At 38.4% G+C, this 72,089-nt stretch overlaps 3 protein-coding genes across 3 annotated transcripts; 1 reads left to right on the top strand and 2 right to left on the bottom strand.

Moving 5' to 3' along the window:
• Nucleotides 1-4,252: 4,252 nt before the first annotated feature.
• LOC140983841 (uncharacterized) lies at nucleotides 4,253-4,862 on the bottom strand. Its single transcript, XM_073450998.1, has 2 exons — nucleotides 4,397-4,862; nucleotides 4,253-4,302 (listed from the first exon to the last, which is right to left on the bottom strand). The coding sequence occupies exons 1-2, from the start codon at nucleotides 4,860-4,862 to the stop codon at nucleotides 4,253-4,255; spliced, it is 516 nt and encodes a 171-aa protein (XP_073307099.1).
• Nucleotides 4,863-36,286: 31,424 nt separating this feature from the next.
• LOC140984736 (uncharacterized) lies at nucleotides 36,287-38,295 on the top strand. Its single transcript, XM_073452329.1, has 5 exons — nucleotides 36,287-36,444; nucleotides 36,628-36,698; nucleotides 36,873-36,953; nucleotides 37,044-37,087; nucleotides 37,923-38,295. Exons 1-5 carry the CDS (start codon nucleotides 36,318-36,320, stop codon nucleotides 38,020-38,022), a joined length of 423 nt encoding a protein of 140 aa, XP_073308430.1. The 5' UTR covers nucleotides 36,287-36,317; the 3' UTR covers nucleotides 38,023-38,295.
• An 8,489-nt stretch (nucleotides 38,296-46,784) lies between these two features.
• LOC140984930 (threonine--tRNA ligase, chloroplastic/mitochondrial 2) lies at nucleotides 46,785-53,453 on the bottom strand. The gene is made up of 8 exons (XM_073452629.1): nucleotides 53,023-53,453; nucleotides 52,253-52,399; nucleotides 51,967-52,114; nucleotides 51,554-51,807; nucleotides 50,979-51,356; nucleotides 47,676-47,984; nucleotides 47,384-47,584; nucleotides 46,785-47,174 (listed from the first exon to the last, which is right to left on the bottom strand). Exons 1-8 carry the CDS (start codon nucleotides 53,371-53,373, stop codon nucleotides 46,896-46,898), a joined length of 2,067 nt encoding a protein of 688 aa, XP_073308730.1. The 5' UTR covers nucleotides 53,374-53,453; the 3' UTR covers nucleotides 46,785-46,895.
• Nucleotides 53,454-72,089: the final 18,636 nt, after the last annotated feature.

The raw sequence follows: 72,089 nt of genomic DNA, 5'->3' as shown, positions 1-72,089 counted from the left end.
TGGTGGAAGGCCTGTGACATCATCCGGAAAGACGTCAGGAAAATCTATGACTACCCGTACATCAGATATAGACGGAGTGGGTACGTCAAGCGTCGAAACAATGCTAGCCAAGAAAGCCTTACAACCCTTGTGAATAAGTCTCTGTGCCTGCATGCATGAGATCATGCGGGGGAAACTCTTCCATCTATCTGGCTCAAAGAAAAACTGCTTCATGCCCAAAGATCTCACCAACACTGATTTTTTCTGAAAATCAATAAGAACTATGTTCTTCGTCAGCCAGTTCATTCCCAAAATGATGTCAAACTCTGGCATCGGCAACACAATCAGGTCGGCATACACTAGGTGGCCCTGCAATTCTAGATCGATGTCCCTGACCACGCTTGTAGCTGATAATTCTTCCCCTGATGGGACTGTCACTGAATAGCTCACGTCGAGTCCAATAAACTTGACGTCGAAGTGATTAGCAAATGTCTCCGAAATAAAAGAGTGTGTGGCCCCTGAATCTATCAGGGCCTTTGTGGCTACTCTCTTTATGAAAATATTTCCTGAAAGACGTTGGCACAACACACAAAACTTATATCTCAAAAATTCTAATTTTAACCTCAAGCATAGTAGAAATTTCTACACAAGTCACCAAAAATACTAACTAGCACACTAATAAACCTAAAACAAAGATTCGAAACATGCATAGCAAAAATATTGCGGTGCTGAATTAAATAAGTTACCAGTCAGCAGGGTCGTGTCTGGGTTTGCCTCGTCTGCCTGCATGGCAAACACTCTACCCTAGGTCGGCTGCCTCCATTGTGGACAGTCCTTCAACATATGATCGCTGGCTCCGCACTTGAAGCATTTGCCCGATCCAAATAAACACTGTCTCGGATGCTGGCGGTTGCACTTCGGGCACACTGGGTACTCGCCGGGTCTCTGAAGAGCCTTCTGTTGAGGAATAAGACCCTTGCCTTTCGGCGGTCCTTGAAATGGCATCTTCTCCTGCTGCCCCTGGAAAGGCCTCTTAAACTGGGGTCGCTACTGTTGCTGCTGTTGAGGTGCCTAATAGGGCCTCTTGCCCTGCCTATCGATCTCAATGTCTCTCTGGTCCTGCTCTGTCGCCAAAACTCTTGATACGGCAACTGAATAAGTAGATGGACCAGCAACTTGAATGTCACAGCGCAAGATCAGCCACAACCTATCCATAAAATGCCACAGCTTCTCCCGGGCATCATTCGCAATCAAGGTACAAAGTGACACCCCCTCTTGAACTTCCTCACGAACTCAGCTACGCTGCTGTCTCCCTGACGCAACGTCATGAACTCCCTGGTCAGGTGGGAGCGTACTTCCTTAGTGAGGTACTTGGAGTAGAAAACCTCCTTGAACCCATCCCAAGTTAGTGTTCGCAAGTTCACTGACACTGATGCGCTCTCCCACCACAATCTGGCGTCCCCTGTCAGTAGAAATGTGTCATACCTGTGAGGGCCCTTGCTCTTAATTAATATTTAATTACCAAACAACAAGGATTAAATGGTGTAAACAGCGAAAACGAGTTTAAAACGTTCATTAGGGCCTACAGAAATTTCGACATAACCTCTCCGTAAGTAGGACATCCCAAAAATTTCAAAACACAACAACATATATACGCTCGACAATAACATCAGGTTCACAATCAACCAAACAAATATTCTACAGCCGCACTGGCCAGGACTAGACACAAATTACCACAAATGAAATCCAAAACAACATAAAAACATAACACCATACAGCTACACAGGGCATCTCCCTTGCAAATGTATCAAACCAGCATAATATATATAAATATCTGGGAACTTTGACACAAACCGACTGGCTACTGGGTACCACTCGCTGACGCGTCAAATCCCCTGGAATCACCTGCTATGGCATTAAAAACGACCACAACATAAAAAAAAAACAGGGGTCGGACCCCAGCACGACAAACCAGTAAAATCACGACGTATATAAAAGACATGTAATAATACCAAGTAAATGCAATGATATGCGATGCATGAATGGTAACAATAGAATAACGGATACCAAATGGAGTCCAAACGTATAGCATCATCAACAGTAACAGTGGCCACCCGTGCCAGGAATGCAGCATCAAATCACCGCTCGTCCATGCACGTAGCATCGGGAATGCGAGTAGCTAAGTCGCTCGTCCCTAGCTGTCATCTGGGAATATGGCTAATCCTTACCCACTCGTCCCTCTGATGACTCAATATATCTTAACAGAATCAACATAAATCACCGTCAAAGGAGACAAGGCTCAATATGTTATGTCAATATAATTTATGCATGAATGCATCAGAATAAACATTCAAGGCACGTAATAGCAAACAACATTCACCGAATATTCTTACACGTCAATATAAGCGTCATAATGATATAGGTTTGAGTGTACCTCAATTATAAACTTATAATACCACAGTAAATTCTTAAGGACTTCCTGATAAACTCGTCCAATGATAAAACCTACATTATAAATTCACTATATACTTCAATATAACGCATTCCAACTGACTAAAACATTTTATATCGGCTCGGTAAAAATTAAATTTTTGGGCAGCCTATATAAACCCTATACAATATGAATTCAAGCTTAATACCTCAATAAACGAAACTAGAATGCACAACGGTAATTTTGCAAAGATGGCTCGCCGGAAAATGTCGCCGGAAACACTGTTCACGATCTGAAACCTAGTTTGAAATCAGCTGAAAACAGGGGAAATAAAGAGCTTTGATTCCTTGCTAAATAAACTCACATCAACTAGAAAAATTGAAGCTAGAAGCTCACCAAATCTGACAGAGAACGAAACTCAGCTGCCGGCTCGAACGTGAAAGATGGAGCACTGATTTCTACCGATTCATGGCAGGAAAGTAACTAATATGAAGGAGGAAGAAATTTTGCTAAGCTACTGCACAAAAAATCTAGCCGCTGGGACGCTGCGCAAGGTGATGAGCTTGGTGCTTGAACGAGCCGATGGTTTCAGGGGAAAAAATCATGGAGATGATACGGGATAGATTTAGGGGAAAATGGGTTGGGTTTATTTTAATTAAATCTTAAAATGGGCTGGGTCTATTATTGGGCCTCACATTCTCCCCCGCTAATGAAAGATTTCGTCCTCGAAATCTAACAAATAAAATACTGATATCCACAACATTACGGCTGATAATTTATAGGAAATTTAGAATACATCGCGTAATTCATTACATTCTCAAACAAATGAGGCCATTCTTGTCGCATCTTTGCCTCTAATTCCCATGTAGATTCTTCTCTTCCATGTCTACTCCACTGTACCAAAACTAATGGAATCGTTTTGCTCCTGAGTTGTCTTTCCTTGCGGTCCAAAATTTGCACTGGATGCTCAACATAGCTAAGAGAACTGTCCAACTCCACATCCTCAACATTCAAGATATGAGACGGAACTGGCTCATACTTCCGCAACATAGATACATGAAACACATTATGTATCAAAGACAAACACTGCGGCAAATCCAAACGATAAGCCAATGTGCCAATCCTCTCAACAATCATATATGGACCAACGTAACGCGGAGCTAACTTCCCTTTATGTCCAAATCTCATAGTACCTCGGAAAGGTGACACTTTCAAGAAAACATAATCGCCCACTTGGAACTCTAAAGGTCTACGCCTTTTATTTGCATAACTGGCTTGACGATCCTGGGCTGCTTTCATCCTTTTCCTGATCAATTCAACTTTATCTTTCATCTCTTGAATAAATTCTTGTTTTGACATATGTCTTTCTCCTACATATTCCCAACATATCGGCGATCTGCACTTTCTTCCATACAAAGTTTCAAATAGTGCCATACCGATCGTTGCCTGAAAACTATTATTGTAAGAAAATTCAACCAAAGATAATGATTCTTGCCAACCACCTTGGAAATCCATCACTACTGCTCGTAACATATCCTCTAGAGTCTGGATGGTTCTTTCTGACCGACCATCTGTCTGTGGGTGATAAGCGGTGCTCATAGCCAACTTCGAACCCAAAGCCGATTGCAAACTTCCCCAAAATTTCAAAGCAAACCTTGGATCACGATCGGATACTATGGTTACTGGCACACCATGCAATCTCACTATATGATCAATGTACAGTTTTGCCATTTTCACATAAGTACAGGTACGATCATACGGAATAAAACGAGCGGATTTAGACAATCTATCAACAAATCACCCAAATCGCATCACAACCACGATTAGAACGAGGTAGATGTGTCACAAAATCCATAGCAATGAGCTCCCAGTTCCAATGCGGAACTTCAAGACTATGTAACATTCCGCCAGGTCTCATTCTTTCGGCTTTAACTTGTTGACACGTTAAACATTTAGCCACAAAATGAGAAATATCTTTCTTCATACCTTCCCAACAATAATAAGCTCTTAAGGTATGATACATCTTTCGAATTCCTGGGTGAATACTGTGTCGACTACAACGTGCTTCCCGTAGTATAGCTTCTTTCAGATCTAACAAATTAGGAACCACAAGTCTACCATTAAAGCGCAGACTACCATCTGAGGCAACACTAAACTTTTCTGTCTGACCTGTTCGAGACAATTCTTTTAATCTATGAATGTGCATATCAGTCCTCTGTGCTGCTTTGATTCTGGACAAAATCTGTGGCTCAACTGGAATAGATGATACTACAAAGTAGTCTCCACTGATCTGATAAGTCCATCCTGAAGTTCCCAAGTGCGCGTGAACTTTAGAGATAGTCAAAGATGTCAGCATCGCATTCTGAACTTTCCTGCTGAGGGCATCTGCAACAAGGTTCATTTGGCCCGGTTGATACTGAATCTCACAATCAAAGTCTTTAAGCAACTCCATCCATCGACGCTGTCTCATATTCAAGTCCGGCTGTGAGAAAATATATTTAAAACTCTTGTGATCCGAATAAATCACAAACTGCTCACCGTACAGATAATGACACCATAACTTCAATGCAAACACAATAGCAGCCAACTCTAAGTCACGAAATGGATATCAGGTCTCATGCGGTTTCAACTGACGAGAAGCATATGCAATCACTAGCCCATTTTGCATTAAAACACAACCAAGTCCATTTAGAGATGCATCTGAACAAACAACATATCCACCTGAGCCTGATGGCAAAGCTAGTACTGGAGCTGTTGTCAACTTTTCCTTCGAAGTCTGAAAACTTGACTCACATTCATCAGTCCACACAAAATGTCGATCTTTTTGCGTTAATTGGGTCATAGGCCTTGCTATAATAGAAAATCCTTCAATAAAACGCCTATAATATCCTGCCAAGCCCAAAAAAACTGCGAATATCGGAAATATTCATCGGTGTTGGCCAATTGATAACAGCTTCCACGTTACTAGGATCCACTGATACTCCTTGAGCTGATATAACATGACCCAGAAATACTACTCTGTCCAGCCAGAATTCACATTTAGAAAATTTTGCATACAATTGCGCTGCTCTTAGTGTCTGGAGGACTAACCTTAAATGTTCTCGATGCTCCTTCTTTGTCTTTGAATAAATCAGAATGTCATCTATGAAGACAATAACAAATCTGTCTATAAATTCTCGAAAAATGCGATTCATCAAATCCATAAAAACTGCTGGTGCATTAATCAATCCAAAAGGCATAACTAGAAATTCATAATGTCCATAACGGGTTCAAAATGCTGTCATCGGAACATCTTCCTCCCGAACTCTAAGCTGATGGTAGCCAGAAAGAAGATCGATCTTTGAATACACTGATGTACCCTGCAACTGATCAAACAAGTCATCGATACGTGGCAGATGATACTTATTCTTCACAGTAGCTTTATTCAACTGTCTGTAATCAATGCACATTCTCATCGTTCCGTCTTTCTTCTTTACAAACAATACCGGAGCTCCCCAAGGTGACATACTTGGTCTAATATATCCTTTTTCCAGTAATTCATGTAATTGCTCTTTGAGTTCTTTCAATTCCGCTGGTTCTAAACGATATGGTGCTCTCGAAATAGGATTTGTCCCGGACACCAACTCAATGCTAAAATCAATTTCCCTCTCGGGTGGAAATCCAGGAATCTCATCGGGAAATACATCAGGGAATTCCTTGACAACAGGAATATCAGAAACTTCAAACCCTTTTCCCTGAGTCGCATCAACTGCATAGATCATGAATCCTTCATTTCATGATGACAAGATTCTAAAAATTTCCATTGCTGACACTAATGGAATACGTGATTGCGAATCAGTACCGTAAAAATTCCATTTACTGCCATAATACGGTCTGAATCTGACAACTCCATGGAAACAATCAACGCTAGCTCGATAATTTGACAGAGTATCCATTCCCAAAATACAGTCGAAGTCAGACATGTCTAGCTTGATTAGATTAGTTATCATAATATTATCATCGAATCTAATCACACAATTCAGAATTATCTCATGAGACATCAAACATACACCGGCAGGTGTAGAGACTGACACAGTATCTATCAACGGAGTAGTAGCAATCTCATGCTCATCAACAAATACAACAGATACAAATGAATGAGATGCTCCTGTGTCTATCAGTATACACGCAAGATGATTAAAAATAAGGCAGATACCTGCAATAACTCCGCCCGGTGCATCTTGAACTTGATCCTGAGTTAGAGCATGAACTTGAGCCAGCTGTGGCCCTAGAAAACGCTGCGGAACATAACCTATAGGCTGAGGATAGCTGGACTGCTGAAAAGACTGAGTCAGAACAAAAGGTCTAGTTGTTGGTCCTCTAAAACCCTGACCAAACTGAGTTTGCTGAAATTGTTGTCTTACTGCATTCGGACATACTCTAGCATAATGTCCAACTTGCCCACAGATATTACAAGATCCATGAACTCCCGTACACTGAGTACTGATATACTTACCACCACAACGATCACAAAATACTCCACATGGTGACCCAACTGAACTTCCACGCTGACTGTCGGAACTAGAAGAACTACTACGAGTCTGTTTCTAGAACTATTTTCCTTCTGCCTTAAAGTTTTGCTGCTTTGGTTGCTGATAAGACTGCGAAGGCTGATACGGCAGTAAAGGACGGGATAGTGGTGCACCCACTGGCATCGACACATTACCTCCGAAACTCTGAGCAAAACTTGGTTGAACTGACTATGGTTCTGCCAAAAGTAGACTTGCCTCCACATTCTTGGCTTTCTCTACAGCATCGGCATAATTAACAGGCGCTCCAGCAACTACTAAAGTGCAAATGGTTCGATTCGATCCTTGCAGAAAATGCGATAGCTTGTTCCGATCACTACTAGCAACATAAGGAACATAGGCAAGAAGTGCTGAGAATTGAGAGGCATAACTCTACTACAGTCATGTTACCTTGAGTCAATCTATTGAACTCAGCTTCCTTGGCCGAATAATACGAAGGCGGTGAATTTTCTCGAGCAAACTGAGCACAAAATACATCCCAAATAACTCTTTCACCTAATTCTTTCATAGCTTCCTCGGTAGTTTCCCACCATAACTGAGCTCGGTCTTTTAATTGACAAATAGCCAACTTAAGTTGCAAATCAGGAGTGTACTCCAACATATTAAACAAACGCTTCATACTTTTTAACTATGCTACAGCTTTCTCACCTTCTTCATTCCCAAAGAATCGAGGAGGACGCATGTTCTGAAATCAGGATATCACTAGTTCCATTTCACCCATTCCTCTAGTCAACTGATCCACTTCATGCTCAACGTTAACATTTCGTACTTCACCAAGAGGACGACGACCTCGTCTTCCCCATTCAGTCTCGTTAAGTCCTCTCACATTAGGAGCTTCAGATTCCTGAACAACTTCCTTTCCTTTTCTACCCTTACGTCTAGGTGCCATCTACAAGACACAAGTATTTAATCCAATGGCAGAAACAAAATAATCGGTCTAGTATAAGAGCATAAACTTAAACTAATACGCTCTAGTCATGCTGATACAATTTATTCAAAACATACAAACAAGTAAGAGCAAATAATCAAACACATGCACAATCATTTTATTTGTACCTAAACTCGAGTGTCCTAAACTCTAATTCGAGCGTATCTCAGTTACGCTTTGATACCATGAGGGCCCGTGCTCTTAATTAATATTTAATTACCAAACAACAAGGATTAAATGGTGTAAACAGCGAAAACGAGTTTAAAACGTTCATTAAGGCCTACAAAAATTTCGACATGACCTCCCCGTAAGTAGGACATCCCAAAAATTTCAAAACACAACAACATATATACGCTAGAAAATAACATCAGATTCACAATCAACCAAACAAATATCCTACAGCCGCACTGGCCAGGACTAGACACAACATACCACAAATGAAAGCCAAAACAACATAAAAACATAACACCATACAGCTACACAGGGCATCTCCCTGGAAAATGTATCAAACCAGCATAATATATATAAATATCTGGGAACTCTGACACAAACCAACTGACTACTGGGTACCACTCGCTGACGTGTCAAATCCCCTGGAATGATCTGCTATGGCATCAAAAACAACCACAACATAAAAAGAAAACAGGGGTCGAACCCCAGCACAACAAACCAGTAAAATCACGACGTATATGAAAGACATGTAATAATATCAAGTAAATGCAATGATATGCGATGCATGAATGGTAACAATGGAATAACGGATACCAAATGGTGTCCAAACGAATAGCATCATCAATAGTAACAGTGGCTCCGTGCCAAGAATGCAGCATCAAATCGCCGCTCGTCCATGCACGTAGCATCGGGAATGCGAGTAGCTAATTCGCTCGTCCCTAGCTGTCATCTGGGAATGTGGCTAATCCTAACCCACTCGTCCCTCTGATGACTCAATATATCTCAACAGAATCTACATAAATCGCCGTCAAATGAGTCAAGGCTCAATATGTTATGTCAATATAATTTATGCATGAATGCATCAGAATAAACATTCAAGGCACGTAATAGCAAACAACATTCACCGAATATTCTTACACATCAATATAAGCGTCATAATGATATTGGTTTGAGCGTACCTCAATTATAAACTTATAATACCACAGTAAATTCTTAAGGACTTCCTGATGAACTCGTGCAAAGATAAAACCTACATTATAAATTCACTATATACTTCAATATAACGCATTCCAACTGACTAAAATATTTTATATCGGCTCGGTAAAAATTAAATTTTTGGGCAGCCTATATAAACCTTATACAATATGAATTCAAGCTTAATACCTCAATAAACGAAACTAGAATGCACAACGGTAATTTTGCAAAGATGGCTCGCCGGAAAATGTCGCCGGAAACACTGTTCACGATCTGAAACCTAGTTTGAAATCAGCTGAAAATAGGGGAAATAAAGAGCTTTGATTCCTTGCTAAATAAACTCACATCAACTAGAAAAATTGAAGCTAAAAGCTCACCAAATCTGACAAAGAACGAAACTCAGCTGCCGGCTCGAACGTGAAAGATGGAGCACTGATTTCTACCGATTCATGGTAGGAAAGTAACTAATATGATGGAGGAAGAAAGTTTGCTAAGCTACTGCACAAAAAATCTAGCCGCTGGGACGCTGCGCAAGGTGATGAGCTTGGTGCTTGAAAGAGCCGATGGTTTCAGGGGAAAAAATCATGGAGATGATACGGGATAGATTTAGGGGAAAATGGGTTGGGTTTATTTAAATTAATTCTGAAAATGGGCTGGGCCTATTATTGGGCCTCACAATACCTGACCTTGTCTGCATCTTGCAGCTTCATAAACGCAAAGATCACCTAGATGGACATAATCCATCCTTCCGCTAACATCGGGTCAGTAGTCTCCGAGAACTCTTTTGGGTCCATCCTCTTGAACCTCTCATAAACTGCCTCTGACCTAGGCCTCGCCCCTGTGTCCACTGCAGCTTGGTTCCCCGCAAACTACGTGAAGAACCGAGTTATCCCTGCAAGCATCTTAGCCTGCATATCTGGGGGTGGACGAGGAGGAGTCACCATCTCCCCATCCTGAGATTCCCTATTCTCATCACATGCTTCACGCACAATCCTACGTCTGGGAGGCATACTGTTCCAAAATTTACCCAACACGTAAACCCAACATGCATAAACATAATATCATAACATAAAATGCACGTAATTTGAATTTAAATATACAAATGCTGAAATCATGACTTGATGCTTACCACATGAAATAATTTAAAACTTACAGGCTTGAGGTGTGACTTCATGAGCTTCTCGCAACTGGTAGTAGTCACAACCTTTTACAAGAACACCGTTCTGATACCAACTGTAACGTACCGTACTTTTGAACATCTTAAAATTTGTGGAAAATTAAAAATTTTTTTAAATGCAAAATAAACTTTTAAATTTCGATCATCAATAAACTGTTCATCCAAACTCGTTCATAATTTGATCACAAGTCATACTGTAACGTACCATACTTTTGAACATCTTAAAATTTGTGGAAAAATTAAAAATTTTCTTAAATGCAAAATAAACTTTCAAATTGCGATCATCAATAAACTGTTCATCCAAACGCGTTCATAATTTGGTCACAAGTCATTTAGCATACCTCAAAAATAAAATATTTTCTTTTGCACGTCGAACATACTTACGTAGCATTGAGGGATTCGTTGGATCTCGCTTGGGGCCACTGCTGCACATACTAACATGAGTTCAAAAACCTATCTCGCATAGCTTTGACGTATAGTCAAGCGCACACCCAAAATGACAAATTTCCTTATGACATTCTAAATTTCTAGGGACTCGACCTCGTATAATCATCGTACTAAATCATGATATCAAACCCCAAAACAATACCTAAAATATAATAATTTTTTTTTAAAAGGGGTGCACGGGCCTGTGTAAGGGTCCGGGTAGACGCTGGAATTTCGCACTTTGAAGGAAAAAGGGCACGAATCCTGTGTAAGGATCTGGGTACAGGTCCCTGTACCCACTGGAAACGTAAACTAACGGAGAAATACTACACTTATGGCTTATTCCTCCTAACTCGATCATATGGACCGTGAACAATGCCTCGAGACCCATCCTAGGATGCTATGACACTTATTCAAACTCAAACAAATGCCCCAAAACAACTACGCATCATGAACAACGCAACCCAATACATGAACATGACACTTGACACCAAAACGCATCCTACAACTTCTAATGTAAACAAATGCCTATCGACACAAACCGACACACCAAAAACCATACCAACATCATACTCAACATACTTAAATGCAGCAGCGAACACCCGTCAATTCCCAACGACACCTGCAACAATAAAACTTCAAAAACACATCAAGAACGCATTTTTCAGGAAACGTAGTTTGAGCAGTCCCACAAAAACAATCATAACTCACTCATTTATTATCCAAATATTTTGAATTTACTGTCAAATCGAATTTATCAAAAATTACTACGTTTTATATGTTGAAAGTTTTTCCAGAAAATTGATCAAAAAGTCGCAGTAATTAAAATGACAGCAAAATTCGATTTTTAGATCAAAAAACGTTTCAAAACACGATCCAACAAATTTCCGCTCAAATTTTGTACATCATACATGGATTTTTACGCATAATAAACATCACAACACATAATATGACGAGATCGACGCATGAATAATAGAATATACATGCCATTTGATATTGAAAATTACCGAACCGATGATACCGAAGCGGGAAAGATGCGAGGTTGATCCGGAACCAACGTGGCATGATTTTTCTCGAAGAAAAGTGGGCAAGGGATTGCTGGAAAATTGTAGAGAGAGGGAAAGGGTTGTGGCTGTTGAAAGAACACCTTGAACCCTAGCTATCACCTTAAAAAAATGAAGGCAAGGTGTGTGTGAATTGTTTGTGCTTATGGTGTGTGTAAAAACATGTAAGTGTGTGTGAGTGTGTGTAACGTGTGTGTGGGTGCTTAATTAGGGGAAAATGCTTAATTAATTAATTAATCATGCTAATTAAAATGTTAAACCAATTAACAAGTTAATAAAATTCTAACCCAACATTAACTTTACTAAAATCTCCTAATTTAAATAAAATACACAAGTGGCAAATCTTTAAAAATTTAAAATCTTAAAATCACCTAATAAATTAAATTAGGCATTAAAAATGCTAAAAACTTCATAAATCATTTGAAACGCCTCAATCCTACTTAAAATAAAACACCACATTTTAAAATTATCAAAATCGTCGCCGGTCTCTTTTTCTCGATCTCGCATCGAATAATCGCCTGAAACATGAAACTCAAGGAAATATTTTAACGTGCATCACAAAACATAAATAATTTAAATAATGAAAAGAAATAAATCATGCATTGCTAAAATTCATTTTAAACTTGAATAAATAGTTTAACAATTAAATATTGCATGAGTTTTACGTGTACTAATTTTGGGCTCTACATTAAATGCTATTGATGAAGACAATAAGCGTGAGCTTTGAAATATTTCAGAAGGATAACAGCTCAGTTAAGATTTTTTCAAGAGTCGAGTTGAGAGTAGTTCAGTTCAAAGTTGTGGTAGTGTCTTCTCAGCTGCTTTTCCTCTGTTATTTATCGGCTTTGCCTCCAACGGAAATATTTAATACGATTCGAACTTTTCTATCCGTTGTTTGCCACGTCAACATTCTTCTGACAATCTTACACTGCTGTTTTTTGAAATACGGAAATCCCACTATTAGTTGCAGTCTTGCTTTTGTACTATCTGTCGGTTGACTGTNAACATCATACAAAATCATAATATGCATGATTTAATTTTTTATGCATGAAAAATACGTTTGTACGATTGGTTCTTCGTGTTGTCAAATATTTTCAAAGTTTCAATGATTCTACGCTTGTTTTAATAACGTTTTTGAATCCAACGAATACGCTGCCAAGGTAGGATATTATATGAATGAATTATGGTTAAAACATGGTAAAATTGTAGAGAAAACAAGCTGGAACCTTGGGATCAAACAANGAGCTGGAAAAAACGGGAGGTAAGGCTAAGAGGTATAACGTAGGATTTCTTGCATGGGGATTGCTTAAGGTGGCTCGGTTGTGCACAGGGGCTCACGGCTTGGCCAAGGCCTGGGCTGGATGTGGGTCAGGGTCAGGAAGAGCTAGGACTCCTTGGTCGCAGCTTTGGAGGAGTCCCGTGGAGCATGGACTCCTCGCGCGAGCTAGATGGGTTGGCAGCAGCAAAGAGGGCTTGCGGCTAGGGCAGGGAGGCTCACGGTGGGTCTTTTATGGTCTAAGGAAGGTAGTCCATGATTGGGGCAGGGGATGGAGTGGCTGGGTTCGCTGCTGGCTCGAGCAAAACGTGAGAGAGCATGGAGGCGCGCTACTGCTGTCTTCCTGTGCAAGTGGCTTGTGGCTCGGTTTGGGGCTGGGCTAGGTGGTCTGTTCGGTACCTTAGGATGGTTTAGGGAGGGTCAGTGAGGCTCGGGCTCGGTGGTGGCTCAGTCAAGGAGTCCCACACATGAAAGAGACTCCATCGCGTTTTGAGAAGGGGCGCGCGGCTGCTGCGTGCATGTGGCTCGTGCATGGGTCCAGGGGTCTGGGCTGGGCATGGTTTAGTCCGAGCATGGTCCAGGGTTGGTTATGGTCAGGTGGGCTCGGTGGTGGCTCGGCTGGAAGTGTCCAAGTTGGCTAGGAGTCTTGGTGAAAAGGAAACTCACGCACAGAATCTGGTTGCTCGGTTGCAGGGCTGGTGAGTGAGCTAGGGTTAGGTTCCTCGGACTGGACTTGGTCAGGAGGGTGCCTAGTTGGGTTGGCTCGGGTTTGGCTCGAGGTGGCTTGACCATGGCTCCAGTAATTTAGGAGATGGCTCGGTATGTTTGATTAAGGGACAAAAACGAGAATTTAATAAGGAAAATTTGAACCATGGGGCCACGGGTGTGGTTCATGGCTCACAAGGGTAGATTAGGTAATAAAAAGTCTATGTTTAAAGTTTGGGAAGAAAATATTAAGTTTTGAATTTATCCGAGATTTAATTGCCTCTCGAATAATAAATGAAAGAATTAATTGAAAAGCCTCGAATTAAGCCGAATAAAATTATGAAAAATTATATTTAAGCTTAAATAATAATTTGGAATAAACCCATGTCATTAAAAATAAGAAAAAGATAAAATCGAAAATTTTTACGTCTATGAGCAAAACTGTCATTTTACACTTGGAAAATACGTAAATTCTTGGCAACGTCCCGAAGGATCATAATTTATGTTAAATGATATTTTATGATTTAAAATGGTGATTTTGATGTAAATATGATATTCTATGATTTTTGGATATTTTGTAATTTATGGTAAAAGCGGTGCAATTTTCACTGTCGAAAATGATATTTTTTGAAATTTATGATAATTTATTATTTTAAAAGAAAATGAAAAATATTTTGAGGGATGTGAATTGACTGTGACAAATGATATATGAATTTGTGGAGATGACGCGAGGGCCAAGGCCCCAGATGGATCCCGTTTACAGGTCAAGGCCCTAGAGGGACCCTGTCTATAGGAAAAAGCCCCAGAAAGACCCCGACGATCGTATTTCAATGGTGGAGCCTAGTGCCTATCCCCATGTACCATGTGAAGATAAGACTGCAATCGACCGAAGGATAAAAGCTAGTCAGTTTCAGGGATCAAACTTCACCCAAAATGATAAATGATTGAAAGCTTTACGACTAAAATGATTTATGATATATGATTGATGCTTAAATGATTTTAAATGGTTTATTTATGTTTAAAAGCTATTTTAAATAAATTTATGATTTTTGATGCATGTGATTGTATATGTATTATTTGCTACTCATGTTTAGAACGTGCTGAGTCATTAGACTCACTAGATTTGTATGATGCAGGATTTGATGATAAATGGGAGGCGCTGATGATTGAGTGGATCGAGTGCTACATTACACTCCCGAGAGACCTTTATGTTTTTCACTAGCTTGTTAGATAAAAGATTTTAAATATTTATTTTAATGATTTTATTAGAGATATTTTTATGCTTTAATTTTATGTTAGTTTATCTTTTTAAAAGGTCGACGTAGGATTTTTGGTTAGTCAATGATTTAGAGATTTATTTTATGCACTTGAGATTTCAAAGGTTGATTAATTATGATTTATGAAAATGCTAAAGTTATTTTGTTTATTATTTTCGAGTTTATGATTTATGATTAGAAAAAAAAGAGTTGAGGTCGTTTCAGTTGGTATCAGAGTCAAGGTTTCCTTAAAGGGTTGTGTATTGTCACTCCGAGTAGCTCAAGAAGTCACGCCTCAAATATGTGAGTTTTTACTGCTTTATATTTTATATGCTAAAATTCTTTTAAATGCTTATGTGATACATGCTATAAATGTTAGTTGCATGATGCATGTAAAAAGAATAATTGCATGTTGGGTAGTGGAATTGATTGGGTTAATGAAGAACTTAGAGGAGAATACGGTGCATGCACTACTTGAGCTGGATTTAGGAGTCGATATTGAGAAATTTTTGGGTTAGAAATGCAATATTTCAAGATTTGGAGGACCGAATTGAAGAGTAAGATTTAAGTTAGAGGTTAAGTTTGAGGTGGATAAGGAAATGTAAGCTTAGCAATCATCAAGTCAAGGAAAATTTTGAGGACAAAATTGTATTTAAGCGGGGGAGATTTATAACGTCCGAAAACCAATCTACGTAAATCACATGCATGCAAGTTATTTTAATTACTTAATTGTTTTATTTAATTGATTTTAAATGCTGGCATAATATTTATTATATGATTAAAAGTATGATTGCATGATTAAATGATAGTATGACAAGATTACATGAAATTTGAGGATTTTACCCGAATATTCGATAATAGGCAGGGGAAAGAAGACCGGAGAGGACCGAGGCTAGAATAAATATTTTTCAATAAATAATTGAAAGGCTTCCAAATAAGATTAAAAATGATTTAATATTTCTAAAAATGTTGAAGTTCGAATTATTTTACGAGTCGAGCTCAATTTTTCTCGGGAAGCCAGTTTTGGGCAAACAAATAATTTTAAAAGATCAAAAATATTAATTTTGGGAAACTAATTTTATAAAATTTTATGTTTTAATTAAATAATAGTTATTGAGTCCAATTTAATTATATTAAGTAGGTCCAATTGCTCCTAAGCTTGTAAGCCCAAAGCCAAATCCCTTTTAACTTGCAATTAAATTATAAATATGCTACCAAGATCTTTTAAACACCATAACTCACCTTCAATCAGCCGAAATACACACTCCTCACACACTAGTAATTTTCTAAAATAAGAGAAGGAGAAGAACTATCTTCGTCACCCAGTCGTCCAACTTCGCACCCTCGTCCAAGATTGAGTATCTGAGCATTATAAACGTAAAGGCACGTTTTATAAACTCTTGTAAACATCATACGAATCATAATATGCATGATTTAATTGTTTATGCATGGAAAAAAATAGGTGGTTGAATATTTTTATGGTAGAACGTTTATTTTCAAAAATATGATGTTTTTATGCTCGTTTTAAAAACGTTATGATTCTCAACGAGTACGCTGCCAATAAAAGATGAAATATGAATGAAACATGAATATAATTTAAGGGAAAGCAAGCTGGAAAAAACGAGAGGTAAGGCTAAGAGGAATAACGTAGGATTTATTGCATGTGGCTTGCTTAAGGTCGCTCAGTTGTGCATGGGGGCTCACGGCTTGGCCAGGACTTGGGTTGGGGCCTGGGCTGGACGTGGGTTAGGGTCAGGGTCAGGAAGAGTCCTAGCATGGCTAGGACTCCTTGGTCGCAGCTATGGAGGAGTCCCGTATAGCATGGACTTCTCGCGCGAGCTAGATTGGTTGGCAGCAGCCAAGGGGGCTTGCGGCTAGGGTAGGGAGGCTCACGGTGGGTCCTTTATGGTCTAAAGAAGGTGGTCTGGGGTTGGGGTAGGGGCAGGAGCTGCTTGGTTCGCTGCTGGCTCGAGCAAAACGTGAGAGAGCATGGACGCGCGCTGGTGCTGTCTTCAATTGCACGTGGCATGCGGCTTGGTTTGGGGCTGGGCTAGGTGGTTTGGTCGGTACCTTAGGATGGTCCATGGAGGATCAGTGAGGCTCGGGCTCGGTGGTGGCTCAGGAGAGGAGTCCCACGCAGGAAGAAGACTCCATCGCTTTTTGAGAGGGGGCGCGCGGCTGCTGCTGTGCTGGTGGCTCATGCGTGGGTCCAGGGATCTGGGGTGGGCTTGGTTGGGTCTGGGCGTAGTCCAGGGTTGGTTAGGGTTAGGTCGGCTCGGTGGTGGCTTTGCTGGAAGTGTCCTAGTTGGCTAGGAGTCTTGGTGAAGAGGAAGCTCATGCACATAATCTAGTTGCTCGGTTGCAGGGCTGGTGAGCAAGCTAGGGTTAGGTTCCGTGGGCTGGGCTTGGTCAAGAGGGTGCCTAGGTGGGTTGGCTTGGGTTTGGCTTGAGGTGGCTCGACCATGGCTCAAGTAATTTAGGAGATGGCTCGGTATGTTCGATTAAGGTTAAAAAACGAGAAAAAAGGAAAATTGGAACCATGGGGCCACGGGTGTGGTTCATGGCTCACAAGGGTATATTAGGTAATCAAAAGTCTATGATTAAATTTTGGGAAGAAAATATTAAGTTTTGAATTTATCCGGTATTTAATCGCCTCACGAATAATTAATGAAAGAATTAATTGAAAAACCTAAAATTAAGCTGAATAAAATTATGAAAAATTATATTTAAGCTTACATAGTTATATTTGGAATAAACCCATGTCATTAAAAGTAAGAAAAAGATAAAATCGAGAATTTTTAAGTATAGGGGCAAAACGGTCATTTTACACTTGAAAAATACGTAAATGCTTGGCAGCGTCCCGAAGGTTCATAATACATGTAATTGATATTTTATGATTTAAAATGATGATTTTGATGTAAATATGATATTCTATGTTTTATGAATATTTTGTGATTTATGGTAAAAGCTGTGCAATTTTCACTGTCTAAAATGCTATTTTTGGAAAGTTATGATGATTTATGATTTTAAAAGAAAAAAAAATTATTTTGAGGGATGTAAATTGACTGTGACAAATGATATATGATTTTGTGGAGATGATGTGAGGGACAAGTCCCAGAGGGAGCCCATATTCGGGCCAAGGCCCTAGAGGGACCCCGTTTACGGGCCAAGGTCCCTGAGGGACCCCGTCTGGGGGAAAAGGCCTTAGAAGGACTCCGACGATCGTAGTTCTATGGTGGAGCCTAGTGGAAATTCCCATGGACCATGTGGAGCTAAGACTGCAGTCGACCGAAAAATAAAACCTAGTCACTTTCAAGAATCAAACTTCACCCAAAATGATAAAGGATTGAAAGCTTTATGATTAAAATGATTTATGATATATGATTTATGCTTAAATGATTTTTAAATGATTTTAAATGATTTATTTATGTTTAAAAGCTATTTTAAGTAAAAGTATGATTTTTGATGCATGTGATTGCATATGTATTATTTGCTACTCATGTTTAGAACGTGTTAAGTCATTAGACTCACTAGATTTATTTTACGCACTTTAGATTTCAAAAGTTGATTAATTATGATTTATGAAAATGTTAAGTTATTTTATTTAGTATTTTCGAGTTTATGATTTATGATTAGAAAAAAAAAAGTTGAGGTCGTTTCACTTCCTGCGACAAAACATACTATCAAATATGTTTGCGTTGAAACTTAAAGAATTTCTTACCAGCAATTATCCCAAAATCCTCAAAAATTAACTGAATTAGCCGAAGTATTCCCCCAAAAAATTCGAAATTAAATCTCAAAAATTTCGGAATTTTCAGTTTGGCCCTTAAAGTTTTGAAAATTACATTGTGGCCCTACCAAATTTTCGAAATTTTTATCTTTGACCCCTCAAAATTTTCGAATTTAGCCCCTAAAATTTCGAGTTTTGCAAATAGGTCCTCATATTATCGATTATTACATTTAGGTCCCTAAGATTCTCAATTCAAACAATTTAACCCTTAATTCCAACTATGTCACATACCGTACTTTGAACTTATTGAAATTTGCGGAAAATAAAAATTTTCTTAAATAAATATTAAACTTTCAAATTTGCAATAAAATAATCAGCTCGTCTAAAAACATTTAAAATAAAAACAATTACAAACAAAGTTTGCAAAAAGGTAAATGTTTAACAACGTAAACCATCTCGTAGAAAAACAGAATATTTGAAACGACATGCATAAAACTCTTAAAATCGAAGGCGGTCCTCGGGTTTAGCCTTCTGCGCAGATCGAGCCGGCTCATTGGTCCCCATCCCTCGTCTCCTTATAGTCGTCCTCACCTACATCGATCAAATCTAGTGAGTTTAAAGACTTAACACGTATAAACTGGGCATAACAAGTAATACATAATAAAACTACATGCATTTTTAAAGTAGAGCATAATACATGCTTGAATCTTGAACGTAATAACATAAACATAGACGTATCATCATCATAAAACTTTTCATAAACATACTTGAACATGCATAACTTCATCATTTTGCGTAGAGATATGTTTCAAAGCAAGTGACCAATGCATAAATGTGCCTGATCAGACTAAACCACACTACTGGGCTGGTAGGGATGTCCACTATCGCATACATGAGATCCCCGGTCATACTTTACCGGATGGATTGGTCCCTGGTCATACTTTACCGCTTTCCAATCTTGATCTAAACTCGGTCATACTTTACCGGGGTGGAGAGGTCCTTGGCCACGTTCACCGACTTCCAAACCCGTTCATATTTGGTCCAAACTCGTTCATATTTGATGCAAACTCTAAGCCACGCCCTATCGACTCGAACCAATGCAACGAGACTCAACTTAGAATACTAATGCAATGTTTCAAACTCACACGACGTCCCAAAACCACGATGCAAATCCTACAATGCAACACAACTCGTGCAAACGACATTTTGACACCGAAACACTTCATACAACTTCTAATGCAACCAAGTGCCTATTGACACAAAACGAAGCACCAAAAATCGTCCCAAAATCATGCACAATGTACCTAAATGCAGTACCGATCACTTGACAGTTCCCAACGAAGCTTGCAACAAACAATTCTCAAGAACACGTCAAGAACGCATTTTTATAAAATCACAATTTGAGCAGTCCCACAAAAACAATCATAACTCACTCGTTTCGTGTCCAGAAATTACAAATTTACTGTCAAATCGAAGATAACAAAAATTACTAAGTTTTATATGTTGAAAACTTTTTCAAAAAATTGATCGAATTTTCGCAGTAATCGAAATGACAGCAGACATGTTTTTAGATCTAAAAATCTTGATCCCAAAATCATTTCAAATGTTTTTGCTCAAACTTTTTCACAACATACATTGTTTTCACGTATAATAAGCATCACAACACATAGTGTGACGAGATTGATGCAGAAACAATAGAATATACATGTCTTGATCTTTAAAAATACCGAAACGACGATACCGAAGCGGAACGAATGCGAGGGTTGATCCGGAACGATTTGTGGCTCGATTTCTTGAAGAAAATGGGCGAGAATCTGCTGGAAAAATTTGAGAGGGAAGGACGGCTGCTGCTAATGCCAAGAACCCTAACTTTTCTTAAAAAAAATTGAAATGGAAGCAATGAAATGTGTGTGTGTGATAACCGTGAATGTGTGTGTGAGTGTGATAATGTGTGTGCGTGTGTTTAATCTAAATTAATGGAATAAAATTGCTTAATTACTAATTAAAAAACTAATTAAATGTTAACCCCCTTTTAACTAAAATAAATTCTCCTAATTTGAAATAAAATGCACAAGTGTTAAATCTTTAAAAGTTTGAAAAAATCATAACATCACCTAATAATTAAATTAGGCTTTAAAATGATAAAAACTAAATAAATCATTTAAAAATGACACTTTCCTGACTTGGAATAAAATACCATATTTTACAAATCGCCCAAATCGTCGCTGGTCTCATTTCCTCGATCCTGCATCGAATAATCGCCTGAAACATGAAACTCAAAAAATATTTTAACGTGCATCACATAAACATAAATAATTTAAAATAATGCAATTTCATAAATCATGCATCGCTAAAATCATTTTAAACTTAAACAAATAATTTAATAATTTAAATAAATACATGGGTTTTACGTGTACTGAAGTTGGACTCTACAAACTAGGTAGAGCATGCAACTTAATTCCTTCTATGTTCTCAATCACATAAATTAATACTCAAATCAAACATATAACCCATGCAACCAAGAGATAAATTAAAATCTTAAACATAAGGGTTACCGAAGATCAACGTAAAATCTGGCTCCGCTTCAGCCTCCTCGGCATGCATCACATATGCCCTGCCAGTAGTGGGGCCCTGATTCCTCGAGCAGTCAGCTGCTTTATGGCCCTCTTCTTTTCATACGAAGCATCTGAAGGTGCCCCACATACACTTGCCATTGTGAAGTTTGTTGCATTGCTTGCATGGCGGTCCTCCCTTCGGCTTAGGAACCCCTGGTGCCTGAGGTGGGCGCTGTTGTCCTGGCCTCCTAAACTGTCCATGGGGCTTCTGCTGCCCCTGATGCCTCGGTGGCCCTGTAAACTGCTTTTTCTGTGGCTGGGAGCTGGACTGGGCCTGGGACCTCTTCCGCTGCATCTCAAAATCGATATCTCTCAGAGCCTGCTCCGCCTGAAAAACACAATCAGTCGCCTCATCATAACTAGCCGGCCTCATCAGCTTCACATCCTGGTGTAAAGTAGGCCTGAGGCCATCCATGAAATGCCTCAGCTTTTGAGCGGCATCTCTAGAAATGAGGGGCACAAAGTGATAGGCCATGTCGAACTTCCGAATAAACTCGGCCACAGACGAGTCCTCCTGACGGAGACTCATGAACTCCCTCGTCAGGCGACCCTTGTCATCAGATGTGAAATACTTGCCGTAGAACACCTCCTTGAACTGCTCCCAAGTGATGGTAGCCAAGTTCAGCCCGTGAGCTGCTCCCTCCCACCAAAGGGATGCATCATCTCTCAACATATACGTGGCGCACCTGACACGGTCGCCATCCCTCATATTCAGGTACTGAAAATGAAGCTCCAACGACCAGATCCATCCCTCGGCTAAAAACGGATCAGTGGTACTTCCAAACTCCTTCGGGTTAAGCCGTCTGAACTGCTCAAATATATCTGTCTGCGGTCGGGGAGCCTGCTCCAGAAGTCTAGCCATGCCCTCGAGAACTCGAGTAGCTGCAACCAATGGCGGTGGTGGTGGTGGAGGTGGTGGATGGTCTCTATCGCCTCCAGCAGTATCATCCTGGCGATCAATTCTAGGGGCACGTTGGGAGGCATGATATCTGAATACAGTCCAAATTCTAAACGTAACCCATCATACAATTTAATCTAGTTTTCGAAACATTTTATCCTTTAAATTATAAAAGCAGCTAAACATGTACTGAAAATCATAAATCATGTGATCATGCAGGTGATAGCAGTAAAAACATTTAAAACATAAAAGCTTACAGACTTGAGGCTTAAAGACTGAGCTGCAGAAGCTGGCGATGGCACAACCCTATACAGGAACCTTGCTCTGATACTAACTGAAACATCTACTGCTAAAAAAATGCTTCTAAATTTTTTTTTAAAGCTAATACCTGAAAATCCCATTAAAATGCATGCATGCAGGACTACTGAAAATACACCTTTGAAAATAATCATAATTCAAATGACAAATAACATACTGCAGTTTAAAGTTCACCAACACGGCCATCCATAAGAAAAAAGTAAAAATCCTGAAGAAAAACACCAACATATCGCAACAATGTATAAACTGATCATTTCTACTCAAAACTCATAAAAACGTGATGTACGGAAATTATGGTCCTCAGATCATGTGCGTACATTTTGCCCTGCCTACTCAGAATTCGGCATCTCCAACCTCCTCATCAACATGCTCACCTCATCATTCACACCTAGTGAGTCTAAAGACTCAACACACCTAGAACGTTAAATAACAAGTACATATACATAACATGCAACAGTGAAAAGTACTGTAATAAAATAAATTTCATGATCTTATAAAATCTTATGCATAATCATTATCATAAAACATCATATCAACATATTCGTGTTCTTTTCTTAATTTGAATTCCGTTCATTAGCTGTGACTTTCGTATCATCATATCAGTCGATGTGTCCATCTACGTATAACCGCGGTACCCGACGGCGGGGACATCAGCGACAACATTACATGTCCACTGAGCCTTGGCCTTACATGTCATCGTGTCATCGTATTAGTCAACACCAACTCCCATCATTCAAAACATGTCATCATATTCATCACTTAAAAAAATCATGCATATACGTAAATTTTCCTTGAAACCAAGCACGCAATGTATTTTTCATATTTACATAACAAATCTTATTCGTGATAACAAAAACTTTTAAAACATGACAAATCGTGTTTAGGGTGCTGCCAAGACTGCCAACTCTACTCGAAGATGTAAGCGTATTCTGTGTCAAACCAACGCAAAATGGATAACAAATGATAGATCAAAATAATTTTCATGCATAAACACACAAACCAACATATTATGATATGAATGATGAGGAAAAAAGGATTTATGGCATGCCTTTGCATTATAACGCTCAAAAACCTTGAGATATACGCGTAGAACTCGCACCGGAGAGGCGGGGAAGGAGCTTCTTTGAAAAACTAGGGAAGATTTTCGTGTGGCTACTGAGGAATTTCGAAAATGAGGTTGCTGACTGGGGAGGGGACGGCTGCTGCTGAATGGTAGGCTTAGGGTGTAAAAATGTATGGTTTAGGATAAAATAATTATACACTAATGGGCCAACAATTATAATTAAAGGAGTTAAAAGGGTTTTGGGCCCACTAGGCAATAAAATAAACCAACCATGCCCAATAACACTCTCGAAAAATATTTTGATTCATACGTTTTAGAAAATATTGCCCGAACCCTCAAAATTCCTCCGAATAGATAAAATTTAAGTACCGCTTTAAAATACGGCCCGTCGAGTAAAATTACCCAACCAATGCCCATTTTCGAAATTCTCCCTTAAATACACCTTATATTAAATAATTAAAAATAATTATTCAATAAAAATATTTTCTTGATTATCTCCAGTCTCCGCTCCTCGTTCAAGCACGAAATGCAAATTAAAACCACAATGCATGAAACTTAATAATAATCCTGAAATAAACCCTACCCATGCAATAATCATGCTTGAAATGCATAAAAATCATAAACACATATTTAAATAAAACCCGAGATTGCATGCAGTCAGGTTACATAGATTGAATTTCCTGGACCTTACATCAGAACTACAAAATGGATCCAGGAAGTTGTTCACGAAATTTGGGCAAACAACAACTATACGTCCAGATGATACATTATGGGCCTTTAATTTTTTAGTGCAACACTAGAACCATTTGGGAAAGGCTCACATGAAACCTTTCATTACATCAAGCTTTGGAGACTAGAGATGAACATCCAGAAGTTCATCAAGGAAACTCCAGAGAATGAAACACGTCTTGTTTCATCATTTAAAGAAGACGACAATTCCACTCGAAGAGAATGGAAACTAGATGTGAGGATCACGGAAGCAATGAAATCTGAATTTTTTAATCTTACATAACTTTTAATTAAAGAAACTCAACAATATACGTAAATTTTAAGCTCAAAAATCTCAGAAAGTAGCTCAAAAGGAAACTGAAGCAATGCAAAACCATAAGAATTGGAGGGACGTCGCTCGGAAGAGGAAACCCTTAGCTCACAAGCTTAAACCATCAGCTCAAAGAAGCTCATTGATTCTCGAGAAGAAACCCCTTAGCTCACAAGCTTAAAATATCAGCTCAAGGAAGTTCATTGATGCTTGTCCTAAAGGAAATAAAAATTAAGCCAAGAGAAGAATTAAAAATGGGACATAATCAATGTGTAAGGAGTGACCCTTGGGTACACCAAGGTGACCCTTGGTTGTAGATAACATTTGACCATTTAGAGGTGAGACAAAAATTCAGCCAGGAGAAGAACTAAAAATGGGATATGATCAATGTGTAAGGTGTGATCCTTGAGTACACCAAGGTGACCCTTGGTTGTGGCAAACCTTTGACTATTTGGAGGCTAATTGAACCATCACCCTTGGGCATTTGTAGAGGCTTGGACGGCTGAATGGTGGGGAAGGGAAAGGTACTTTTTCACCTACAAATACCCCACGTGTTGTAGCAAAAACCACACTCAAATCCCCTCCCATCTCACATCGGAAGCTTCGTGCGGTCCTTCGTGTCACAACAAAGACACGTCGAAGTACTGCTGTAGCAACTCGAAACTCTGCTCAAAGGATCAACTAGGTGTTGTCCAAGTTTCGGCCTAAACTTCATCCAAGTAGTAATCAAGTTCAAGCCGCATTTTCGAACCAAAAGTAAGTGGGTTTATATGTTTTAAAGATTATGTATGATTTAAAATTTTAACGTATACTGCATGTTATGTACAAGTTTAAATTTTGAAAGGTGCTTCAAATCGTTTTCATTCCGTCTGTTTGTTCGCTTATACTCCTCTGTTTCATTCTATGTTGCTGTCATTCTGTTAGAACCAATCCGTCTCCGAATGATAAGTTATAATTTTGAATCTGATATTGATGCATCAGGAAAGCTTGTTGGGGAATAGGCCTCAAAGGGAGCATGTCCCGGGAAAAGGCCCCAGAGGGAGCCCGGATGGAGAAAAAGCTCCAGAGGGAACCCATTTACAGGAGAAATAAAACTTCCACTACTCGTTTTTTTTTAAAATATACTAGAAATTTTTTTTTCTTCCTAATTCATTCGGTCGAAATATACATAACTACGTTTTAAAGTACTTTTGCATTATTTAAAATAAACCAACCAACTATTATTTGAAAATCCAAAAGAAAGTAATTCAAATCATAAAATCATAAACATCCACCAATCTAAACTAACATTATTTCAAAAAAAAACTTAACTATAACATCCTCTCAAAAGCATCATAAGTCATAAAAATCATTAAGTAATCATAAATCATAAACGTAATTTTATTTGCTGAAAACTAGTGACGGTCCTCGGTTTGAGTGTACCTTTAGTCCAGCAAGATCAACCATCAAGACCTCCATTATTATCAAACTCACTTGCATCGATCACACCTAGTGAGTCTATTGACTCAGCAAACCTTAACCATGATAGCAATTAATACATATACATTCACAAACAAAGTGAAAATACTTTTAAGGAAATAGATTTTCATGAACATAAACTTTAACATTTTCCTTTCAACATATCATATCATATTTCCATTCATCATATACGTATATGTTTCCCTTTTTATTGAATTAAGATCCTCAATTGTGACTTTCGTATTAGCTGTAGGTTGATGGATCCATCTACGTATTACCACGGTACCGGGCGGCAGGGACATCAGCGACACTCTCACCCGTTAACTGAGCATCGGCCTTATATATCATCGTATCCTCATATTAGTCTCAATCAATTCACCTCCTTCAACTTTTTATATTTCTATCACTTATAAAAATTCATGCACATATAAATCATTTTTCTTTTAAACAAAGCATGCAACATGTCTTTTAGCATTAACGTTTCATCATAAAATTCCATAAATATTTGAAATAAACATTTTAATATTAATTACAGCATCCGGGGCACTTCCAGGACATCTAACATTTTTCAGGTGTAAAATGACCGTTTTGCCCCTGAAAATATAACTTTCCCAATTTGTCCTTAGACCTATAAGCGACGACCCAAATAATTCCAAACTTAACATGAAACCTTAAAATGAACCCATAAATATTTCTTAGACATAAACTTAATCCCCTCGGCAAATTTCTCAATTCGTATTTAAATTTAGACGTACATCCTGTTTTTGACTCGGATTAAGTCGAAAATTAACAAAACTTTTCCAAATTTGAACCAAAGCTTAATAACACCTAACTAAACCATATACAATCCAATTCAAGCACATTAAAGCCTTTGAAAATTCCTAGAATTGCTACTGAATTTTCTGCCCTAGGTTGGTCGAACCCTAGCTCACCTCAACCTCAATTCCTTCGCACATAAGACCCTAACCAATTGACTAGACCCTGACCAACCCTCCTAGGACCTAGACTGAGCCTCTTAAGATCTTCCTAGTCCAACCCTCTCGAGACATGCACGAGACGTGCATGGTTCTCTCCCTTGCACGTGGCCGCGGCTAGGTGGCGCCCTAGCCGTGCACCCTCCCACTCCTAGCATCTCCAGCCTTGCGTTGACCACCATGGCTCGAGACTAGGACCCTCACGAGCCCAGCCCTTTGCCTAGAAGACACTTGCATAGCCCCCTTCCTAGTTTTCCCTAAAAAGTCGAACCCTTGCCCTACATTCTCAATTTTCGTTCCAGCTTGTTTCTCTTGCGTCCAGCCCTTACCTATGCATCTAGGGACTCTTAAATGTTTGGAGAAACATCCTTTCCAAAGCCCTATGATGGCAACCCCTTCATGCACCAGTAAGAAAAGTTTTAAATTATAAAAACACATGTTCTAAGCATAATATGACATAAAAACGAAAATAAATACAAGGGTAACATATTTTTCATGCAAACATGCTTCAAACATATAATATGGTGTGATAGATGAGAAAAAAGAGATTAAGGCATGCCTTTACGTTTATTACGCATGAAAAACAAGTTGAGTTGCCAAGAACGTCGACGTACGTAGGACCTTGCTAATTTTCTTCCAAACTTGCGTGAATTTCCTCTCAAAATCATGGGTGTGTGCATGTGGTTTGCTGCTAGAATATTCCTAGCTATTCGAGGGGAGAGGCCTGAGTTATAATGAGTGTGGGTTAGGGTTAGGGCCTAGTTTTTTATATAAAATAGTATGGAAAGGTTAAGGCCTAATAACATGGGTATAATAGGCTCATTAAAAAATTATTAAAATATTTTGTTAAGGTAAATGTGTGAAAATATTGGCCGAGTTCTCAAAAGTCTATATTTTTATCGAAAATCGATTACCGATTTAAAATACGACTCGACATATAAAAACACCTCAAAACACCTCATTTTCGAAAATTTAATTTAAAATACACCACACATTAAACAATTAAAAATAATTATTTAATAAAAATACTTTCTCTCATATTGTCCTCAATTTCCGTTCCTCGATCGCGTCTCGAATAGCCTTTAAAACACATTTTTATGCATTCTAACAGAAAACCCTATTTTAAACATGTAACCATGCACATCATAATTAATTCATGTAATTAAAACCATTTAATTAGTCATTTTTCATTTTTCTTAGATCTGCATGCAGTTAGGTTACGTTATCATATTTTTGGATCTTACAATTCCTCCCTCACTTAAATGAAATTTCGTTCTCGAAATTAAAACTTACCAAATAACTCCGAGTAGCGACTCCTCATGTCCCTCTCCGTTTCCCAAGTACTCTCTTCCTCCGAGTGATTTAGGCATTTGACTTTGACCATTTATATAACTTTGTTTCAGATTCTTCTTTCTTGCTTACTCAAAATTTGTGTAGGCCTTTCCTTGTATGATATATTTGGATTCAACTGCAGAGGCTCATAATTTAGTACATGAGAAGGGTTCGACATGTACTTCCGCGGCATCGAGATGTGGAACACATTATGTACTCCTGCTAGCATCGGTGGCAATGCCGCTCTATAAGCTAATGTTCCAATCCTCTCCAAAATCTCAAATGGCCCTATGAATTTCGGACTGAGTTTGTCTTTCTTGTCAAATCTTAACACCCTTCATAGGTGCTATTTTCACAAATACATGGTCGTCTACTGCAAACTCTAGCTCTCTTCGTCGCTTATCGGCGTAACTCTTTTGTCGGCTTTGTGCAGTCTTCATCCTATCTCGGATTTTGACTACTAGCTCCGCTGTTTGCTTGATCAAGTCCGGACCAAATTCTCCTTTTCACCAACCTCGTCCCAATGTATAGGTGATCTATACTTCTTTCCATAAAGTGCCTCGTAAGGAGCCATTCATATAGATGATTGGTAACTATTGTTATAGGTAAACTCCACTAGAGGTAACTTCGGTTCCCACCTTCCTTGGAAATCAATCACACAAGCTCGGAGTAGATCCTCCAAAATTTGAATCACCCTTTCAAACTGACCATCGGTTTGAGGATTGAATGTTGTACTGAATAACAACTTTGTCCCCATCTCTGGATGCAGACTCTTCTAGAAAGACGATTGGAACCTCGGGTATCAGTCAGAAACGATGGACACTGGAATTCCATGCAGTCGGACTATCTCTCGAATATACAGCTCTTCATACTGCGTCATGGTGAATGTCGTCTTGATAGGTAGAAAATACGTTGATTTTGTAAAACGATCAACTATCACCCAAATGTCATTGAAACCTCTAATAGTGTTCGGCAATCCCACAACAAAATCCATAGTAATATTTTCCCATTTCCACTCGAGAATAGGAAGTGGCTTATTCTTACCGGCTGGCCTCTAATGCTCAGTCTTAACTTGTTGACATTTCAAACACTCGGACACAAAACGCAAGATGTCTCGTTTCATGCCTTGCCACCAATACAACAACTGTAGATCCTTGTACATCTTCGTACTTCCAAGATGAATGGAGTACGGGGTATTGTGAGCTTCGCTCATATTAACCTCTCGCAATGAATTGCTACTAGGGACCCATAGTCGATCTCGATATCGAACTATGACATCCTCCTCAGAATACAGCCTCCGACCCTTAGCTTCATCTCTCAGTCTCCATTTTTGTAATTGCTCATCAGAAGACTGACCTTCTCGAATTCTATCCCTCAGAGTCCACTGAACTATCATAGTAGCAAGATTGAGGGCCACGCCCCTAGCATAAAATGCGAGCTCAAATCGTTGAATCAAGGACTCCAATGGTTTCTGAAGTAATAATTGAGTCATAACTGTTGTCTTTCTGCTCAATGCATCCGCAACTACATTAGCTTTGCCCGGATAGTAAATAATATCGCAGACGTAGTCCTTTACCAATTCTAGTCATCTTCGTTGCCTCATGTTCAACTCTTTTTTGTTGAAGAATTACTTCAAACTCTTATGGTCGGTGGAAATCTTGCACCTCTTCCCATATAAATAATGTCTCTAAATCTTCAATGCAAATGCTACCGCTGGAAGCTCGAGGTCATGAGTCGAGTAATTCTTCTCATGAACCTTCAACTGTCTAGACGCATAAGCTATAACTCGGTCATTTTGCATCAAAATTGCGCATAAACCAAGCTTTGAAGTGCTGTATAAAGAACATACTCTCATTGCCCCGATGGCATCGACAGAACTGGCTCTGAAGTCAAGGCTTGCTTCAGCTTCTCAAAACACTCTTGGCATTCGGATCCCCAAATAAATTGTGCATTCTTCTTCGTCAAAGCGGTCAAGGGTACCGCAATAGATGAGAATCTTTGAATGAACTTCCGATAATAGCCAGCTAGACCCAAGAAACTACGGATCTCGATTACGCTCTTTGGTACTGGCCACTCTCTAACTGCCTCGACTTTGCTTGGATCAACTTCAACTCCTCCTCTAGAAATAATGTGGCCTAAGAACGCCACTCTCTCGAGCCAAAACTCGCACTTGCTGAACTTAGAGAATAATTTTCTATCATGCAGTATTTTTAGCGTCGTTCTCAAGTGCTGACTATGCTCTTCTCGGCTGTTTGAGTAAATCAGAATGTCATCTATGAATACTATGACAAACTGATCCAGATACGGTTGAAATACGCGATTCATGAGATCCATAAAGATCGTCGGCGCATTGTTCAACCCAAATGGCATGACCATAAACTCGTAGTGCTCATACCAAGTCATGAAAGCCGTCTTATGAACATAGGACTCTTTCACTTTCAACTGATGGTATCCCGAACAAAGATCTATCTTCGAGAAAATCGATGCTCCCTGAAATTGATCAAATAAGTCTTCGAATCTAGGTAAGGGATATTTATTCTTGATGGTGACTCTATTCAGCTCTCGATAATCAATACAGATTCTCATACTATCATCTTTTTTCTTCACGAAAATACCGGTGCTCCCCACAGAGAACAACTAAGGCAAATAAAACCTTTGTCCAGCAATTCTTGAATTTGATCCTTTAGCTCTTTCATTTCAGCTGGTGCTAGATGATAGGGTACCTTAGAAATTGGCACAATGCCCGACATCAAATCAATAGCAAATTTCTCTTCTCGGTCTGGTGGAATGCTAGAAACATCATCAGGAAAGACGCTAGGAAAGTCTCTGATGACCTCAACATCCTCTAGCTTCTGACTGACAAGAACATGTGTTGAAGTAACACAGGCTAGAAAAACTTAGCAGCCTCGCTTCATAAGTTTCCTCGCACAAATGCAGGAGATGATGTGAGGCATTTTCTTGTTTCTTGACGCCTCAATGACAAAAGATTTCCCGCTAGGCGGTCGAATATACACTGACCTCTGCCGAAAATCTATCGAAACTCCATTCAATGATAGCCAATCCATGCCAAGAATGATGTCAAATTCAGGCATTGGGACTACGATAAGATCTGTCCGAACCACATCTTTTTGTTAACTAAGCTCCAGACTCTTTACAATGCTCGAAGTGGCCATTTGATCACCGGAAGGAATAGAAACTTTGAAGCCCAATCTCATATCCTCAGGTATAATATTTAGTCACTTGAAGAAGGTCTCGGATATGAATGAGTGTGTAGCTCCTGAATCCAGCAATGCGTAGATAGCTACCCCTAGAATGAATATCCTTCGTGCGACAAATACCACGTCAAATCTATTCGTGTTGAATTTTGAAAAATTTCTTACACTTTTTTTCCCAAAAGTTTTCGAAAATGACATGCTCGGACCCTAATTTTTCCAGAAAAATTTGCATTTTAGCCCCATCAATTTCGAAAATTGCATTTTAACAACTTAAGTGTTCGCAAATGGCATTTCCAACCCTCAAGAATTTCGAATTCTACAATTTGGGCCCTAAACTTTCGGAAATCGTTGATTTAACCCTTAGGATTTCGGAAATTGCAAAACAACCTCTAATTACCTACGATTTGTAAAACTGCCCCTAGATTTTTAAAATTTGCAATTTAGTCCCTGAATTTTCGAAAATTCCATATTCATCCTAGAGCTTTCGGTTTATCTCAATTTCAGTCCTTTGACTCTTCAAAAATTAGGATTAGCCCATAGAATTTCGAATTTATGCAATAATTGTCCATGGTTTTTAATTCTTCCAATATAAGCCTTAAAATTTATGTTTTGGTTCAATCCATTCCTGTACATTATTAAGGCTTATATTTTATGCTCAATTTTCATAATTTTCAATGTCATCCCTTAAATCCAATTATAGTAAAGCATGCAACCTAATTTCTTCTAGGTTCTTCATTATTCCAATCAATTCTCATTACCAATTTAACATTTCATGCAATAAAATCAATATAAAAACGTTAAATAACTAGGTTACCAGTTATTAGAGTCGTGTATGGCTCATACTCAGCTTCTTCAGCATGCATCACATAAGCTCTGCCCACAATTGGTCCTCTCTTCTTCGGGCAATCAACATCTTTGTGTCCTTCTCCCTTGCATATGAAGCACATATATGATCCTTACATGCACTTGCCATAGTGTAAGCGATTGCATTCTTCGCATAATGGCCTCTCTTCAGGTTTTGGTTCTCCATGTAGTGGTGGCTTTTGCTATCCCAGCTTCTTCCATTGTCCTTGGGGCTTTTGTTGCCCTTGAGCTTTCGGAGGTCCCGTAAATTACGTTTTGACTGGCTGAGAGCTCTGCTGGTGCTGCTGCCTCTTGCGCTACATCTCAAAGTCAATATCTTTCAGGGCTTGCTCAGCTTGGAATGCACAAGCAGTGGCAGCTGCATAATCCGCCGGTCGCATCATCATCACATCACGGCGTATGGTAGGTCGAAGGCCATCCATAAAGTGGCTTAATTTCTTAGCAGCATCCCTAGCAATAAGGGGTACAAGGTGACAATCCCTATCAAATCACCTACCAAACTCAGCCACAGTCGTGTCTCCCTGACAGAGAGTCATGAATTCTCTCTTCAAGCGCCCTCGGACGTCGGCAGTAAAATACTTCTCATAGAAAATGTTCTTGAATTGCTTCCAAGTGAGTGTGGCAATATTGACTCCATGCTCAGCTCCTTCCCACCAAAAAGAATCGTCATCTCGCAGCATATGCATAGAACACCTAACTCCGTCAGCATCTCCCCTATTCAGATAACGGAAATGCACCTCAAGAAATCGAATCCAACCCTCAGCAGCAAACGGATCGGTGGTTAGGTGTTCAAAGAACATGCTGAGCCTGCTGCTCAAAGAAACGTGTCATGCCCTCTAGAACACGAGTAGCAGCATCCCCATTAAGAGGTGTGGGTGCATTCCCTTGACGATCTCCATTAGTCTCAACTTGCCTATCGGTACTAGGTGTGTGTCTAGGAGGTATTATATCTGAACGTTTTTCAAATTATAAACGTAACCAACATGCATTTAAATCTAAGTTTCTAATCATGTAGTATATACTAATCCCTTTTTGAGCAACTTTGAGCATATATATCATTTAACTTCACAAAATTTTTAGACATGTAACTTAAACATATAAATCATGTAAACATGCAGGTATCATCATAAAAATCATGTAAAACAATTAAATTTACAGACTTGAGGCTTGAAGACTGAGCTTTCCGGAACTGGAGGTGGCACAACCTTTTGCAGGAACATTGATCTAATACCAATTAAAACATCCACTACTCTTTTTTCTTTAAAATATACTAGAAAATCTTTTCCTTCCTAATTCATTCAGCCGAAATATACATAATTACATTTTAAAGTACTCTTGCACCATTTAAAATAAACCAACCAACTAATATTTGAAAATCTAAAAGAAAGTAATTCAAAGTATAAAATCGTAAACGTCAACCAACCTAAACTAACATTAAATAACTTAACTCTAACATCCTCTCAAAAGCATCATAAGTCAATAAAATCTTTAAGCAATAATAAATCATAAACGTAATTTTATTTGCGAAAAACTAGCGACGGTCCTCGAGTTGTGTGCACCTTCAGTCCAGCAAGATCAACCATCAAGACCTCCATTATTATCAAGCTCACCTGCATCTATCACAACTAGTGAGTCTATTGACTCAGCAAACCTTAACCATGATAGCAAATAATACATATACATTCACAAGCAACAGTGAAAATACTTTTAAGAAAATAGCTTGTCATGAACATAAACATTAACATTTTCCTTTCAACATATTACATCATATTTCCTTTCATCATATACGTATATGTTTCCTTTTTTATTGAATTCAGATCCTTAATTATGATTTTCGTATTAGATGTAGGTCGATGGATCCATCTACGTATTACCACTGTACCGGGCGGCAGGGAAATCAGCGATACTCTCACCCGTCAACTGAGCCTTGGCCTTACATATCATCGTATCATCGTATTAGTTACAATTAATTCACCTCCTTCAACTTTTCATATTTCTATCGCTTCTAAAAATTCACGCACATATAAATCATTTTTCTTTTAAACCAAGCATGCAATATGTCTTTTAACATTAACGTTTCATCATAAAATTTCATAAACATTTTAACATTGATTACAGAATTCGGATCACTGTCAGGACGTCTAACATTTTTCAGGTGTAAAATGACCGTTTTGCCCTGAAACCCTAACTTTCCCAACTTATCCTTAGGCCTTTAAACGACGAGCCAAATCATTCAAAATGTAAAATGACACCTTATAATGCACCCATAAATATTTTGAGACATAAACTTAAGCCCATCGGCAAATTTTGTCAATTCGTATTTAAACTTAGACGTACATCTCGGTTTTGACTCGTATTGACTCGAAACTAAACCAAACTTCCCAAATTTGGACCAAAGCTTAAAAATACCTAACTAAACTATATACAACCCAATTCAAGTCCATTAAAGTCTTTGAACATTCTTAGAATTGCTACTGAATTTTCTGCCCTAGGTTGGTCGAACCCTAGCTCACCTCAACCTCAATTCCTTCGCACCTAGACCCTAACCTATTAGACCAGACCCTGACCAACCCTCCTAGGACCTAGACGGAGCCCCTTAAGACCTTCCTAGTCCAGCCCTCTAGAGTCATGCACGAGGACGTGCATTGTTCTCTCCTTCTCTCCCTTGTGCGCGGCTGCGGCTAGATGGTGCTAGCCGTGCGCCCCTCTACTCCTATCCTCTCCAGCCTTGCGTGGACAACCATCACTTGAGACTAGGACCCTCACGAGCCCAGCCCTTTGCTTGGAAGGCAATTGCACAGCCCCCTTCCTAGTTTTCCACAAAAAGTCGAACCTTGACCCTATGATCCCGATTTCGTTACAGCTTGTTTCTTTTGCATTCAGCCCTTACCTATGCATCTAGGGACTCTTAAATGTGTGGAAAAACACTTCTTCCCAAAGTCCTATGTTGGCAGCCCCTTCATGCACCATTAACAAGTGTTTTAAATTATAAAAGCACATGTTCTAAGCATATTTCATGCAAACATGCTTCAAACATATAATATGGTGTGATAGATGAGAAAGAGTATATTAAGACGTGTCTTTGCATTTATTACGCACGAAAAACGAGTTGAGATACGAAGAATGTCGACATAGGGAGGACCTTGCTGAATTTCCTCAAAATTTGCATGAATTTCCTCTCAAAACCGTGGGTGTGTGCGTGTGGTTTGCTGCTAGGAAGATTATTAGCTCTTTGAGGGGTGGGGCTTGAGTTATAATGAGTGTGGGTTAGGGTTTTAGGGCCTAGTTTTTTTTATATAAAATAGTATGGCAAGGTTTAGGTCCAATAACATGGGTATAATATAGGCACATTAAAAAATATTTAAAATATTTTTTTAAGGAAAGTTTGTGAAAATATTGACCGAGTTCTCAAAAAATCCCTATTTTTATCAATAATCGATTACCGGTTTAAAATACGACTCTGCGTATAAAAATAACTCAAAACACCTCATTTTCAAAAATTTCATTTAAAATACACCACACATTAAACAATTAAAAATAATCATTTAAGAAAAATATTTTCTCTCATATTGTCACCGGTCTCCGTTCCTCGATCGCGTCTCGAATAACCTTTAAAACACAATTTTATGCATTCTAACAAAAAATCCTATTTTAAACATGTAGTCATGCACATCATAATTAATTCAGGTCATTAAATAAAGTAGGATGTTTAAGCTAATTTTTTATATGAATAAAATAAAATTTAAATGAAATTAGAATTTGAAAATTTATAAATAATTTAAACATTAATTTTTATAATTAATTACGTTAAAATAATATTCCGAAATTGGTCACACAAACAGGCTACTCATTTCAATGCTGAGGAGCAGTAAACGCAAGACAGGTAAAATCCACGAAACCTCACACAGCCCACAAAATCTGCAACAAGGAACAAAATCTGCAATGGATCCTCGTCTCTGGCACAAAGTTGCTGCTGTCTCTGGTGAATTATCTGTTTTCCTCCCTTTTGGTTTTGATTTTGATAGGTCGTTTACGGAACTGCGATTCTGATATTTGACTATTGTTTTGCCATGATTCCACCAGCTGCTAGTAAATCCAGTTTTTCATTGATTCTTTCTCTGATTCTTTATTTTGTTCAACAAATAAAATATAAAATTGTTGAAAGGTGTTGCTGCTCTCGGGCTGGGAACGTACGGCGCCCATTTTTTCAAGCCGAAGAACCCTTCTTACAAAGAGGTATGGATCCTCGTATCTGGCACAAAGTTCTTACCCCTATGTTTTTCTTCTTTTGCTCTGACTTTGTTAATGAATCATCAATGGATCCTCGTCTCTGGCACAAAGTTGTTACCCGTATGTTTTTCTTCTTTTGCTTTGACTTTGGGGTTTTACTTTGTGTATATTGGTTGGAAGGTGTGGCACACGGCATCCGTGTATCATTTGGTTCACACAGCAGCCCTGCTTGCTGCTCCTATTACTAAGTATCCCACCGTTGTGAGTTCCCATTGATTTTATTGTGTTGAATTCGATTTTTTTATATATTTTGCTTCGGTTGATGATTTTTTTTGTTTGAATTTGTTGTAGTTTGGAGTCCTTTTGACTAGTGGAATCTTGGGATTTTCCGGGACGTGAGTGTCTGCTTCTGGTTTACTTTGTTACAGCATGATTGGCAGCTCAATTTACCATTATTGCACTGTGCTTGCATTATGCTTTAAAATACAGAATCCGTAGAAAAGATAATTTCGGATGCTCGGTCTATGATTTTGGAACACAATTGAAGTGTTCAACTTATTTTTGTTTGGAAACTTTTGAATATTCTACCCTGTTACACTGAAGGCAAATTTTATTTCATAGTCTTTAAATTGATGCTAAGGACTAAGGTGCACTTAAATACTGCCTGAACCTATGAAACGCATTCAAATTTACGATCTTAGATTACTCCGGTGATGTATGGTCTGGCTTATCGAAGAGTAATGGGGTTCTTTAGAATTAATTTACTTATGGCGTACGATGTTATGTTGGGGGGGTGGGGGGGGGGGGGGGGGGGTTAAGAGTGGTTAACTAAGTGCACAGCACCTTATGGGAGTGGTTAACTCATTACCTGGCAACTGCTTGATTAACTAGGAGTAGCCTTGCTTGCTTGTTTATATTTTTAGGAACCTATGTTGTGTTTTCATATTTAGTTCTACTTGGTAACCACAAAGCACTATCTTTTGGAAGCTCTAGTGCCCATTTCTTGGCTCAATCTCAGCTACAGGGTCCTCAAAATGCATGTAAAATGCTGCATTAATGATCAATTTCGGCATTTCTAGTTCTTCTTTGGCAGTATGTTAGTATAATGGCTTGGATTATGTTAAAGGAATTCATATAAATGTATTGAGTCCCATATGGAAAACTCGCTTCACATATAGTTTGAACTTCTTTTTGAACATTGTCTCAGTTGATTTAAATGGTGATTTGCAGGTGTTACGCGGTTGCATACCTTGAAGATAGAACATATTCTAGAGTGGCTCCATTTGGAGGATTCGCCTTTATTGGCGCTTGGGCAAGCTTGTTGTTTTGACATTGGCTTTGAAAATGGCATGCTACAATGTCTTTACTGATTAAATTTGCCAAGGCTTTTGATAATTAATTAAAGTATTAGGAACCAGAACTCTGTTGTTTATGTACACTTCGAAGTCATCGATTAATCTCAAATATGACAAGTTTTATAATAATCTGTGGATGTGCTTATAGTTATTGTGTAATTGGAGAAACTTCCTGTGAATTTGTTGTTGATTTTGTATCATGATAATTTTGGCATGCATTTGTTAAGAAGAAATTGCCTTTATTTCCATCTATTCAGTTATAATTATTTTCTATTAATATTCAATTTCAATAACCTGTATACTAAAAATTTAGTGAACTTATATTACAGTGATACACAAAATTGCACCAAATATTCAGCTTAAAAAAACAAAATTGCACCACCTATTTTATGTGGCTGAATGGGGAATCACAAATATAACTCTCCTATTTTAGGTGGTAGAACGTCGGCTCTGCAGGTCTTGATAATTTTGTGTTTAATTTGATGGTATATTTTCTTTAAATACATCAGTATCTGTCAAGATAAAAGAATATTTACACTCCTCTGGTCCACATGTTTTTTCATGAATTAAAATCGATACAAAATATTAAATATATAGTATAAATATATGATTTTTCAGTACCAGTTATCTCAGATATGGTATAAAAATATGTGTTCGGTGAATGCAATTTTCAGATTAATTAGAAAGCTGTTGAATTTCTTGCTGACCTTGGAGAGTATCCAAATTTATTTAAAGATTGGCAGATTGCACTTGCTGTTGACGTTAAAGTTGGTGAATTCACTTTTTGGGTTGTACTTGTGGATATACATTTTCGACTCTCTTTCGATTTTGAGTAGTTGAGACATATTTATGAATGATTTTGTGACTCGTATGTAACTATATTTTGGGTCAAATTTTTGACTGGTAAACCATATTTTGGATTAAAGATTTAATGAAATTAATTTATTTTTTGTTGTAGATATTATGCTACTGATGTATATTTGTTCAATTTTCGTGACATGATTTTTTTTTACTTCACTAATACATGAAAAAAAAATGAAATTACAAATAATTCAAATACTCCAAAAAGTTATTAAATTAGTACAGTGGTAGTAAAAAATTACTTCGTTAAATTAAAATAATGCAGAAGTAAAATATTGTATATTACTTCATCATTTGACGACACACATGAAGTAAAAGACGTATTTTATTTCGGCAATCAATGTAACTTGTTAAGTTATATGTCATCATTTACTTCGCTAATTGACCAAACCAATGAAGTACAAGACATTGTTTTATTTTGGATTCGGTCCAATTTTGAATCAGTTTTATCTCTTTGGATCGACCAAAGATTTCGCTTTTTCTGAACTACAACTTCGATTTTAATGTGAAGTAAAAAAGTGCCATTTTACTACATGCTCGTCTATTTCGGAATTTTTCTATCTATTACTTCGTTTAATAGCTATAATATATTAGAGAAATTGTACTAGTATACTTTCCAAGTGGTTAACATTTATTGAGTTGATAAATTCTCGATTATGGTTGTATATCATTACTCTTTTGATCCGGTACAAAATTGAAATTATGCGTACTAGTGTTACGCTTTGACTCATTTACCGACTACGAAAGGGTCATTAGGTGGCGAGGTTATGTGTAGTTCGACATACGTAGGAGCTGATATATTCTATTCGGGGATTCACCGCTCATCTACGGGTCAGTTGATAGTGAAAGGAATATCCGGTCAGAATATGAATTGTGCTTTAAGAAAAAGTTTTTTCTTAGTTGCACACACGATGTCACTGTGATTACTCAGAGATACATCACATCGTTATCAAATTCATTTGCAACTTCTGATACATCAAAGATTGCATATTCGATCGGGATATATGTATTTTAGAAATAGGCTTTGGTTCTTGCAGGCATTATCATTGATACTAGGGAGATGCTACTAGACGCTCTTATCATGATTCGATATGTGCAATTAGATTTGAACTTTTACATTCTTGATGAAGAACTGATGAATTAGGATAAGTCCAAATAAGGAGAAATGTTTACCTTAATCACATGAAGTTTTGAACCAACGGCTAGTTGTATCAATGTACCATTGATGGTCATACAAGTATTGAATAATATATTCTCGTTGAAATAGTTCAATCCAAAGAATTGATTTTGATGATTAAGTTTGATAGGGATCAAACATATGTTTATAAAAGAGTTTATAAATAGATTTCTTATTTGAAAGTTGTGTAAGTTAGTTTGACTGCTAATTTTGTGAGAAGGGTGCAATTTCGTAATTTCGTGAAGAAGTTTTAAAATAAGCCGCTGCAAAAAATGAATTAGTGGAAGATTTTGATCTTCGAAATTTTTACTTTGCATCATAATAACAAGTTTTATACCCTCGTTATATCGGTAATGCCTGATCATCAATCAAGATTATGATCAAACCACTATAATTGATTATCTGATTAATAAGATTTGGAAAATATTAATACAACTCTAATTCCTAGTTAGCAAAAACCCTAGCAGTGATTTTTGACAAAGTTAAAACTCCGAAGTAAGAGTTTTATTAAGATTCAAACTTAAGAATCCTGATAGGATTCAAATTTAATCAATAAAAATTATAAATATGACAATATATCTCAAATTTACTAGCTAAACTTTTTCTCTCCTCAACAGTCAAATTTATGCCATCACCTCATGTTGGACAACTTTCGGCCGAACTCCACCATTTCCTCCACCGTGTGCCACTGCTGCCCCACCGCAACGCCATCGTGCCGCTATCGGAATTTAAACACAAATTTTGTCTAGATTTCTAGTATAATCTATGCAAGACAACTTTCAATCGTTGACCTAATTCTTGGATATTGAAAAAAGACGACTTTTGTAGATTGTTCATAGATACTTACAAGAAAAGTTATCTTTAACGTTTAAAACACAAATGTAATAAACTCTAACCATCTTATGCATGGATTTGAATCGTACAAAGCCCAAGTCATGTTTTGAATTTCAAAGTTAACATTTTTAAAATTTTGTTACGTGATGGATCGGTTCTAACGTGCTTCAAACACAATATTTTTCATGAGCTTCAATAGCTCGTGTTATGCGAACTGATTGATTCCTAACTGATGTTCTGAACTGGTCAGTTGAACTGATCTTGAACTGATTTGGTGAAATCAGTTGGCTCGTCAGCTGAACAGATTTCACTGCTTCAGTTGAACTGGTCAGCTGGGCTCTTCATCAGCTGGCCGGGCTTGAAACGATCTCGATTTTTTTTTTTTATACTAAAACATAAATCATAACTCAAAAATACCAAATCCTAAACCTAACATTTCCAATCATTCATGATAATTTAGCATAACGAATCTCAAGTGCATAAAATAAAATCCTAAATCATCGACTAACCAAAATTCCTAAATCGACCTTTAAAAAGATCGGCTAACAATAAAATTAAGCATAAAAATATCTCTAATAAAAATCCTTAACATAATCTTTAAATCATAAATCTATCAAGTAGTGCAGAACATAAATGGCCCTCAGGTGTGTACTGCTGCACTCGATCCACTCAATCGTCACCGTCTCCATAAATCATCAAATCATGCATCATACAAACCTAGTGAGTCTAAAGACTCAACACGTTCTAAACATGGATAACAAATAATACATATACAATCACATGCATTAAAAATCATATTTTTATTTAAAATAGCTTTTGAACATAAATAAACAATTAAAAATCATTTTAGCATCATTAAATCATAAATCGTAAAATCATTTTAAAATAACTTTAAGCATAAATAAATAATTTAAAAATCATTTAAAATAAGCTTTAAGCATAATTAAATCATTTTAAAAATAGCTTTAATCCTCATCGTAAATCATATATCATAAAATCTTTTTCATCATAAGCTTTCAATCATATATCATTTTGGGTGAAGTTTGATCCTTGAAAATGACTAGTTTTTATCCTTTGGTCGACTGCAGTCTTAGCTCCACATGGTCCATGGGGATGGACACTAGGCTCCACCATAGAAATACGATATTCAGGATCCCTCTAGGGCCTTTTCCCATAGATGGGGTCCCTGTAGGGCCTTGGCCCTCACGTCATCTCCACAAAATCATATATCATATCATTTGTCACAGTCAATCCACATCCCTCAAAATATTTTTCTTTTTCTTTTAAAATCATAAAATAACATAGCTTTCCAAAAATAGCATTTTAGACAGTATAAATTGCACAACTTTACCATAAATCATAAAAATACATATTATCATCAAAATCATCATTTTAAAACATATAATATCATTTAACATGCGTTATGATCCTTCGGGACGCTGCCAAGCGTTTTCGTATTTTCCTAAGTGTAAAAAGATCGTTTTGCTCCTGGACGTAAAAATTCTCGAATTTATCTTTTTCTCACATTTATTGACATAAGAATATTCTAAATAATTATTTAAGCTTAAATATAATTTTTCATAATTTTATAAAGATTAAAACTAGGCCTTTCAATTAATTCTTTTATTAGCGTTTCGTGCGTCGATTAAATCCCGGATAAATACAAAACTTATTATTTTGATCTCAAATTTTAAACATAGCATTTTTTTTATTTATTCTACTCTTCGAAGTCACGAGCCACACCCGTGGACCCATGGATTCAATTTTTGCTTTTTAATTTTTGTTTTTGACACGTTATCGAACCACCCAAGCCATCTCCTAATTTACTCGAGCCACGCCCAAGCCACCTTGAGCCAAACCCAAGCCAACCCATCTAGGAACCCTGCTGACTAAGCCCAGCCCCTGGAACAAAACCCTAGCTCGCTCAAACTCACTTGGACAGAAGCACACACCTGCACATGGCTAGATATTCACGCCCCTAGACTCCCAGCCCACTTGGGCTCTTCCAGTCGAGCCACCACCAAGCCCACATGACCCTAACCATCTCTGGACCATGCCCAGACACTACCCAGACCTAGCCCATCCCCTGACCGCGCGCACAAGCCACCTGAAACCAAACAGCAGCCTGCGCACGCTTGCTTCCACAATCACATGCTTCGCTCGAGCCAGCCACCTGCCCATCAACTCCAGCCCCTGGCCCAACCCCTGCCCATCTCCCTTGAACCCTGATGGACCTACCCAGCTCGCCCTTAGCTCCGTTGCAGCCCTCTCCCGAAGACTCTTGCAAACCAAACAAAACCTTCGGCCCCTATTTCCCTTGCTACCCACGGTTTTCCAGCATATTTCCTTCAATATTTATCATGTTTTGTACATATTTTAATCATATAACATCCTACCTTGGCAGCATATCGTTGGATTTCAAAAACGTTTTTCATAGAAGCGTAAAAATGTCGTATAAACGTTCTACCGTAAAAATTATCGAATACCTATTTTTTTCATGCATAAACAATTAACACACACATATTATGATTTGTATTATGTTTAAAAGAGTTTAATAAACGTGCCTTTGCGTTTATAACGCTCAATTATTCGATCTTCGGCGAGGGTACGACGTTGGACGACCGGATGACGAAGAACACAAGATTTCTTCCTTCCTCTTTATTTTTTTCGAAAATTTTGTGTGCTTTGAGGTGAGAAAACGGCTGATGGGAAGGAATTGTGGTGAAAGAAAACTCTAAAACACTATTTATGTATTTTAATTAACATGTAATTGAGCTTAGGTTTGGGCTTGTTTGCTTAGAGGTTATTGGACCTACTTAATTAATTAAATTGGGCCAATAACACTTATTTAATTAAAACATTAAAGTTTATAAAATAAGTTTCCATAAAATAATATTTTTGAACTTTTAAAACTCTTTGTTTGCCCAAAACCGGCTTCCCGAGAAAAATCGAGGTCGATTTGTAAAATAATTCGAACTCAAAAATTTTTAAGAAAATTAAATCATTTTTAAATCATATTAGGAAGCCTTGCCATTATTTAACGAAAAATACATATTCTTGTCTTGGTCGTCCCCGGTCTCCTTTTCCCTGCCTATTATCAAATATTCGGGTAAAATCCTTAATTTCATGAAAACATGTCACATAATCATTTAATCATGAAATCATACATTTAATCATATAATAAATATCATATAAGCATTTAAAAATAATTAAATAAAATGATTAGGCAATTAAAACAATTTTGCATGCATGTGGTTTACGTAGGTTGTTTTTTCGGACGTTACAGGGCTTCTGAAGGTCTTCTGCTGAACTACCTATCAGCTGGTCAATCAGTTGAACTGTTATTTTATATTTCAGTTGAGCTGGTTCAGTTTGTGCAATCAGTTGTCACTTTCAGTTTTAGTCTCGATAGCTTCAGTTTTTGGCTCGATAACTAATCAGTTCGAATCCTGATAAGTTTCAGCTTCTGCGCACTTAGATAAATTCATTAGAAACAAAATAACAAGTTTTGTTGACATCAAAATCAAGATTGCGAACATTAAATGTTCCAACAATCTCCTCCTTTTTGATGATCACAAAACTTGAGCAATTAACACGATTTAAAAATATAAAATATAATTTAATACTGATTATCCCCCTTTGTGAGAATCAAAAAACATTTAAGGCGATTAAAAGAGTTTTTTTAGTTCGAGCGATAAGAAGGCTACCCCTCAAGAACTGAATTTAAAACGAGTTTAAAACATTTTTCAGTTCGAGGGATAATTTTAAAGAAAGCTTCTCCTCAAAAACTGAATTAAAAACTCCCCCTTAAAAATATAATCATTTACGTGATTTAATGAAGTTTTAGCAACTTTTAACATTCAAGCAGTTTAGGCAACACGTTAACTGAAAATATCAGTTCAGTTACATTCAAACCAACTAGATAAACATGATGTTTATTTAATCAAATAAGCGTCCCTTGTATCATACATTTAAGCACACCAATCATGTGTAAGGGAAATGCTACTATAATAGCAAGTTTTAAACAACATCAAATATCATTCAGTTTATATATAATAGAACTAGATGTACCAATAACTAGTTTCCTTGAATGCTTTGAAATGCTGCATCGATCTTGAGTCTCTTTTTGCGAGAAGAGCAGCTAATTAGCGTTGGACTTTATCTCTGTGCTGTCTAACTGGTCGAGCTGACAAAAACTGGACTCAACTGATACTGAACCACATTGATCATCTACTCTGATATGATATTGCAATGAAGCGGCGATATACTTCTGATGATTAAGCTCCTAATCATCCAACCTTTCAGCATAGCTAGGTTTCGTCTGATGATCAGCTGAACTGGTAGGATGGAAACTGAAACTTGTCCATAGATCAGTTTAGCTATTTTGCTTGTCAGTTGAACTCAAAACCCTGCAAATTGCTAAAACAACAAAATCCGGAGTCGAAAGAAGTGGCTACAATGTTAGTTGCAGATCCAACAATCTTCTCTCTTCCCACGGTAAACTCATATAAAATTTTTAAGAGGATTTTAAAATCCATAACTTTCAAATGTCCTTCTTAGAACAGCTTGTTCTGATACCAATTGTTGGATCGGTTCTAACTCCTACGAAGGTGCTTCAAACACAATATTGTCCATGAGCTTCAATAGCTCGTGTTCTGCGAACTGATTGATTCTTAACTGATGTTCTGAACTGGTCAGTTGAACTGACCTTGAACTGGTTTGGTGAAATCAGTTGGCTCGTCAGCTGAACTGATTTCACTGCTTCAGTTGGGCTCTTCATCAGCTGGTCGGGTTTCTGAAGGTCTTCTGCTGAAATACCTATTAGTTGGTCAATCAGTTGAATTGTTCTTTGATATTTCAGTTGAGCTGGTTCAGTTTGTGCAATCAGTTGACGCTTTCAGTTTTGGCTCGGTAACTGATCAGTTCGAATCCTGATCAGTTTAAGCTTCTGCGCACTTAGGTAAATTCATTAGAAACAAAATAACAAATTTTGTTATTAAAATCAAGATCGCGAACATGAAATGTTTCAACACTACGTCTGTTAGGAATTAAGTTTTTTGGAAAAGTAGACAAGTTTTTTGGAAAAGTAGACATGGAAATAAGGTCATCATTTCAAAGATTTTGCCTAGACAAGGTCAAATATAATATATATATATATAAATAATGTAAATGATACAATCAAAGCTTTTGAGGTTCTTTTATTAACGGATTTATGTATCGGATTTCATTTTTGTTGTTAGAGAATCAAAGTGGATTTGCCAATTAATCACGAAATTCTCAGACCAATCAGGAAGTTGCAATAGGATCCTATCAACCGATTCGTTGAGCGTGAACAGTAAGAACTAACATTCTTATTGAGACTAGATCAACATTACCATATGTAAATTCGGGTGCAGATAAAAAAAATTTTGTGTGAACAGATGAGACAGTTAAATTTGACTAAAATAGTTTCATTAGCTCCTCGGTAGGTTGAAAACCCATAATCTTTACTTGATCCAGCTTCATAGTAATTCTGTAACGCTTCCGTATAATTTCCTTCGGAGGGTTTCCGTTCGTAAAATTTGTGATATAGAATTATCCGAAAAAAATTGAACTAGATCCGAATCATTCAAAACGGGTCGATAAGAAGTGATTCTTCGTGCTTTCTCCTTTCTTTTGTTCTTCTCGTTTTTTTCTTGTTGACGATCCTTTACTAGGGTTCCTCGATTTGGATGGAAATTTCTTTTACCTATTTCGTTAAATTTAATTGTCTAAATTCTCGAGAAATTGCACCAAATAGACATCTTTTACCCAATAGCGAAAAATTCTTGGATTCATAAGGATATGAATAAAACTCCATTTTACTAAGTTATTCATTAATTCTTTTTAGCTCATAGTGTTTGTCGACTAGAATTTAAGAACTCAATTATTATTTGTACAAATAAGAATCTCCTTCGTTACATGATTTCTCCAACGTCCCTCCATGGATGGTGCCACTTACGTCGAACAAATAAACGAGTCCAAAGTTTTGTTTTCAACTGCATACTTTATTCTGCAGATAAAATCATCAACTGTCATGGTTCCCAATTCTCCTCCAAACCTGGATCTCACAGTTACTGTTCGTGTTTCGACTTCTTTTGGACCTACCACTGCCATTAATGGAATCTTGAGCTTTTCTGAGGTCCTAATAAGCTTGGGGAGGCGTTCACCACTGGAAATTTCAGCCCGAACTCCATTATCTTTCATTCTTTTAGTCACCTCATTGCAATACTCAAGCTGTAAAAAAGACGAGCGACAATTAATCAACATGGAAAAACCCATAAATCTCAAGAAAACATAAACATAGATGAATTTAACAAGCATCAATATCCAGATTGTAAATGATAAGGTGATTTCTAAACGCATGTAATTTCATTGATTTCAGATTATGATATCGTGAAAATTAACATTCAAAAACTGGCAGAAGAAGACAAACTTTTCTTTACCTGAAGGTCAGTGACAGGCAATACTCGAGCATGAATTGGAGAAAGCCATAATGGAAAATCTCCAGCATAATGCTCAATAAGAACCCCAAAAAACCGTTCTAAGGATCCAAGAACTGCTCTATGTATCATGATTGGTCTCTTTTTCTTTTGATCGGAATCAGCATATGTAATGTCAAAGCGCTGAGGCAAATTAAAATCCACCTGAACAAAAAATTGATTGTGTTGATCTCTCATTTCCAACTAATTTGGCTCATCGGATATACGACAAGCAAAAAATCTCATCCGAGAGTACCTGTATGGTCGAGCATTGCCACTTTCTTCCCAGAGCATCCTCTATTTTGAGATCAATTTTTGGGCCATAAAAGGCACCACCACCTTCATCAATCTGGTAACTCCACCTTTTGTCATTTAAAGCATCCTTTAGGGCTAATGTAGCTTTCTCCCATATATCATCATCTCCCACTGCTTTCTCTGGTCTTGTTGAGAGGTTTACTATATATTTATCAAAGCCAAATTGCAATAATATTTCCTCGGTAAGATCCAGGACACCCCTAATTTCATCTTTAAGTTGATCCTCCAAACAAAAAATGTGGGCATCATCCTGCAAAACCATCACATTGAAGTAATATAAACATAAGCATCTAGATCACTATGTACTTGGAAAATGAACAGGAACAGAATAGTATCAATTAACCAGAGACTAGCAAATATATCCTACCGATGCATGATAACATCAGGAAAAATATATGAGTCGTGGGACTGCTATTGATACATACGATGCGAAGTTATTAACCAGTGACCAAAAAACAGGAACCACAATGGTCACTTCAAGGGTTCAATCGAATCAAGCAACTCAGAGGTACAAAATTAGGAAGATGTAGGAAACCATTCCATCTTGGATCCTCCCTGTTGAATTTAAAATAACTTTTGCTAAACTAATTCAAAATATATTATGGAAATGGTTCAGAATGAGTATCGACCAAGTCATAATTGCTTATGGTTCGTTTTCTAGTTGCTGCGGTCATATATAAGTCGATTAACGCCAGTCAGCTCTTGGATTATCAACTTTGATAAAGAAAGCTGACTCCTTACCACCATGGTAATTGGTGTACAGTTGATTTTCTCAGAGCATAAAAGCCAATCTGTGCAATTCCTAGAGGCTAAAGATACGCAGAAAAACATTTCTGTTGAATTTTTGAACAAGAGGTTAACATAGTTAACAGAGATGTATAGCATGGGAAATCCAAAGTCCATAAGAAAGAAGCACCTCAGATCAACTGTAAAGTAGTTCAAAAATCCAAATTTGGAGAGGTTTCGTTTCTTTGCCAGTTAGAGACTATGGACAGACTGGTGGAATAGATTATTACTTTGGATCCTACTTGTCCATGTGGTAATAAGGGAAATCTTTATTCCATTTGATTTCCACTGTCCCCATACGGCTCAAATTTAGTTCTAAGGACTGTTAAGAGAACACAACAGTTACTACAGGCGCACGGCAATACCATATGAGCCAGCACCTTGAAACACGAGTCCAGCTGTTGTGAACTGAATTGCCTGTTGGATTTTAATTTTTTCAGTATTTAGTATCGAGGATGTGGTTAGAAAAGAAGTTTGCTTGGGAAGGGAGGACGCTAAAGAAGTTTATCAAAAACTGGGAGCAGTCAAGAATATGTAACAGACACCCAGTTGTGGCATCTTATTATCTACCAGTATTAACATTGAAGAGAGCCCATCTGTACTGGTGGGGAAGATTCTAATGGTTTGATGTGTATTTGTCACAAGGTTTTAAAATTCTCTAGACGCTAGTCAGGCGCCAGAGCAGCGCCTAGGCAGGGACTAGGCGCCCTCCTAGGCTTGGCAGACGAATTCATGATTTCTATGTTTTCATCACTGGTGTGGACGTACATTTGTTGGTATTCCATGGAATTAGCAGTCTATTCTTTAACTATTCATTTGGACTAAGCCCATTTGTAAACAAACCCATTAACTGACCCACATATGCTTGTATATTATTATGTTCACTTGTGAGTTCTAACCCCAGATCTTCCACCTATATCATTTCTTCCTCTCATCATGCATAGAGTCAATTCGCCGTAAAAATTCCGGTTACCGGGACCGCCGCCGCCGCCGCCGCCAAAATCTTCGTTATTCTCCGTCAACTCAACCGACGCAGCCGAAACCACAGCCGGAGTCCTAACCACACATATGGCCATGGCCATAGTTTCAGAACTACCACCCTAAGGCCGCCTAGGCGGGCTGACTAGCACCTTTTCGGTGCGGTCAGCCACCGTCTAGGGCACAATTTAGAACACTTATTTGTCCTTTAAATAATAATACCCATTGGAGCCTCATCCATCAACAATGGTAATTTCAACATTAAAGAACAATTCTAAATTAGCTGAGAACAGATGGAAACATTCAACGAAAGAAATAGAATTTCCAATTTCACTTTAATATTTCTTACGGAAAAGGTAGTTGTTTTAATTGGAAACTAATCAACAGTGTCTTCTGTTCGGTAAACTGAATTGATATCCTGAATAAAGACATTTTTTAAGCCTCAAACATCCACTTAATTTTACAGAAAATAACACACGGGCAGAAAGTTTTCAGTTGCATGGCTCAAGCAAGATTTTTAACGATGGGCAGAAACAATTCAAACATGGTCCACAAAAATACAAAACCATGAAGCATGGTTCTAAAATTCGCTAGGACTTAGTCGGGCGCCAGACTAGCGCCTAGAGTCTAGGCCACCTAGACGGAGACTAGGTGCCGCTAGGCTGATTCCACGGTATCAAGAGACTTGTAATGGTTCTTAGACTAAATTTCAACCCAAACTTTGTTAAAATCCAATTGACACTTGGTTCATTCTTCCTGCTTCTTCTGCTTAAAGAGGATCAGAATAATAGGCAATGCAAAAAAAATCAAAATAAAGAAAAATATTACTTTTAGGGTCTGGTTCGATTTTCTTATCTGTGCATAAGTAAACAGACAAAGAAGATGAGAGTGACGTGTTAGAGCTAATGCAAGCCAACAAATCTTGGTTTTAATTGGGCTTTCAATCCCAAATAAATAAAAACACGAGCCTATAATTCTTTCTTTAGTTCATTCTCTTTCCCGCAGAAAAATGAAAGATTTGAAGTTGAAATCTAGTTTTTTTACAGCAAATTCAGACTAAACTCCGATCACTTGGAAACAGCCTATTGGACAAGGCAAGGAGAGAGGAGATTCAAAATGATTTCATTTAAGAATAATTTGAAAACACGAGCCTTCTTACCGATTACTAATGTTCTAGTTTAATTCGGTTCTCAAAAACTAAAAGCCCAAAAAAAATTTGCCAAAAAGACTATAAACACCTAGGCCCGCTTAAGAGCCCTTGCCGCATAGGTTGGCCTCCTAGAACCTTTTCGGTGCGGTCAAGCGGCGCCTAGGCGGCCGTCTAACCCGAGTTTTAGAACATTGCCATGAAGTATTAGAGCTGCGACCTTTGTACATCTCAGATGTTTTAAAGACGTTACTGTATCTGATACCCAAAAAAGCATCCAAAGAACATACCTAAAATTTCTAAAAAAGGACGAGCAAAAAGTATGTGGTTTACCTGGGTGAATCCTCTTACACGAAACAGGCCATGTAAACTTCCGGACAACTCGTATCTGTAAACTGTTCCAAGTTCTGCAACCCTGATTGGAAAATCCCTATAAGAGTGTAACTTCCGTTTGTAAACCAATACATGGTAAGGGCAATTCATCGGTCGAAGCTGATAAAGTTCTTCCTCAATCTCCATTTGATCAAACATATTCTCTTTGTAGAAATCCAGATGACCACTGACCTTCCAAAGATCTGCCTTTGCCACATGTGGAGTATAGAGTAGATCATATCCCTTCTGTATGTGAATCTTTTTCCAAGAATCCTCAATTATGTGCCTTATAATAGAACCCTTGGGATGCCAGAATACCAAGCCACCACCAGCATCATCCTGCAATTATTCAGCTGGAATTGAAGCTTCAATCACCCACAAAAAATGTTTTGGAACTTAGATGAATAACAATCATGCAAATCTATTTTTTCGTCAACTAGTTTCAGATAACTGAATCAAACTGAGAACTTGAAAAACTCATTTTGTACAAAGAGTATGACTACAGACTACAGAGAGTATTCAATTTAGCAATGCACCTGTATAGAAAACAGATCGAGATCTTGACCAATTCGACGATGATCCCGTCTTTTAGCCTCCTCTTTGAAGTGAAGATAAGCTTTCAGTTGTTTCTCACTCTCCCAAGCTGTGCCATAAACTCTTTGCAGCATTGGCTTATTTGTGTCTCCTCTCCAATAAGCACCGGCAACAGACTCAAGTTCAAAAGCTTTTCTATTTATGTTTCCAGTCGAATCGACATGCGGCCCTGCACAGAGATCCCACCATTCATCTCCTACAGCATGACAAAGGAAGGACAAACTATTTGGTTAACCAGCACAAAGAACCCATCATTCCGGAAGTAAAATGTTTTTAAATGTTTCGGATGCAGCTCTAGCTGCTTAATAGTTGAGTGATAAATAGTTTTGCAATGAATTAACTGAACAGGCAATACCTATATGATAGATGGTGATAGGTTCCTCTTTAATGGATTCTAGAATCTCAATCTTGTAGGGCTCATTAATGGACATTATTCTTCTCTGAGCTTCATCTCTGGTCACTTCTTCTCTAATTAAAGGTAAATTCCGACCAATAATGCGATCCTACAGTTAATTCAAGATATAAATTATGTCCCAAAAAAGCGTAATCCAATGAATACACACAACGACCACCCATGCAGTAGTAAAAACTAAGAAGAAATAAAAATGGAGAATTCCAATCACAAGACAAAATAAGCTCACCATTTCTTTTTTAACGTTCTTAAGGTCCTTGTCTGTCAGAGGTTCCATATCAAAGTCATAATAAAACCCATTCTCAATCCATGGACCGATTGTCACTTTCGCTTTTGGGTAAAGCTTTTGAACAGCCATGGCCATTACGTGAGCACACTGCATACGAACGAATCATGACTTTTCAATAAGAACTAAAACTAATCAGTATCCGGTGTGCTGACAGCTGAACCATTCAAACAAGTATACAACTTTATCATATCAATCCAGTTCCATGCATCAAATTTGATTTCGACAGAAAAACTTGTTCCTATAGACTTCCAATCTTCCAGGCTGCCACAGCAGTTGATTGGTAGCACAAATGGGTATTTTAAAAATGAAATTCAAATTTAAAACGATCGTAACTTCCCGAAAATAATTAACATTTCATCCCTAAAACAGCATTCAACAACTAAAGAGATTCAAAAAAAAAAAATGAAAATAATTGTAATTCAGTCCCTTGAACACCATTTTAATGCCGCAAAAACAATGTACACCGCACTCCAAAAATAATGTCTCAACAATTAACTATGGATTCAGCTTGTTTTAGTGAATAAACTTTCTTCACCATTTTCACAAAGTAAAAACATATAGAATTGACCCCAAAAGGCAAAAATCAATAACAATAAGTGCAATTGTCTCAAAAGCACAAGGTACACAAAACCCAACCCAACCCAAAACCTCATGATTCACAACAAGCACATCCTTAACAACCCAGTAAAAATCAAATACAAATTTGTTACCGTGTGACGAATTCTGAGGAGACTTTCGGAGGATTCGTTCGTGGGCAGCACCACTTTGACCCGATCAGCACCCGTATCAGCATCGGTATCTCCTCCTCCCGCTGGCGGCGGGACAGGGGGAGGTGTCTCGGTGACTTCAGTAGCGACATAGGAAAATTTAGCCCGCCATAACATGCGCGCATTTGTATTGACGTGCCAATTATGGAAATGGGGTTGGACAGCAAAAGAAGGCGGTAGAATTGCAAAAGTGTTGAGGTGGCGTCGTCTAGGAGATGGGAAAGTGCGGAAACAGTGATTTGATAACGACAACGAGAAAGCCGCCATTACTGTACTTCTGTGAACAACGAACATGGTTAAGTTTGTATATAGTGAAGATACGAAGAATGTGTGGCGTAGGTTTCTGCTACTCCACCTCTCAAAATTCTTCTGTTGTTCAAGAGTCAACTGAATGAATCATTTTAGTATTCAAATTCAAATTAATTTTTTACTCAGTAAACATGAATTTTATTAATAAAAATTCATAGATTACGGTCTAGGCATCTTATTGAACCGAATCGGATGGGTTCCAAACTGATTTAAACCGATTGTCGAGTGATGAAACCAAATAAATCAAGTGTGATACCGGACCCAATCCAAAATCGAAATCGAATTAAATTGTATTGAAATCAAATTGGACTGGAGTAAGAAAAAATTCGAATCAATTTTTTTTTTTTATAAAAAATATGTATATAAAGATTAGATATAAGTTTCCTGTCAATTTCGATACTTGATTCAAATGGATTGGATTAAAATTGTTTCAAATCTATTTTGAAGCAACCTATTCCGATTAACTATTGTGTTGAATCAGAGCCAATTATACTCATTCTAGATTGAGCTTTGATTGAGTCGGACCAATTGTTCCACATCGATTCGGCCTATTACCATGCCTAGGCATACCCAAGGCAAATCCAACTTATTTTTTAAAAAATTTTAAATTGTATAGTAACCCAAAAACTAATTATGTTGATTTGTCGAGGTTAAAAAAATATAATAAAATAATAAATAATACGAGCACTGGAGTACCAATAAATACGAAGCACAAGCGCCACCTTAAAGTTCAAAATACGAAGCTTTGGCGATGGGGAACTAGTTCACCTTTTTGCCTCGATTTTCATGTTCGGATAGTTTTTGTACCAAAGAAGCCTCATTACTCCCTCATTTTCAACCGAGCGTTTGAGAGATATGGAGAGAAAATCACATTCTATGCCAGAGTTCGACCAATCCGTCCCTTGAAACTCAATCTGAGTATATATTTGTCATCCTAGCGAAGGTGGATACATTTTGACTTTTGGGATCATCTCGAAGATTTCCTAGATATTTCAGTAGATTAAGTTACATATGATTTCGATGACTTTGAGCCCAATGCATATGCAATTATCATTGTTGACCGGATATTTTGGACATTATTGAACACCATGTCAACAATGATTTAAGATGATTTTGATGATGGGATGAGCCATGATCAAACCTGTGTGGCTTTAGATCTATGTTGATGATGTTATCATAATTGGGATTTATGCGTATATCAGCTCGTCTCTCGGATTATAGCAGTGTATTATGCAGTCTTCTGATTGTTTAGATGATAGGTGTGTCATTGACGACGATCATTATATAACTTGGACTGATAAGATTGGATGTGCTATTTCCTTCCCCCGATGTAGTGTTTTCTACATGTTGTCGTACCTTTCCCTGTGTTTATGTCGGTCATCATAAAGTATATGTGTGAATGAACACCTTTACTGTTGAGTATTGGATTTCTTCATTTTCCCCCGATTAATGTTTTCTCTAATTTTATAGTACTTGATCTGACATCGGAACGTGAGCGTTGTTTGATTGGGGCGCTTGCATGGGCTTGGGCCTGGTGGGTGACAAATTGAAATGGTAATCGAAACGCTAGTTGAGCTTCTCCAAAATTTCTATAGTTCTCGGGGAGCCTATTGAACCAAGCGAGGGTGCATCCGGACAATTTAGTTTGGAAGATACTGCAGGAAGCTGTTGTAAGGTCTAAAATACAATAATGTAATCTAACAACATGTAAATCTAGAAAAAAATAAAAAAAATAATTAATTAAATTATTTTGATTGCATGAATTAAATGTTGTAGGCATGTTTACATGTTTAAAATATGATTTTCTATTAAAATGCATGAAACTATATTTTTAAGGATTATTCGAGACGCGATCGAGGAACGGATACCGATGACCATAAAAGAAAATATATTTATTAAACGATTATTTTTAATAATTTAATATATGATATATTTTATATGTTATTTTCGAAAATGGTATCTTTTGATATGTTTTTACCCGATAAGTCTTATTTTAAACCGCTAATCGATTTTTGACGAAAATAAGGAATTTTTAGGAACTCGGTTAATATTTTAAAAAGATTTCCTAAACGAAATATTTTACCTACATTATAATGGACCTAATAGGCCTATTATATTAAGGTTATTGGGCATAAACTCCTACCCAATTATTTATATCAAAGCTTGATCTCTCAAAACCCTAATCTACATCAAAACACACGTCTCCTTCAACCTAGAGACCTAGGGTTTTTCTCCTCCATCAGCACACGCACGCACACACTTATTTTCAAAACAAGTCATGTGGATTTGGTGGATTAAAATGCAGCAGCAAGTCTTCCCCGTCTCTCCGACAACGTTCTTCGCGTTAAGAATTGTTTTTCGTTCATACCATATTATGCATGATTATACATGTTTACATGAAAAATATGATCTCTCCTTATTTATTTTCGTTTTTATGACATGTACATGATAAAACTTGAGTTTCCATGCTTTTTGAATCATGTTATTTGTAGAGGCTCGTAGTTTGTATTTGTAAATTTGCGGAATTATTTAAAATTTTTCTCTTTAAATAAATAACATGCATCATTAATAAAATAAACTGATAAAAAGATTTAATGTTTAAAGTAACAGCGGAAGAAATTATCGTTTTCACACAACAACTAAAAAAAAATTATTCGTCAAAGTAAAAAAACTGAGTTTGAGCATAAATAGTAAATGATAAAAAAGAGGTCCTCGGGTTCCTACTACTGCTGACCCAAGCTAGCTCACTGGTCCCCGCCCTCAGTCTCGATCTCACCAGTACCTACAACAATCAAGTCTAGTCAGTCTAAAGACTCAGCATGCATATATCATGAATAAAAAGTAAATATAGCATAAAATCACATGCAACGTAAAATATCATATCGTAAAGCGTAACGTGAAAATCGTGTCATGAGTAATTATAAATACGTGCAGAACTGAACATCGTACGTAAAATATTTGCTCGATAGAGCCATGTCAAAAATTAGCATATCATATATTTTTTTGTAGAGATAATGTTCTACGCAAGTGGCCCATAACATAACATGAACGTAAGCGCCTGATCAGACTAAACCACAGTATACTGGGCGGTAGAGATCATCACAGCCATTGAACTGGATATCCGTACCCATACATAATCATAAATCGGTCGTAAGTCACCGGGTGAAGCAATAATCCCATAAATCCCATAAGCGTGAGGTGGCCACAAGACATATCGCATATATCTCAAAAAATAAATATTTTATATTTTTATGCACGTAATATAATTATAACCACATTTTACTAAATGAGTTGGATCGTTCCTAGGCTCGCTGCGACCTAATTCTAACATGAGACACATGCAAATATTTTTATCTTGAGAACAACTTCGTAACCGAACCAAAAACGAGACAACCGCGACCAACAAACAAATTTTCCAACCATGACTCCGTACCAACCTGAACCAACATCGAACCATCGTTTAGTCATGATCCAAATACACCTAACATATTGAAATAATAGTCATAATAACTGAAATTCACGAAAATGGTAAATGGAGGCCAAAATCGTAAAATGCTCTTTCGAGAGTCACTTTGGCACATTGCACCGTAAATTCTCGTACGACTTCTAAACTTAACCAAAACCCAAACGGCCAAAAACATGGCCTTCCTAACTCATTGAGGTACTGTCCAGTCCAAGGCCATAGGCTAAAAGCCAACCAAGAAATCGCAAGATACCTCTGAACCGCAGCAAAGCTGCCGTCGAAAGCCGTGACAGCAGCCGTGCTTTACTTTGCGTGGTTTGTGAAACCAAGGCCATTGGGGCTCAAACCACAGACCAGAGTCTCTTCCCAACATCCTAAGGTGTGGCTTGAACCATGGCTAAGGGCCCTAGGCCAACCAAAATCCAAGCAAACGCCTTAGACAACCCAACGCTCCCACCCGAGAACCATGCTGCGCGCGTGGGGTGTATCGCGTTTTCTTGTTGTCTTGGTCATTCCAATGGCCATATGATTGACCATGGCTTGACCTAGACATCATGAGGTATTGTGTGAACCATGGCTAAGGGCTAGAAGCCAACCAAGATCCACCTAAACACCACAAAGCCGAACCAACTCACACAAATAAAATCAGAAAACTGAAACCGAAGAGGCACTTGTGTTGTTTGTTTACAATTTCGATGGGACCATGAACCAAGCCTTGAAAGGCCATCTTGCTCACGTCCTAGACATGCTAAGGAAGGGTTCTAACCATGGCTACAAGCCCTGGACCAACCACAATCCAAACCCTCACCTTAGACAACCAAACAACAAAATCGAGACTCTCATTGCAACTATGGGGGAAGTTGCTGTCAAGTCTCCTCCTTGCGTGCATGGGCTGAAGCCACTGAACCAAATGATCCTAACACACTCTAGTACACGTCTAGATGCAGCCTTGAGTGCCCGGAAATGACCAACTCCCTGTAATCATCAAAAACTCACAAACCCGTGAAGCACAAGGAACGGCCGAGAAATCTGTGCAGGTTTTTTTTTCGAAACAAAGGTGCTGTAAAATTTGATGGTTTCGTGCTTCATGGACATAATATGATTTAGAAGTGTATATATGACTTAATTGAGGAGAAAAGAAACGTATAAACATGCCTGAAAATTTGTTTTGAATAGAACAAACAATATGACGACACGGCGTGGCGGAGACGGAGTTTCTTTCTTACTTTTCTCCCTTATTTTTCTTGTTGCTTCTCACGATTTTTGCTGTGGTTTTGCTTCTGAATTTTCAAATGAGGGGGTGGGGGAAAAGCTAAACAATGAAGGGGAAGGTTACCAAGATGAATTATGAATCAAGCAATGCATTAAGGAGGAAGTTTCATATGAGGGGTTGAATGAAATTAGGAAATGTATCTTTCCCCTTTCTAGTTGCACGAGATGGAGGGAATTAGCATTCTAGATTAGTGGGTTGGGGGGAAAAATTAAGTGAATCATGGTGCTAGTAATAATCACTAATTGATGAGGGAAGATTATTATTCCATAAAAGCCAATGAGAGGTGATATGAATGAAGAGTTGTCAAATTTAGGTGAATTAATTTAAGGGGTGGCCGAAATTTTGCTATAAACATGGAGGTAAAATACTGCTTAATTCATGAATTTTTAACTCTTTAAAGTTTTAAACACTTATTGTGTATTTTAGTGAAATAATAAATTTAATTTAGGATAGTAATTTTTCTTGCATGCATGGCTAAGTCTTAAAATAAATTACTAATATGTTAAGTTACAATTTCTTAAATAAAATAGGCCTAGATTAATTTATTCAAATTGTTTACATATTTTAATTTAGGCTTTTAGTTAAATATTGGACTGAGAGAATTACTTACTAGCTTAAGTCCAATTAATTAAATAAAATCTTAAAACATTCCCTATCATTAAAATAAATTATTCCTTGACTTAAATTAAATTTAGGAATATTTTTTTATTATAAATTTTTATCTCAATACTCCAACTCCAGTCCGACCTCGCTTATTTAACCGAAAAGATAAAGCTAAACTTCTGCGTAAAATAAATGATCATGACTTAACCAAAATGAATTTAAACCCTCATGCATGAAAAAATCATTTTAATTTAAATAATAGTAATTATGCATGGCTTATACGTAATCTGATTTATTGGGCTCTACAACTCTCCCCCCTTAAAAGAAATTTCGTCCTCCAAATCAAAACTTACCGAATAACTCGGGATACCGACTCCTCATTTCTGGCTCAGATTCCCACGTAGCTTCCTCCTCCGAATGATTAATAAGCCATTTGACATTCACTAACTTCACTAGTTTGTTCCGAAGCTTCTTCTCCTGCCTGTCTAAGATTTGCACTGGTCTTTCCTCATAAGTCAGGTTCCGAGTGAGCTGCAATGGTTCGAAATTCAAGACATGCGAAGGATTCGGGATATACTTCCTCAGCATAGAGACGTGGAACACATTGTGTACTCCGGCCAGATTCGGCGGAAGAGCAACACGATAAGCTAACGTCCCAACCCTGTCAAGGATCTCAAACGGTACGATGAATCTCGGACTGAGCTTTCCTTTCTTTCCGAACCGCATGATACCTTTCATAGGTGCTATCTTCACGAAAACATGGTCTTCGACGGCAAACTCTAGGTCTCTCCTCCTCTGATCCGCATAACTCTTCTGTTGACTCTGAGCAGTTCTCATCCTATCACGGATCTTGACTACTACATCAGTAGTCTGCTGAATAATTTCCGGACCCAATTCTGATCTCTCCCCTACTTCATCCCAATGAATAGGCGATCTACACTTACGACCGTACAATGCTTCATATGGAGCCATACCTATAGACGACTGGAAACTGTTGTTATAGCTGAACTCTACCAATGGCAACTTCGACTCCCAACTTCCTGAGAAATCGATGACACACGCACGGAGAAGATCCTCCAAAATCTGGATAACTCTCTCTGACTGCCCATCTGTCTGTGGGTGGAAAGCTGTGCTAAACAACAACTTCGTACCCATAGCTGAATGCAAACTCTTCCAAAATGAGGAAGTGAATCTAGGATCTCGGTCAGACACTATAGAAACGAGAATACCATGAAGTCGGACTATCTCCCGGATATACAACTCTGCATACTGAATCATGGTGAAAGTCGTCTTGATAGGCAAGAAGTGCGCTGATTTGATAAGACGATCAACAATCACCCAGATAGCATTTGATCCTCTGAATGACTTCGGCAAACCGACCACGAAGTCCATGGTAACATTCTCCCACTTCCACTCGGGAATAAGAAGAGGCTTGAGCATACCTGCGGGTCTCTGATGCTCCGCTTTCACTAGCTGACATGTAAGACATTCGGATACAAAACGTCCAATATCCTTCTTCATTCCGGGCCACCAATACAATAGCTGCAGATCTTTGTACATCTTCGTACTCCCGGGATGAATAGATTACGGCGACATATGGGCCTCGGATAAAATATCTGCTCGAATAGAACCGCTGCTAGGAACCCATATTCTGTCTCGATATCTCACAATACCGTCGCTAACTGTATACAAGATACTGCCCTTAGCCTCATCTCTCTGCTTCCACTTCGCCAACTGCTCATCTACTCGCTGCCCACTGCGAATACGGTCTAGAAGAGAAGACAGAATCGTCAAAGTAGATAGACGGGAAACTCTATCTTGAGGATATGCCTCTAGATCAAACCTCTGCATCTCAAACTAAAGAGGTCTCGGAATCGCCAAATGAGCCATCACTGCGACTTTCCTGCTCAATGCATCCGCAACTACATTAGCTTTGCCAGGGTGGTAGCTAATGTCACAGTCATAGTCCTTCACTTGCTCCAACCAACGCCTCTGACGCATATTCAACTCTTTCTTCGTAAAGAAGTACTTAAGGCTCTTATGGTCGGTAAAGATCTGACACTTCTCTCCGTACAAATAATGCCTCCAAATCTTCAAGGCAAATAATACGGCTGCCAACTCTAGGTCGTGGGTAGGGTAGTTCTTCTCATGGGTCTTCAACTGACAAGAAGCATATGCTATTACCTTCCCATGCTGCATCAACACTGCGCCTAGAACGAGCTTCGAAGCATCGGTATACAAAACAAAGTCTCCGGGCCCTGACGGCATGGCCAATACTAGTGCTGAGATAAGAGCTTGCTTCAAAGTATCGAATCTCTTCTGACACTCATCGCTCCAAACAAATTTCGCATTCTTCTTCGTCAATGACGTGAGTGGAACTGCGATAGAGGAGAATCCCTGAATAAGCTTCCGATAATACCCTGCTAGCCCAAGGAAACTACGGATCTCGGATGCATTCTGCGGCACAACCCAATCTTTGACTGCTGCAACTTTCGCTGGGTCTACCTCGATACCGCTACTGGAAACGATGTGACCTAAGAATGCCACATTCTCTAACCAGAACTCGCACTTACTGGACTTCGCGAACAGCTTGTGCTTCTGTAAGGTCTGCAAAACTGCGGTCAGATGTCTGCCGTGCTCCTCGTGATTCTTTGAGTAGACGAGAATGTCGTCTATGAATACTATCACGAACTGATCAAGATATGGCTGAAATACGGTATTCATGAGATCCATGAAGATCGCTGGTGCATTCGTCAAACCGAAAGGCATCACAAGGAACTCAAAGCGGCCATAACGAGTCCTGAAAGCAGTCTTGAGAACATCGGCGTCTTTCACCCTCAACTTGTGATAACCAGAACGCAGATCAATCTTGGAGAATACCGAACCGGTAATCAATACAGAGCCTCATCGAACCATCCTTCTTCTTCACGAATAAGACTGGCGCGCTCCATGGTGAAAAACTTGGGCGAATGAACTCCTTGTCAAGAAGTTCCTGAATCTGCTTCTTGAGTTCTGTCATCTCTGTCGGTGCTAATCGGTACGGTGCTTTTTGTATCGGTGCGGTACCCGGCATAAGCTCAATAGAGAACTCCACTTCCCGAACAGGTGGCATGCCAGAGACGTCATCAGGAAACACGTCTAGAAAGTCCCTAACAATTGGGAAATCAGAGGCTGACTGACTGGGTGCCTCGGGAACAGACACAAAAGTCGCTAAAAACGCTCGACAACCTCTACGCATGAGCTTCCTAGCCTAGACACAAGGTATAATACGCGGTAAAGGAAAATACCTGTCTGGCTCGAATAAGAACTGCTCTCTCCCAAGCAGTCGGACTAGCACAGATCTCCGCTGGAAATCAATCAAAACCCTATTCTTTAATAGCCAGTCTATCCCCAGAATGATGTCAAACTCTGGCATTGGCAATACGATAAGATCCGCATAAACGAGATTGCCATGAAGTTCTAGGTCTATGTCTCGGACCACATTAGTAGCTGTCTGCTCCTCTCCCGAAGACAGTACTACTGAATACGCTACATCTAGCCCAATGGTCTTGACCTTAAGGAAATTCGCAAAGATCTCTGAAATGAACGAATGAGTAGCTCCTGAATCTATCAAGGCATTCATAGCTGAACCAGCTAGAAAAATTCTCCCTGAAAGGTTGGAACATCAACCTGAACCCAATAATTACAAGAACTAAACTTATAGACATGCGAAGGTCAAAGTTCTTCTAACCTAAATTCCCGAAAATAACGCTAATTAGAGCATGCAATCCTATCACAAATTCTAAGTTCAAGATCTCAACCCAAAACATTAAATCCCAAATACACTTAAAGCTTTAATATACCTGTCATGAGCATCGTCTCTGGGTTTGTCTCCCTTGCATGGAGGGCAAAAACTCTGCCTTGGGTAGGCAGACTCCCCTGAGGGCACTCCTTCAGCAAGTGGTCAGGACTACCACACTTGTAGCACTTCTCTGAACCATACCTACAAACTCCAGTATGGCGGCGCGAGCACTTGGCACAGACTGGATACTCTGAGGCCCTCGGGACTACACGTCCCTGCTGCTGCTGTCCTTTGTTCCTGGGTGGGCCGTGGAAAGGCTTCTTGTTCTGATGCTGCTAATGAGGAGGGCGGTGCGGCGCTTGGACTGGTCGCTTGCCTTAGCGATCCCTCTCAATATCATTCTGATCCTGCTCTGCGGCTAGAGCTCTGGAGACAGCGACGTCATAGGTAGTAGGACCAGCCACCCTAACATCACGGCGCAAGATCGGCCGTAGACCATCCAGAAAATGCCTCAACTTGGCTCCAGCATCATTTGCAATCAAGGGTACAAAATGGCAACCCCTCTCAAACCAACGGATAAACTCCGTAACAGTCATGTCTCCCTGCCTCAGGGTCATGAATTCCCTGGTCAATCTGGAACGCACCTCGTCAGTAAAATATTTAGAGTAGAATACCTTTGTAAAGCGCGTCCAGCTCAGAGTAGCCACATTCACGGCTATGGATGCTCTCTCCCACCACAAGCGAGCGTCTCCTCCAAACAGATAGGTTGCACATCGACCCTATCTTCGTCTCCAAGCTCCATGAACTCGAAAATAACCTCGAGGGACTTAATCCAGCCCTCGGCAATCATAGGATCGGTCGTTCCTGAGAACTCCTTCGGTCTCATCTTCATGAACCGCTCATAGGTAGCCTCAGGCCCTGCCTGCCTAGCTACCCCAGCATTGTTTCCCGCAAACTGTGTGAAAAACTAAGTCATTCCGGCTAGCATCTGGGCGTTCATGTCCGGTGGAGGGGTGGTGGTAAATCTCTTTCCTGCCTACGATCCTCACCGTCCTCGTGACTATGTTCATCATCTCTCATGCGCTAGAGAATGCGTCTAGGAGGCATACTATTCCATACATACAACCCATACATAACCAACATGCATAATTCCATTATTTCTTTAAATTTAAAATAAATACTGCATAATCGTAATCTTGACATAAAACATTTCATGAAAACATGCTGTTAAAATATTTCATGCTTTAAACGAAATGCGTAAACGTAAAACTTACAGACCGAAGACGTGACTTCATGAGCCTCTCGAGGTTAGTAGTAGTACAACCCTTTACAAGAACATAGGCTCTGATACCAACATTAGAGACCCGTATTTCGTATTTTTAAATTTGCGGAATTATTGAAAATTTCTCTCTTTAAATAAATAACATGCCTCATTCATAAAATAAACTGATAAAAAGATTTAATGTTTAAAGTAGCAGCGGAAGAAATTATCGTTTTCACACCACAACAAAAAAAATTTATTCGTCAAAGTAAAAAAACTGAGTTTGAGCATAAATAGTAACTTATAAAAAATGAGGTCCTCGGGTTCCTACTACTGCTGACCCAAGCTAGCTCACTGGTCCCCGCCCTCGGTCTCGACCGCACCAGTACATACAACAATCAAGTCTAGTGAGTCTAAAGACTCAGCATGCATATATCATGAATAACAAGTAAATATAGCATAAAATCACATGCATCGTAAAATATCGTATCGTAAAGCGTAACGTGAAAATCGTGTCATGAGTAATTATGAATACGCGCATAACTGAACATCGTACGTAAAATATTTACTCGATAGAGCCCTGTCATAAATTAGCATATCATAATATTTTTTTTTGTAGAGATAATGTTCTACGCAAGTGGCCCGTAACATAATATGAACGTAAGCGCCTGATCAGACTAAACCACAGTATACTGGGCGGTAGAGATCATCACAGCCCTTGGACTGGATAATCGTACCCATACATAATCATAAACCGGTCGTAAGTCACCGGGTGAAGCAATAATCCCATAAATCCCATAAACGTGAGGTGGCCACCAGACATATCGCATATATCTAAAAAATAAACATTTTATATTTTTATGCACGTAATATAATTATAACCACATTTTACTGAATGAGTTGGATCGTTACCAGGCTCACTGCAACCTAATTCTAACATGGGACACATGCAAATATTTTTATCTTGAGAACAACTTCGTAACCGAACCAAAAACGAGACAACCGCGACCAACAAACAAATTTCCCAACCATGACTCCGTACCAACCTGAACCAACATCGAACCATCATTTAGTCATGATCAAAATGCACCTAACATACTGAAATAATAGTCATAATAACTGAAATGCACGAAAATGGTGAATGGAGGCAAAAATCGTAAAACGCTCTTTCGAGAGTCACTTTGGCACATTGCACCGTAAATTCTCGTACGACTTCTAAACTTAACCAAAACCCAAACGGCCAAAAACATGGCCTTCCTAACTCATTGAGGTACTGTCCAGTCCAAGGCCATAGGCTAAAAGCCAACCAAGAACTCGCAAGATACCTCTGAACCGCAGCAAAGCTGCCGTCGAAAGCCGTGACAGCAGCCGTGCTTTACTTTGCGTGGTTTGTGAAACCAAGGCCATTGGGGCTAAACCACAGACCAGAGTCTCTTCCCAACGTCCTAAGGTGTGGCTTGAACCATGGCTAAGGGCCCTAGGCCAACCAAAATCCAAGCAAACGCCTTAGACAACCCAACGCTCCCACCCGAGAACCATGCTGCGCGCGTGGGGTGTATCGCGTTTGCTTGCTGTCTTGGTCATTCCAATGGCCATATGATTGACCATGGCTTGACCTAGACATCATGAGGTATTGTGTGAACCATGGCTAAGGGCTAGAAGCCAACCAAGATCCACCTAAACACCACAAAGCCGAACCAACTCACACAAATAAAATCAGAAAACTGAAACCGAAGAGGCACTTGTGTTGTTTGTTTACAATTTCGATGGGACCATGAACCAAGCCTTGAAAGGCCATCTTGCTCACGTCCTAGACATGCTAAGGAAGGGTTCTAACCATGGCTACAAGCCCTGGACCAACCACAATCCAAACCCTCACCTTAGACAACCAAACAACAAAATCGAGACTCTCATTGCAACTATGGGGGAAGTTGCTGTCAAGTCTCCTCCTTGCGTGCATGGGCTGAAGCCACTGAACCAACATGACCCTAACACACTCTAGTACACGTCTAGATGCAGCCTTGAGTGCCCGGAAATGACCAACTCCCTGTAATCATCAAAAACACACAAACCCGTGAAGCACAAGGAACGTCCGAGAAATCTGTGCAGGTTTTTTTTTTTTCGAAACAAAGGTGCTGTAAAATTTGATGGTTTCGTGCTTCATGGACATAATATGAATTAGAAGTGTATATATGACTTGATTGAGGAGAAAAAAACGTATAAACATGCTTGGAAATTTGTTTTGAATAGAACAAACAACACGACGACACGGCGCGGAGGAGACGGAGTTTCTTTCTTACTTTTCTCCCTTATTTTTCTTGTTGCTTCTCTCGATTTTTGCAGTGGTTTTGCTTCTGAATTTTAGAATGAGGAGGTGGGGGAAAATCTAGACAATGAAGGGGAAGGTTACCAAGATGAATAATGAATCAAACAATGCATTAAGGAGGAAGTTTCATATGAGGGGTTGAATGGAATTGGGAAATGTATCTTCCCCCTTTCTAGTTGCACGAGATGGAGGGAATTAGCATTCTAGATTAGTGGGTTGGGGGGAAAAATTAAGTGAATCATGGTGCTAGTAATAATCACTAATTGATGAGGGAAGATTATTATTCCATAAAAGCCAATGAGAGGTGATATGAATGAGGAGTTGTCAAATTTAGGTGAATTAATTAAAGGGATGGCCGAAATTTTGCTATAAACATGGAGGTAAAATATTTCTTCATTCATGAATTTTAATTCTTTAAAGTTTTAAACACTTATTGTGTATTTTATTGAAATAATAAATTTAATTTAGGATAGTAATTTTGTTGGAAACTTAATTTCGGCTGTTTGACAAATAATTTATCTACGGAACCAACTGATAAAATACTCGTATTAAGCAACTGAAGTATCACGAGAAGTATCTAGGCAACCGAATCCAGCTGAACTGAACTTTCGAAGTTAACTGACTGATCAGTTGAACCTAACTGGATTTCTGAAGACAGCTGACTGATCAGTTGATTCACTCAGCGCAAGCTTATCAACTACTTTCATCATCTGATCGCTCAGCCTTAACATGTCATCAAATGAAAGGGATGTTCAACGGACATCAGTACAAGCAGACTGCAACTTGTAGTGGAACGCCACATTTCAGAATCTACAGTGTACGATTGTCAGAAGAATATCGACGTGGCAAATCAACGGATATAAAATTCAAATATTATATCAAGTTACCGTTGGAAGAGAAGCCTATAAATAGGCGAACAGAGCAGCTGAAGAAATACACAAGAACTACTATTCTACTCAAGTTGTTACTCTGCTGAAATCAAAAGCTCACTCTCTTAGTATGTTTTATCTGTAGCATTCAAGGCTACCATCTTTGAGCTTGTTAGCATACTGTAATCTCTGCTATATTATTAAGTTGTGCTAAGATCAGTCACGAACTAAGAGTTTCAGTTGTGGCATTGATAAGACCAAACTGAAGTGGGTCAGTACAAACAGTGTATTCGATCAAAATCTTTTAGTAGAAATCCTATCTTCGTGATAGAAGGCGTGACGTAAGAGTTATTCCATTCTCCGAACATCCAGAAACAAATCGCGTGTTTTTACTTCAGTTACCTTTTACTTTAGTTATTCTATCTTTCATTCAGTTTACTTCCGCAACTGTTTTCTCAGTTAAACTGATTGTCATTGACTTACGAGATATTTAGTTTCAGTTTATCATTAAAACTGAACTCAACCTTCAAAAAACGAACATAATCTGTGAGTGTTTATTCAACCCCCCTTCTAAACACATTTCACTTATTAACCGATCCTTTCAAGTGGTATCAGAGCGCAGTTATATCTAGTCTCAGAATATCTATACTTTCAAACTGATCATTATGTCTTCCTTCAACAAGATCCCTATGTTTTCCAGAGAGGATTTCGATGATTGGAAAATAAGAATGTAGGTTCACTTAGCTGCACAGGATGATGACATGTGGTACGTTATCAGCGACGGACCGATGAAGATTCTGAAAGTCAATACAGCAGTGGCTATTACTGAAAGGGCACCTCACCACATTGAAAAGCCCAGAGATGAATGGACAGCAGAAGACAAAAGAAAAGCAAATCTGGATAATGTGGCAAAGGATATACTGTACAAGACACTGGACAAAGTAACCTTCAGCAAGATCAAGATGTGTAAGACAGCTAAAGAGATGTAGGAAAAGTTGATCCAACTGTGTGAAGGAAACGAACAAACCAAAGAGAATAAAATTTCTGTTTCTGTGCAGAAGTTTGACAACATCAAGATGAGAACGGGAGAATCGATGCATGAGTATGATGAAAGAGTCAGCTTCATCATCAATGAACTCAATGCACTTGGAAAAGTATATACCAACAAAGAAGTTGCATTAAAGGTAATCAGAGGTCTTCCCAAGGAGTGGGACGTAAAGACCATGGCAATGAAGAAATCCAAGGATCTAAACAGAGTTGAGCTTCATGATCTATTCGCTGATCTGAAAGCCTATGAGTTTGAGCTTCGAACTCGAGAAGGAGAGCCTTCCACTCCAGCAGTCACAACTGCATTAGCTGCTGTCAGAACAGAACCAACTGGTTCAGTCGAGAAGGCTGCTGATCAATTGATCAATGATGCTATGTCATTGTTTATTAAAAAATTCGGAAGATTCATGAGAAGAAATCAAGGGAACTTCCAGAAATATTTTCAAAGAAATAATTCTAAGGAGGATTCAAATGGCTGCTACAACTGTGGCAAACCCGGTCACTTCATTGCTGACTGTCCAAACCCCAAGAAGGACAGTCAGGGCTCGACTGAAAGAAGAAAAAAGTCATATGAGCATAGAAAGAGATCCAAGGATGATAAGAAATTTTCCAAGAAGAAGCATGAGGTACTCCTAGCTGAAGAAAGCAAATCAAAATGGGCAGAAACTGACAGCGAGGAGTCAGAACCAGAAACCTCATGCAGTTCCAGTGATGGTGAAGAGGAAGTGAAGTGTCTAATGGCTGGTGATATAGAAGTGGAGTCAAGGAGTCAACAGGTATTTGACTTCAGCTCAACTGATTTTACTAGAGATGAACTTATTTCAACTCTTCATGACATGGTTAATGAGTATCATAAGATTGCCTTATCATTTGAAAAGGCCAGAGCAAAACAAACTGATCCCATAGACAATAACACTAAGACTGATGAATCGGTTGATGTGTTGAGTCTGAAAAGGGAGATTGCTGAGCTCAATGCTGAAAAGAGCAGGAATCAATCAATGATTCAAAAGTTGACGCTTGAAAATTCAAAGCAAACTGAGCTCATACAGGCGTGGAACAAATCATCTGTTGCATTAACTGAAATGCAGAACTCACAGAAATCAGTTACTGATAAAACTGGTTTAGGGTTCAGCACCCAAGATGAAATGATTCTCAATGATACTCGACCAAAACTGAATATGGATAAAGGGAAATACATTCAATTTGTCAAATCAGTTATGGTACAAGAACAAGCTGAGCCAAGTAAACTGGTTGAACAGCCTACTGAAAGTACGAACAAGGCTAGAAGATATGGTATTGGTTATAGCCCAAAAGTTTCAACTGACTCACACAGTCAGTCATCAAAAAGAGTCAGCAGGAAATATTCAAATGACTATTCCAATTACTATAACAGCAAGCCGGTTCAGAAAAGATATCGGCTGAACAATCAGTCAAACAAAGCTAAATCACATGTTGTATCATCTGCACACTACACACCAAACACACACAAATCGAGAAAGACCATCTGGAATACAGCAACTGGACAGTCAGTCAGACTAATCCAAGTCTGGGTTCCTAAAAGACTAATCAGTTTAGGACCCAAATAGAAAAGAGTACCAAAGATTATATCTTGTGTGTGACTGCAGGTAACATGTACAATTAAGGAATCAATCAGTTTTGGAGATAATTCCAAAGTCAAAACTGTGGGTAAGGTTAAGCTTATCCATGGTAACTTTACGATTAATGATGTTTTATTAGTTGAGAATCTCAAGTATAATCTGATTAGCATCAGTCAATTATGCGATAACGGATTCTCAGTTCAGTTTGACAAACACTCTTGTTCAGTCAAAGACTCTACTGATGAAGTTATTCTAACTGGAAAACGATGTGAAAACACTTACAAAGTCAGTTGGAATAATCAACCTTATGCACCAGTATGTTTCTATACTTCAAAAATTTCCAAAAACTGGTTGTGGCATAAGAGATTGAACCACCTGAACTTTAAATCCATTGCATATCTAAGTAACCACGATCTTGTAACTGGTTTGCCCAAAAGAAACTTTGTCAAAGATAAAATCTGTTCAGCATGTCAGTTTGGTAAACAACTAAAATCTTTTTTTAAAAACAAGGGCCGTAAATCTTCTCCCCGATGCTTAGAACTGTTACATATGGATATTTTTGGTCCAATACCAATCATGAGCTTAGGGGGAATGAAATACACCTTGGTGATTGTGGATGATTTTTCAAGATTTACTTGGGTTATTTTTCTCAAATCCAAAGACCAAACTGCTGCACAACTGATAAAGCTTTTCAAAAGATTATTAAATGAAAAATCAGTTGGAATTGATATAATCAGATCTGATCGAGGAATTGAATTCATCAATCAAATTCTTTCAAATTTTTTAGAAAATGCTGGAATTAAGCATGAGCTCTCAGCAGCTAGAACTCCTCAGCAAAATAGTGTAGCTGAAAGGAGAAACCGGACGCTTAAAGAAGCTGCTAGAACAATGCATGCTGATTCAGGCATTTCTCAAAGGTTTTGGGCAGAGGCAGTAAACACTGCGTGCTATACTCAGAACAGATCGACGATTAATAAGAATCATATGAAAACACCATATGAGATCTGGCATGGAAGAAAAAGTGTGGTCTCCTACTTTAAAATATTCGGCTGCTAGCAAAGCGTATAGAGTTTTCAATAAAAATTCTTTGAATGTTGAAGAATCTATCCATGTTGTTTTTTAAGAAAACGCTCTAACTAATAAGTCAACTGATCCAGTTGAGCTAATTGATAGACTTACATAGATCAGTCTGGAGGATGAAGATGAAGAAGACAATCATATCAATCACAACAACCTCCAAACACCAGAGCCAGAAGTATTAGAACAACCAGTTGAACAAGAAGCTATTCCTGATATTCAGTTGGAGGAGCCTATTGAGAATATTCAATCGCAAACTGATGAAGCTCCAACTGATACAGAAGCAGTTACCAACTTGGATAAAACAACCACTGAGCTCAGATGGAAGAAATCACACCCTCCAGAATTGGTGATAGGTAATCCATCTGATCCGGTAAGAACAAGAAATCAGATGCTTAATTTATTTATTCATTCAGCTTTCATATCACAATTTGAACCAAAGAAAACCGATGAGGCTCTTGCTGATCCAAACTGGATAAATGCAATGCAAGAGGAGCTGAATCAGTTTACCCATAACAATGTCTGGAACTTAGTTCCAAGACCACTTTCAAAAACTGTTATAGGTACAAAATGGGTATACAGGAACAAACTGAACGAAGATGGTTCAGTTGTGCGCAACAAGGCGAGACTGGTAGCACAAGGATATAGGCAGGAAGAAGGAATTGACTATGATGAAACATATGCCCCAGTTGCAAGACTGGAAGCCATCCGAATATTTCTTGCCTATGCATCATTCAAGAACTTCAAAGTCTACCAGATGGATGTGAAGAGCGCATTTTTAAATGGTCAGCTGCAGGAAGAAGTCTACGTAGAGCAACCTCCAGGTTTCATCAATCATACTTTTCCTGATCATGTCTACCATTTGAACAAAGCCTTATATGGTCTGAAACAAGCTCCAAGAGCTTGGTATGAAACGCTTTCAAAATTCCTAACTAATCATGATTTTTCAGTAGGATCAGTTGATAAGACCTTGTTCAAATTTTCTAAGAATGATCATATTCTACTTGTTCAAATTTACGTTGATGATATTATATTTGGGTCAACTAACCCCAAATTATGCGAGAATTTTGCTAAGTTGATGCAGGACAAATTCGAAATGAGCATGATGGGTGAACTGACATTTTTCCTTGGGCTGCAAGTGAAGCAACTGGAAACTGGTATCTTTATCAGTCAGACCAAATATACGAAAGAACTGCTTAAGAAATTTGGCATGGAATCATGTTCAGCAGCAAGCACTCCCATGAGTTCATCAGTCAAACTAGACAATGATCAAGGGAGAATATCAGTTGCGTCATTATACAGAGGTTTAATAGGTTCATTATTGTACCTAAGTGCTAGTCGTCCTGATATTGTATTTGCTGTATGCATGTGTGCTCGATTTCAAGCAAATCTTAAGCAATCAC

This window comes from Primulina huaijiensis, chromosome 9 (assembly GCF_012295235.1).
Source record: "Primulina huaijiensis isolate GDHJ02 chromosome 9, ASM1229523v2, whole genome shotgun sequence".
NCBI lineage: Eukaryota > Viridiplantae > Streptophyta > Magnoliopsida > Lamiales > Gesneriaceae > Primulina > Primulina huaijiensis.
This window is presented reverse-complemented; position numbering and strand designations above follow the sequence as displayed.

Bases quoted from the DNA above. Each gene is read 5' to 3' on its own strand.
- LOC140983841 (XM_073450998.1), bottom strand. From the start codon at position 4,862: ATGGAGTTGCTTAAAGACTTTGATTGTGAGATTCAGTATCAACCGGGC. The intron at 4,303-4,396 runs GTATGAAGAAAG...AATGTTACATAG, and splicing joins AGCTTATTATTGTTGGGAAG to TCTTGAAGTTCCGCATTGGA.
- LOC140984736 (XM_073452329.1), top strand. From the start codon at position 36,318: ATGCTGAGGAGCAGTAAACGCAAGACAGGTAAAATCCACGAAACCTCA. The intron at 36,445-36,627 runs GTGAATTATCTG...AATTGTTGAAAG, and splicing joins CAAAGTTGCTGCTGTCTCTG to GTGTTGCTGCTCTCGGGCTG. The intron at 36,699-36,872 runs GTATGGATCCTC...ATTGGTTGGAAG, and splicing joins AGAACCCTTCTTACAAAGAG to GTGTGGCACACGGCATCCGT.
- LOC140984930 (XM_073452629.1), bottom strand. From the start codon at position 53,373: ATGTTCGTTGTTCACAGAAGTACAGTAATGGCGGCTTTCTCGTTGTCG. The intron at 51,357-51,553 runs GTGCATTGCTAA...GAATAATTGCAG, and splicing joins TCGATCTGTTTTCTATACAG to GATGATGCTGGTGGTGGCTT. The intron at 47,985-50,978 runs GTAAACCACATA...ATGGTTTTGCAG, and splicing joins GTGTAAGAGGATTCACCCAG to GATGATGCCCACATTTTTTG.